The sequence below is a fragment of the Ambystoma mexicanum genome, chromosome 4p, assembly GCF_040938575.1.
Source record: "Ambystoma mexicanum isolate Mex_15411 chromosome 4p, UKY_AmexF1_1, whole genome shotgun sequence".
In the NCBI taxonomy this organism is placed as follows: Eukaryota; Metazoa; Chordata; class Amphibia; order Caudata; family Ambystomatidae; genus Ambystoma; species Ambystoma mexicanum.
Window position 1 is genome coordinate 113772189 of NC_090927.1, and position 72089 is coordinate 113844277.

Consider the following 72089-nt stretch of genomic DNA (forward strand, 5'->3'; position numbering starts at 1 on the left):
ACTACCAACAGCACAAGGGGGTGGTAGGGGGAGCAATGGGTCAACAAGGGCAGAGGCAGCCCAATGTCGAAACTTCGAGAATGGGGTACCATGTGGCTGGGGCAAGAAATGCAAATTCAGCCACAGATGCGAGAATTGTAGGGGGGAACATAGTACCACAAAATGCACCAGAGCAGCAACCAGCATGCACAGGGTGCCGGAAAAACGGAGTTAAGAGAAGAGATGAGAAAGGGGCCACGCCAGTTAAGATTGAGAAAATGGAGAGGTGGCTACAGGTTTTTCCAGACAAGAAAGTTGCAGAGACAATCAGGAGAGGTTTCCAGGAGGGTTTCGATATTCCATTCAAAGGGCAAGGGTCCCAGAATACCCCAAAAAATCTGAAATCCGCCTTAGAGAACAGAGAGTTAGTGGGCAAGAAAATCAAGAAAGAAGTAGAACTGGGGAGGATAGGAGGCCCATACAGATCGCCCCCGTTTTCGGAATACATATGCTCACCATTGGGTCTGGTCCCAAAGAAGGAGGCAGGCGAATTCAGGCTGATTCACCACTTATCATACCCTCCAGGGGCATCGGTGAACAATGGCATACCACAAGATGCAGTGTCAGTGTCTTATGCAGATTTACAGGAAGCAGTGCAGGTGGTCAGGCAAGCAGGGAAGGGGGCATGGATGGCGAAGGCCGATATAAAGTCAGCATTTTGCCTGCTACCAGTCAATAGGGAATCACAGAGGTGGCTATGCATGCATTGGGAGGGCGAGTATTTCGTTGATAAATGCCTCCCAATGGGTTGCGCCATCTCATGCGCATATTTCGAAAAAGTGAACTCATTCTTACAATGGGAACTCACAAAGGAGATAGAGGAGGCACAAGTAGTCCACTACCTGGACGATTTCTTATTTGTGGGGCCACCGGGTTCTGAGCTGTGTAGGGCTACCTGGAATAAATTCATGGCATTCACAGAAGACTGGGGCTTCCCGCTGGCGGAAGAAAAAACAATGGGCCCAACACAAATAATCCAATTTTTAGGAATAGAAATTGACTCACAAAGGGGAGTGTGCAGGATCCCGGAGGAAAAAGTGGCGGACCTACTGGGAACAATCAAAAGCCTAAAAGGGAGAAACAAGGCCACTGTAAAGGAATTGCAATCACTAGCAGGTAAACTAAACTTTGCTGGTAGGGTCATACCGCAAGGCAGGATATTAAAAGGAGGAATGAACAGAGAACAAGAGGGGCCAAGGAGGGGCACCACAGAGTCAGAATTGGTGGGGGAATCAAGAAAGATTTGGAGGTATGGGGTGAATTCCTTAAATCATTCAATGGATCCGTGATCTGGCGCTCACCCATAAAGGAAGAGAACAAGAGGGTGTTGTTTACAGATGCAGCCGGGGGATTTGGTTTTGGCGCAATATTGGGGACAGATTGGTGCGCAGAAAAGTGGCCAAAGGCATGGCAGGAGGCAGCTTGGACGAGTAATATCACATTACTGGAGCTGTTTCCTATCTGGGTAGCACTGTGTGCATGGGAGGCAGAGCTAAATAGCAAAGAGCTAAATGTTTGGTCAGACAACATGGCAGTAGTTCATGTAATAAATAACGCAAGCGCATCATGCCCGCTGGTCTTGGAATTAATGAGGGCAATAACATTGGGTTGTCTGAATAATAATGTGTTCTTAAAGGCGAGGCATATCGCCGGAGAAGCAAATGTGGTCGCTGACGCCTTGTCTCGTTTCCAGTGGGGCAAGTTCAGAGAGCTGCGGCCGGATGTAAAAAGGATAAAGACGCCCACGCCAAAAAAGGCATGGGTCCCATTAAAAGCACTGGAGGAAAAACGGTTAACTACAAGGTTGGCTCAGAAGAGGAGGAAGAACCACAGGAGCAAGGTCAAGTGATAGAAAGATTGGCCAGGAACGCTATAACATACAAAACTGGTAAGCAGTACAAGAAACATGTGAATAATGTGTTAAAAGAAACAGGATTGCAAGAAGTGGGGGAGATTACAATTTCCAAAATGTGTGACTTCCTGGAGAAAGCATTTGCACAGGGGAAAAGGAAAAGCTGGGCAGCGGTCGCATATACCTCTAAGGTGGCCGGGGTGACAGATCCAACATTTAGCCCACGGATAAAATATGCAATGAAGGGTTGGGCGAAGTTGGAGGGAAGGAAACCAGACAGCAGGAGACCCTTGAATTTTTTGGAGGTGGTTAAACTGTTACAATTATTGCATAGCACATGTAGCAACAGTTATGAGACAATGCTGTTCAGGGCGGCTTTTGCGCTAGCGTACTATGGGGCTTTTAGGATTGGGGAACTGGTAGCGCGCAACACAGTTGCAGGGGACGGTCTAGCGAGAAGTGACGTCAGCATAGGGTCCAAAGGCATGTCGATACTGCTGAGGAAGTCAAAAACAGACCAAATGGGGAAGGGAAGAATAATAGAGCTGAATTGCATCAAAGAAAGGGAGCATTGTCCCAGGTGCATCACCCAAAAATTTCTCGAGGTACGGCCGGAAGTCGGGGGACAGCTACTGATACACAGGGACGGCAGAGTGCTCAGCAGATACCAGTTCCAAGCAGTGCTAAAGAAAACTATAGCAAAAGCAGGGTGGGATGCAGCAGAGTTTGGGACCCACTCTTTTAGAATAGGGGCAGCCACGTCAGCATGGGCGGGAGGCCTGGGAGCGAAAGGCGTAAAGAAAATTGGGGGGTGGAGGTCACAATGCTTCAAAAGATATGTAACAGAAAATTTGATAAGATTCCTCTCCCATCCATCCATGCAGATACGAGCCCCTACAAGTCGGCATGGATAGTCGGCCATTCCTTTGTGACCCGGGCAGGCAGGTGGATCGAAGACTTCAAAGAGGGTCTGCATTTTAAAAAGACAATAACATCCTGGTGGGGCCTCCCAGGAATGCATTGGGAGGACATTCACGATCGGTTATCGGACCTGATCGGGTTCAGGGACCCACCGGAGTACCTGGTAATCCACCTGGGTGGTAATGACCTGGTCAAAACAAATAGGGGAGAACTGATGCACAACATGTGCGAGTCCCTAAGGGCCATAGCACACTGCTGGTGGAAAACCGACATTTTTATGTCTGAGATAATTACCCGCAGAGGCTGGTACGGGGCGCACAGGAGGCATGCCATTGAAACTAGTGGGGCTCCAGTTTATAAAGCACGGCTTGTCACAGAACAACCCAGAGATGTTCCACCGGGACGGGGTACACCTATCCAGCAAAGGGATGGGAATTTTTACGGATAACATTTTTAGGGCCCCAGCAGAGCGAGGATGCAGATAGGGGCGCTTTTTGGGGGGAACTGAGCGGCCGAGGCGACACCCACTCAGGTGTGGCAGCACGTGTCCAGGATCGGATGCCCCAGGGTAACTAAGACTAGCCAAGGAGAAGGCTGGGCATCTACACCCCCTGGACACGAAGTGCCCTAAAGCGAGTTGGTGTTATTGTTGGTTGTTATGATTATTTTTTGGTGTTATTTTCTGTAGAAAATAAACAAGCCTACGGCCATAATTTTTCCACGAACAAAAAACCCTGTCTGTATTATTATTTCTTTATCCTGGGTACTAGGGACTAGGAACAAGAGCGAAGGTGAGCCCACACTACTCAGCCTATAGACTTGAAACCACGGTCATATTGCTGGGCAGCTTTGGTTCTTGGGAAATTTCTACCACTTGTTTTGTTCTCTTTAAACCCACAGAATCTTTTAATGTTTGGTTGAACCTTTGCCCCCAATCCAACGTTTCTGGTTGAGTAAAGCCCTTTTATTTAAATCTGATATGAGTCTGAAAGCACCTGTTGGTCTCTTGCAAACATGGCAGAAATAAGTCGGGTGTTATTTTTCTTGCTCGGTCTGCAAATGGCTTGGCACTACCAGGAACATTCTCTGCCCATCAGGCTGTGCCACTGAAGATCTGAGGGCGGGCAGAACTAGTATAGCCCCATCCCCTCAGCCAAGCTCAAAAGGGGTACAGCCATGACAAGAGACTCTGGGGTGCGCCCGAGAGATGGATTTCTGAATGAGTGCAGCGGACTTTGACCTTGAGGAGAATGAGGTTAAGCAGAGGCGTTATTGGGAGGTGGTGGGCGGAGGGGCTATTGTCCCAGGTCTTTAGGTTGTAGCCCCAGATAGAAGTTCACGGGCTACAGCTAAAAGGCTATATCTAGGAGCCCCAACAGTGCCGACGTTAGCGTAGCCCGGATCTTTCCCAGGCCTAGCAACACTTCAGAGGACAAGTCCATCGAGACGAGGAGAGGGACTGTGAGGAGAGGGACTGTGAGGAGAGGGACTGCGAGGAGAGGGACTGCGAGGAGAGGGACTGCGATTGGAGCCAAAGCTTGCATTTTCGTTGGTATTATTAGTCCCCCTTCTAGCGGTACGCGAGATGACCCCCCACCCCCCACTCCAAGCCCCTTGTAATTGCTTGCCCCTTTTCTACCCTTCCTTTTCGCCATGTCCTTCGCCGCGCTCTCTGCTTTTAATGACCTGGCTGAGTGGCTTGGTACAATTACAGCCTTATTATGGCCGGGACACCTCCATTATCCCCTCAATTACCAAAGGCTGCACTGCAGCCCCCTGAAGCGCCGGGAGGTGGGGTGACCCACTACCCCGCCAATGGCTCTGCGCGGGCCACCCTCGCCCCTCCTCACAGCCATGAAGGAAGCAATTATACTAACGCACTCTTTGTAATCAGGCTGCTATCATATGGTTTAGGGTAGTGTGCAGCAGAGCTGCCAAGTGTCCTCATGCCACGCAGGGCCAGAGTTTAGTCAACAAGCATTGGCAATGCCAACAGTTTTGGCTTTTGCCAGGCACTTTCGTAAATGTACTAACTAGCCATTAATGACAGCAGCTGCAAAATTATGCAAATACATGGGAATATAATAGCCGTGTCTGGGGGGAAACGTCTGTCTATTGCCTATATACAAGCCAGAATTGCTGGCTTTGCCAATGCCTGTTTTCAAAAGGACTTCAGTGAAGGACACACATCATGCTCATAAATCGAGTGGCTGAGTGGCTGAAAGCAGACTTGGTTAAGACATTTTTATTACAACAGTAGTGAGTTTAATTAAGCCATTAACTCTCAGAAGACTGCTTTGAAATGACACTGGCACGCATTTCGAGCACAAAGCATTCTGTTAAGCTTAATAAAGTGAGCTCAAAGAGTTCCCATCTGGAGGTGTTTTGTGCGGCGAGTGGCAGGAGCTGGGTGGGAATGGACATAGAGATTAGCATGGCCATGGGCAGTCAACGGGTGGGTAAATGCCCAAACAACGGTCTCCTACAAGCTTTGTGTCCCTCCTCATATGCCCTCTCTCTCTCCTAGCTGTACTACAATGCAAGAGTTTTGGCTTGTAGGCGGTGCTTTAGTGCCACCTTGTAGCCAACAACTAAAAATATTGTTGGGTGAGGACAGCTTTGAGATTTTATCAACAAGCAATGCATAGCACTCAACTGAAGAATATAGTGTGACGGAGGATAGCACAGGGGCAACACGCAGAGCAACAGAGGTTCGAATCCCAGATCCGCGCTTAGAAATCGAACTCAGGTATGGTATAAGGAGCTTTATAAAAAAACAAATAAATAAATAAATAAAATGAGCCAGAAAGCATTTGTAAATGGATTGCAAGCAATAGTTTCCTATCGCTGCTGCATCTTCATGTCTTTCATTGCAATTCCTTATGTTGGCAGCATGTTTATCAGACAACCAAGCCCTTTCACGCACTCAATGGACAGGCCTAGGTGCTCTGAAACTACTCTTCTGATTAATCAGATTAAGCCTATTAATGTAAATTAGCACCCTGGGTGGGGGGCGCGGTTGCAGCCTCCCAGCCAATGAGGAGTCTCAGAATGGGGGCTTACCACATGGCAAAGCCCCCTGCTCAGAGCTGGAGGCCACCATATCCCGCCTTTGTGTGAGCAGTAAATGCTCCCCTCTGCCCCGGCATCCCCACCCCCATTTTCACATATTTAGCCCTCTGCTTCCCTACCCCATTTACCTTGCGCTGCCTTGTCCTTCACCTGCGCCGGGAACATTAGTGTTCTCGGCATGTCTCTAACTCAGAATGGCTGCCATGGAAAGGGAGAAGAGACTACGTGTAGTTCCCGGGACTATGTGTAGTTCCCTTCTCTCAGATCCATGGCAGCCATTTTTTCTGTAGTTTTTTCTCGGTTAACTCGCCAATTCTCAACTTGACAAAAATACACTATTAGTACCCCGGTACAACGTGCTGGGGCACTAATAGCAATATAACCCGAGCAGGGGGTATTACCGGACAGGTAATTCCCCCCTGCTTGGATTATATTTCTGTTAGTACCAGGTCACTAATACTGTATTTAAGTATTTTTCTCAAGTTGAGAATCAGCTTAATTCTTCCCAGAATTCTGAGTGGCACTCTCCAAGACCAACTCATCCCCGACCACCACTGACCAGACATTATGAGATAATTTAGTTCTATTATCTACAAGGAGAGAACCTTGGCTCATAACTAACATTGACATGAGTGAGACAAGATACTATTTAGCTTCTGATATGCACTTTATGAATGGACAATATTATGGTTCCATGCCGAACAGCACTGTGATCTAATAAACCCTGCATGAGTGTGACTTTTTCTGCAGTGCACACTTATAAGAATGACTTCTGGGTGATTCTATCTTTGCTAGTTAAAAGAAATAAGGAACAGTGATGTAAAGGTACTTGCACAAGATCACTTGGTTTTGGTCAAGTGGGCTAGCTGGGATTTTCGCCCAGGTATCCAGGTTATAGTTCTTAAACAGGCAGGGGGCTGCATCGCCTCCTGTCTTTAGTTGTACAACAACGTATAGTGCTTTATGAATAGTACTCTTTCAAAAGCTGCACTAGTACCCTTCGTTCAACAAAGCTTACTTATAAAGTATTAAACCACGTGGTAAATCAACCAGACAATATATAAGAACTTTTTTTTATAAAAACACACTAGGTAAAGTTTGAAAGAGCAAAAGAGCTCTAAAGAGAATGCATATCTGCAAAGTGATTAGGAAGCAATCCCGCAAAGCACCTAGATTGCAAATGCACCCATGCATGTTCCACGAGCATTGTCCAATGATATAGCACAAGTAATTTATTGATGATTCAATTGGTGGAAAAACACACTTGCACATATCATTTTGCAATGAATTTGTTTGATGAGAGAGGCAGCAGCCTTTATTTTCACATGCGAGGCATTGATGATTGTCATGTTATGCTACGTTGATTTATACCGCAAACCGCTGCCATACAGGGGCAGTTTCCAGGCGCTCCTGTGGCTCTGCAAGAAAAAAGCGATGTCTATGTTAGTGGGGATAGGATGAAAGGATAGGTTCAGAACCAGGAGGAGCTGGCCTCTGTGAGTGTTGTTTTGCGTGTGGGGGATGGTTCAGGAGGGCCGGTGTGGTGTAACCTTATGGAAAGGACCTGGTGGCTCAGGTGGGAGCTAGTGTTTGTGTTGGGTGCATGTGTCGTTTGATGTTAGTGGGGGGTTTGCAGTCGTGCTGTGAAAACAGAAAAATAATATGAGGCCGGGAAACCCAAGGGAAACACACCAAACACCGGTTACAAAGGAACATACAAAGTACTTTATTTTAAGGTCAAGCAATGACAAAGTCAATGACTAATCGGATAGCTATCGGCCCTCAGTACATCACAACGAACTTCAACGGGGTTCGATGTATTCAGTGAGAGACTGTACATTGGGACATTCAGGCTTTTATACATTTCTCCAGCCTGTTGTCCAACCCCTTCGCGGGTTAACCATTTCATGAATGTATAACAGGTCTAGGGTCTCTGCCAGGTCAACTCTAATTTATTCATCAGTATGGGCATAGATCAGTTCCGCTGATACAGGTAATACATTTACATGCAGGTCAACAGAAGGACAAGGTCTCAGTTCACAACCCTAACAAGTGGCCTGTAGGCAAGTCAAACATTAGCTGTATGGAGGTCATGTCGACCAGATTCTGTTCGGAATGGCATCGTCCACCATTTTGATGTACAGGGTGACTTTTACACAGCAAGAGAACCTAAAATGGCAGTTTGATTCAAGATGGCGGCCTACATCACTTTCTAAGGTCAAGACCTTGCCGTAGAGAGTTATTCGCGTACAGTTTTAAGCAACTTGGCGTAGGCCAATATACATACAATCGTTACAATAGGAGGCATAATTTAATATCCAGTTTGACAGTGCACCTTGGTTAGTTGTATCCATAAGCGATGCAGAGTCGCCGTTGGCTGTTAGGTGTTTGAATATATTGTGGTGGTGTGCATTTGTGTAGTGTTGAGGATTTATGGCCTATGTGCAAGGGTGTTCCCTCTAGTTTTGTTTCCAAAGTCTCCGAGAGTTGGTAGGGTGTGAACATTAGATTGGTTCTTGTTGTGTGTATGTGTAGTGTGGCTAACCCATAGTCATGTGTAGTGGCAATGGTTATCATGGAGGAGCAAGAAGGGTGGAAGTCGGTTTGACGATGCCTCTGCCGTCTGGAGTCTTTGGTTGCCGCTCAGTGATGTCTACCAACATTCTTGGCTGTGGTTCGTCGGCCAATCTTGTCTCCTTTTGATCGGAGGATGAATTCCCCCGTGGGCTTGGGGGCAGAGGGTCGGTTGTAGGATGCAGGCTGCATAGGGAGTTGTCAGAGAGAGCGGAGTCAAGTTGTAGCTGATGGGCCTTAGTCATATTACAGAGGTTGAGGCCACCCATTATGCCAGCAGGGACATCAGCTGTCAATGGGGCAGTATAAGCGGAGCTGTTGTACTTCCAATGGGGCAGCATTGACACTGATCAGAAGACTTGGCATTCACTTAAAGGGGCAGCACCAGAACTCAAGAGTGCTGATGTTCATTAAATGGCAGTCTCTGCACTTATCAGCACTGCCGACTTCTGTTTTCACTACTTTATAATTGGGTCAATATTTTCTATTGGACACTGCTACTGATATTGTACAGGTGTTTATAGTAATGTGTTATTTCAGCTCCTAGAAATCAGTGCTGGAAATGAAATACATTTACTGGGGGAACCCTTTCCTACTTGGGAGGGGCGGGGCTTTAGAAAGGAGGGGGCGGGTTGAGGAGCAGGGCCCCAGGCCAGATCACGCAACACCATATATCTTCATAGAATCCAAGCCCGGCTATTTGCATAAAAGCAAAGAGCATTATGGGAACATAAGAAGGCGCACAATTTCAAATTTGAAGTATGTCTTATAGCAAGAAATCCTGAGCAAGTAATGGAAGTTGGATTCTGCGTTTTCATTAGTTACAATACTTACTCTAACAAAAGAATGTCTGCAAATTGCAAGACATATATACCAATTTGGACAGCTGCAACGCCGCACGTGAGGCGTCGGCTGTTTCTGCGGTCTCCAGCGCCCAGGCTTCTGAATCACGAGCTCACCCAGAAGACTTTAGTGGGAGTTTCCTGGGCTAGCACTGGACCCGGAAACGCTCGGGTAAGACGAACTGTGCAGGGGTTCTGTCTTGTTCCGGCCCATTTCCTCCTCTGTTTGCGGTATATAAATGGTCAATTTTATATAACGTCTCAGTACCCTATGGTATGACGCTGCACAGGACATAAAACATGCAACTTCCAGCAACAGGGGAAGGGGGTTATGTAGGTGTGGGTAACAGTAGAGTACCGCGGAATCACAAGTGGAATTACAGTATGTTTGCACATTTGCAAGCTGTCTTTGTGCAAGGCCGCAGAAGAATACCCTGTAAACGAGACTAGCGGCAGAATTATGGCACATTTAGTTTGCACTCTGTTTGCACGTCCCATAGCACAAAAGCGCAAGCACACCAGAATCCTGCCATCAGTCTGATTGGGATAGTAAACCGCTGCAGTGGCTCACTCCCCTGGGCTTTAAGTGGGCTGGGGCTAGCCCGGGGTTGAGCCCCGGGAGTCTCCCAAAACCTCAATCGAGCCCAGGCTCTGCCGGGTTCCCATACCAAGACAGCCCCATCAACCACTTTCTTTTCCTGTCACGTTGCACTGTGCTATTACTCAGGTGCTGGATTTCGTTCGTTTCATTCATAGACTGCTTGACCCATAACTCCAGTAATGGGCTTTATGTGTCAAGCAGTGTATTGTATAAAACAAAAGAAATTGTGCACCTATGAAATAGCACAGTGGACTGCAACACTGGTTTGTCAGCGGCACGACTCGGGTTGACATCCCTAGCACTTAACAATAATAAAAAAAAAACTTCTTTTTATGTCCCGTCCTGGGGATTGGTCCTGCAGATGACAAGCCTGTGTCACACCATACTGTGCTATTTCGTAGGTGCTGGTTTCCATTGGTTTCATTCAATAGACCGCTACTGAAAGAAACAAAATGAATTGAGCACCAATGAAAACAGCACAGTGCTATTCGACCCAGGTTTGTCACCGGCAGGACTCGAGTGACTCCCCAGCGCGAAACAATACAAACAAGTAACCCGACAACTTTTCTTTTTTATTGTTGTGTGCTGGCAACGCTTCAGGCCACACCAATAATTTAGACCACACCCCCTCGTTGCAGCCAGCCCCCCCCCCTCGATTCCTCACCCAACTTAAAGCACTGTCGTTCCCAGGGGTGGACTGGGAACCAAAAGAGGCTATGGAAATGATTTTCAAAGTGGCCCTAAATTTCAAATTTTTTAGCAAGCCCAACCATTTTTCTATGAGAAAATGTGAAAATACCACATAAAAGAGTCCCAGGGTGCAGAGGCCTACTGGGAAATCCCCAGAGTTCGCTATAGGCTAGTCCACCTCTGACCATGGTGCAAAGGGCCATCAGGATATCTTCAGAGTTCGCTATAGGCCAGTCCAGCCCTGCCCAGGCTGCAGAGGCCCACCGGGAAATCTCCAGAGAGCCCCACAGGCCAGTCCACCCCTGCCCAGGGTGCAGAGGCCCACCAGGAAATCTCCAGAGAGCCCCATAGGCCAGTCCACCCCTGCCCAGAGTGCAGAGGCCACCGGGAAATCTCCAGAGTTTGCTATAGGCCAGTCCACCCCTGCCCAGGGTGCATAGGTCCACTGAGAAATCTCCAGAGTTTGCTATAGGCCAGTCCACCACTGGGCGCTCCCCCTACCTGTTAAGGGTGCGCGGTGAGCGACACTGGCGCGGCGAGGTGGAGTGACAGGTAATGGGGGATAATAGACTGGCGGTGCAGCGCGCCTTCGATTTATCCCTGTCTAATGTCAGATTACATGCCTGTAATGGCTTTCCGTGCGTCACCTGTACGGGCGTTTGCGCGCATGTGCGTAAGGGGGAGATGAAGGAGTGGGAGTAGGAGGGTATGAGAGAGAAATGGAGAAGAGAGGGAACATTCAAGAGGGATAATGATGGATGGGCGACAGGGGAGGGGGAGTGAAAGAGCAGGTGGGAGACAGAGAATATGAGGGAGAAAGGATTGTCGATGACAGGGAGGGTGGATATAGAGTGACCAAGGGCCAATCAGAAGCAGAGGAGGATAGAAATAGAGGACAGAGGGAGAGAACGAATGAAAATAAAGACAGTGAAGGGGCAGAAAACAGAGGAGAAAGAGTGCAACAGGAAAAGATAATGAAAGAGTAGACAGTAGCAGCACAAAGAGGGAAAATGAAAGGGAGCGAGAAAGATTAGTGAGGAAAAGAAAGCAAAGAAGCGCGTGTTTCCTGAGCCGTATTACAATTAACCCATTGCTGTAAAGCGCTCTGCTGCTTCATGGCGCTAGCTCCAGGCTGCATAAATACACAAAATAAAATATAATTATACAGAGTGAGAAAGGAAGAAAGACAGGAAACAAAGATGGACTGAAGGTGTTATAAAACAGACATGGAAAAGCGAATATATCGGAAGCAGGAAAAGAGGAGTGGGGCCAGGAAACAAAGAAAAAAAAAGCGAGAATGAAAAAAGAAGAGGAGTGGGGCCAGGAAACTGGAAAGAAAAAAGAGAACAAGAAAAGAAGAGGAGTGGGGCCAGGAAACAAAGAAAAGAAAAGCGAGAATGAAAAAAGAAGAGTAGTGGGGCTAGGAAACAAAGAAAAGAAAAGCGAGAATGAAAAACGAAGAGGAGTGGGGCCAGGAAACAAAGAAAAGAAAAGCGAGAATGAAAAAAGAAGAGGAGTGGGGCCAGGAAACAAAGAAAAGAAAAGGGAGAATGAAAAAAGAAGAGGAGTGGGGCCAGGAAACTGGAAAGAAAAAAGAGAACAAGAAAAGAAGAGGAGTGGGGCCAGGAAACAAAGAAAAGAAAAGGGAGAATGAAAAAAGAAGAGGAGTGGGGCCAGGAAACTGGAAAGAAAAGAGAGAACAAGAAAAGAAGAGGAGTGGGGCCAGGAAACAAAGAAAAGAAAAGCGAGAATGAAAAAAGAAGAGGAGTGGGGCTAGGAAACAAAGAAAAGAAAAGCGAGAATGAAAAAAGTAGAGGAGTGGTGCAAGGAAACTGGAAAGAAAAGAGAACAAGAAAAGAAGAGGAGTTGGGCTAGTAAACATGAAAGATAAGAAAGAAATGAAGAGGGGTAGAGGGTCAGGAATCAACAAAAGAAAAGATAAAAGGAAATACACGTGCTTTCCTATATCACAAGAAAGCAAGGGAGGCAATCACTGATGCTGACCTGGGGACCCATTGAGCAGTTATGCAGATCTGGGTATCCAGCAGCAAACTATTCAAGACCCCTGACCTGTATCCCTGCCTGCGGTTCTGAGTCCTGTGCCTGTATTCCTTGCCTCCAGTTCTGTGTCCAATACCTGTATGCCTGACTCTAGTTCTGTGTCCAATACCTGCATCCCCTGCCTCCAGTTCTGTGCCCTATACCTGCATCCCCTGCCTCCAGTTCTGTGCCCTATATCTGCATCCCCTGCCTCCAGTTCTGTGCCCTATACCTGCACCCCCTGCCTCCAGTTCTGTGCCCTATACCTGCACCCCCTGCCTCCAGTTCTGTGCCCTATACCTGCACCCCCTGCCTCCAGTTCTGTGCCCTATACCTGCACCCCCTGCCTCCAGTTCTGTGTCCAATACCTGCACCCCTGCCTCCAGTTCTGTGCCCTATACCTGCACCCCTGCCTCCAGTTCTGTGTCCAATACCTGCACACCTGCCTCCAGTTCTGTGCCCCATACCTGCACCCCTGCCTCCAGTTCTGTGCCCTATACCTGCACCCCCTGCCTCCAGTTCTGTGCCCTATACCTGCACCCCTGCCTCCAGTTCTGTTCCCTATACCTGCACCCCCTGCCTCCAGTTCTGTGTCCTATGCCTGCACCCCCTGCCTCCAGTTCTGTGTCCTATACCTGCACCCCCTGCCTCCAGTTCTGTGCCCTATACCTGCACCCCCTGCCTCCAGTTCTGTACCCTATATCTGCACCCCCTGCCTCCAGTTCTGTGCCCCATACCTGCACCCCTGCCTCCAGTTCTGTGCCCTATACCTGCGCCCCCTGCCTCCAGTTCTGTGTCCAATACCTGCACCTCCTGCCTCCAGTTCTGTGTCCAATACCTGCACCCCCTGCCTCCAGTTCTGTGTCCAATACCTGCACCCCCTGCCTCCAGTTCTGTGTCCAATACCTGCACCCCCTGCCTCCAGTTCTGTGTCCAATACCTGCACCCCCTGCCTCCAGTTCTGTGTCCAATACCTGCACCCCCTGCCTCCAGTTCTGTGCCCTATACCTGTATCCCCTGCCTCCGGTTCTGTGTCCAATACCTGCACCCCCTGCCTCCAGTTCTGTGTCCTATGCCTGTATCCACTGCCTCCAGTTCTGTGTCCTATGCCTGCATCCCCTGCCTCCAGTTCTGTGCCCTATACCTGCATCCCCTGCCTCCAGTTCTGTGCCCTATGCCTGCATCCCCTGCCTCCAGTTCTGTGCCCTATACCTGCACCCCCTGCCTCCAGTTATGTGTCCTATGCCTGTATCCCCTGCCTCCAGTTTTGCGTCCTATGCCTGTATGCCTGGCTACAGTTCTGTGCCCTATACCTGCACCCCCTGCCTCCAGTTCTGTGCCCTATACCTCCATCCCCTGCCTCCAGTTCTGTGCCCTATACCTGCACCCCCTGCCTCCAGTTCTGTGTCCTATGCCTGTATCCCCTGCCTCCAGTTCTGTGTCCTATGCCTGTATGCCTGGCTACAGTTCTGTGCCCCATACCTGCACTCCCTGCCTCCAGTTCTGTGCCCTATACCTGCACCCCCTGCCTCCAGTTCTTTGTCCTATGCCTGTATCCCCTGCCTCCAGTTCTGTGTCCTATGCCTGTATGCCTGACTCTAGTTCTGTGCCCTATACCTGCACCCCCTGCCTCCAGTTCTGTGTCCTATGCCTGTATCCCCTGCCTCCAGTTCTGTGTCCTATGCCTGTATGCCTGGCTACAGTTCTGTGCCCCATACCTGCACCCCCTGCCTCCAGTTCTGTGCCCTATACCTGCACCCCCTGCCTCCAGTTCTGTGTCCAATGCCAGCACCCCCTGCCTCCAGTTCTGTGTCCTATGCCTGTATGCCTGACTCTAGTTCTGTGCCCTATACCTGCATCCCCTGCCTCCAGTTCTGTGCCCTATACCTGCATCCCCTGCCTCCAGTTCTGTGCCCTATACCTGCACCCCCTGCCTCCAGTTCTGTGCCCTATACCTGCATCCCCTGCCTGCGGTTCTGTGCCCTATACCTGCACCCCCCGCCTCCAGTTCTGTGCCCTATACCTGCATCCCCTGCCTGCGGTTCTGTGCCCTATACCTGCATCCCCTGCCTCCAGTTCTGTGCCCTATACCTGCATCCCCTGCCTCCGGTTCTGTGCCCTATACCTGCATCCCCTGCCTCCGGTTCTGTGTCCTATGCCTGTATCCCCTGCCTCCGGTTCTGTGCCCTATACCTGCACCCCCTGCCTCCGGTTCTGTGTCCTATACCTCCATCCCCTGCCTCCAGTTCTGTGCCCTATACCTGCACCCCCTGCCTCCAGTTCTGTGTCCTATGCCTGTATCCCCTGCCTCCAGTTCTGTGTCCTATGCCTGTATGCCTGGCTACAGTTCTGTGCCCCATACCTGCACTCCCTGCCTCCAGTTCTGTGCCCTATACCTGCACCCCCTGCCTCCAGTTCTTTGTCCTATGCCTGTATCCCCTGCCTCCAGTTCTGTGTCCTATGCCTGTATGCCTGACTCTAGTTCTGTGCCCTATACCTGCACCCCCTGCCTCCAGTTCTGTGTCCTATGCCTGTATCCCCTGCCTCCAGTTCTGTGTCCTATGCCTGTATGCCTGGCTACAGTTCTGTGCCCCATACCTGCACCCCCTGCCTCCAGTTCTGTGCCCTATACCTGCACCCCCTGCCTCCAGTTCTGTGTCCAATGCCTGCACCCCCTGCCTCCAGTTCTGTGTCCTATGCCTGTATGCCTGACTCTAGTTCTGTGCCCTATACCTGCATCCCCTGCCTCCAGTTCTGTGCCCTATACCTGCATCCCCTGCCTCCAGTTCTGTGCCCTATACCTGCACCCCCTGCCTCCAGTTCTGTGCCCTATACCTGCATCCCCTGCCTGCGGTTCTGTGCCCTATACCTGCACCCCCTGCCTGCGGTTCTGTGCCCTATACCTGCATCCCCTGCCTGCGGTTCTGTGCCCTATACCTGCATCCCCTGCCTCCAGTTCTGTGCCCTATACCTGCATCCCCTGCCTCCGGTTCTGTGCCCTATACCTGCATCCCCTGCCTCCGGTTCTGTGTCCTATGCCTGTATCCCCTGCCTCCGGTTCTGTGCCCTATACCTGCACCCCCTGCCTCCGGTTCTGTGCCCCATACCTGCATCTCCTGCCTCCGGTTCTGTGCCCTATACCTGCATCCCCTGCCTCCGGTTCTGTGCCCTATACCTGCATCCCCTGCCTGCGGTTCTGTGCCCTATACCTGCATCCCCTGCCTCCAGTTCTGTGCCCTATACCTGCATCCCCTGCCTGCGGTTCTGTGCCCTATAGCTGCATCCCCTGCCTCCAGCTCTGTGCCCTATACCTGCATCCCCTGCCTCCAGTTCTGTGCCCTATACCTGCATCCCCTGCCTCCAGTTCTGTGTCCTATGCCTGTATCCACTGCCTGCGGTTCTGTGCCCTATGCCTGCATCCACTGCCTGCGGTTCTGTGCCCTATGCCTGCATCCCCTGCCTCCAGTTCTGTGCCCTATGCCTGTATCCACTGCCTGCGGTTCTGTGCCCTATACCTGCATCCCCTGCCTCCAGTTCTGTGTCCTATGCCTGTATCCACTGCCTGCGATTCTGTGTCTATGCCTGTAGGTATCCAGTTAATATGTCGAAAAAATAATTTCGAATAACAAAATGTCAAACAAATTATACCTACATTTTTTTTAGAATGTTTTATTTTTTTTGTTTCGCGAGTTAAAAAAAAGGGTAAAAAAAAGGGGGTTTGGGGGGAACCCCCATTTCATACATTTTTTTAAAAAAAGACATTCAATTTTTTTTTTTTAGGTATCATTTTTTCGACATTATGTCATTCGAAATAGTCACTATAAACCGGTAAAACTATTTATATAACTGGGTCTCCATTGCTATTTCATTCCTGGGAGGAGAGCGCTATATTTTACCCCTCTGGGTGATGTTTTTTTTTCTCCAAACCCTGTGTGATGTGGTTTTTGTTGGACCCTAGTGTAATACATGTATAAGCACGTGATACCTACGGGTTTGGGCACTACACAAATGCAATAAATACGTAAATAGCAAAGGTAGCTCCGCGATGTGCGTGCAGCTTGCATGCCACCGCACCTGCTGGAGTCCTTGTGTGGCCCTTAGCCCCTTAGGCGGCTTCATATCGGGCACCCCCGGGGCCCTGCTTCACAGGCCTGCCTGTTCTGTATTCCCCGCCTGCTCCCGTCACGCTAACAGGGTCCTGCACACTCACGGCGGGGTCCAGTCGACACATCAGCACTACCACGTTCCCCATTAAAGCTTTGCAACGACCTCCGTCGCATTGTCCGCCTGACAGCCTAATGGGTGCACGGCGCCCCGGGTCATTAACACAAAAGGCTCCAAAATTAAAGAGTTGTTTAAGTCATCTGTCCTAAATGCCTGGTTAATATTCGTCTTGCAAATGAGCCGGCTCGAGCGCGACCCCTGAGACCGGCTGCCTGCCTCGGCTAAAGCCCCCGTCCCCTGGGGCGCTGATCCTCGGCTCGCCAGGCTGCCCCGTGCATCCCTCTGCCAGCCCCCTTCATCCCCTCCCCCCTTCTTTCTCCGTGTCTTCCCTCCTATCATTCCCGCTTCTTTCTTCTTTCTGCCTCCAGTTCTGTGCCCTATACCTGCATCCCTTGCCTCCAGTTCTGTGTCCTATGCCTGTATCCCCTGCCTCCAGTTCTGTGCCCTATGCCTGTATCCACTGCCTGCGGTTCTGTGTCCTATACCTGCATCCCCTGCCTCCAGTTCTGTGTCCTATGTATCCCCTATGCCTGTATCCCCTGCCTCCAGTTCTGTGCCCTATGTCTGTATCCACTGCCTGTGGTTCTGTGTCCTATACCTGCATCCCCTGCCTCCAGTTCTGTCTCCTATGCCTGTATCCACTGCCTCCGGTTCTGTGCCCTATGCCTGTATCCACTGCCTGCGGTTCTGTGTCCTATGCCTGTATCCCCTGCCTCCAGTTCTGTGTCCTATGCCTGTATCCACTGCCTCCGGTTCTGTGTCCTATGCCTGTATCCCCTGTCTCCAGTTCTGTGCCCTATGCCTGTATCCACTGCCTGCGGTTCTGTGTCCTATGCCTGTATCCCCTGCCTCCAGTTCTGTGCCCTATGCCTGTATCCACTGCCTGCGGTTCTGTGTCCTATACCTGCACCCCCTGCCTCCGGTTCTGTGCCCTATACCTGCATCCCCTGCCTCCAGTTCTGGGCCCTATGCCTGCATCCACTGCCTGCAGTTCTGTGCCCTATACCTGCATCCCCTGCCTCCAGTTCTGTGCCCTATACCTGCATCCCCTGCCTCCAGTTCTGTGCCCTATACCTGCATCCCCTGCCTCCAGTTCTGTGTCCTATGCCTGCATCCCTTGCCTCCGGTTCTGTGTCCTATGCCTGTATCCCCTGCCTCCAGTTCTGTGCCCTATGCCTGTATCCACTGCCTGCGGTTCTGTGTCCTATACCTGCATCCCCTGCCTCCAGTTCTGTGTCCTATGCTTGTATCCCCTGCCTCCAGTTCTGTGCCCTATACCTGCATCCCCTGCCTCCAGTTCTGTGTCCTATGCCTGTATCCCCTGCCTCCAGTTCTGTGCCCTATACCTGCATCCCCTGCCTCCAGTTCTGTGCTCTATACCTGCATCCCCTGCCTCCAGTTCTGTGTCCTATGCCTGTATCCCCTGCCTCCGGTTCTGTGCCCTATGCCTGTATCCACTGCCTGCGGTTCTGTGTCCTATACCTGCATCCCCTGCCTCCAGTTCTGTGTCCTATGCCTGTATCCCCTGCCTCCAGTTCTGTGCCCTATGCCTGTATCCACTGCCTGCGGTTCTGTGTCCTATACCTGCATCCCCTGCCTCCAGTTCTGTGTCCTATGCCTGTATCCCCTGCCTCCAGTTCTGTGCCCTATGCCTGTATCCACTGCCTGCGGTTCTGTGTCCTATGCCTGTATCCACTGCCTGCGGTTCTGTGTCCTATGCCTGTATCCACTGCCTCCGGTTCTGTGTCCTATGCCTGTATCCACTGTCTGCGGTTCTGTGCCCTATGCCTGTATCCACTGCCTGCGTTTCTGTGCCCTATACCTGCATCCCCTGCCTCCAGTTCTGTGCCCTATACCTGCATCCACTGCCTGCGGTTCTGTGTCCTATACCTGCATCCCCTGCCTCCAGTTCTGTGTCCTATGCCTGTATCCCCTGCCTCCAGTTCTGTGCCCTATGCCTGTATCCACTGCCTGCGGTTCTGTGTCCTATACCTGCATCCCCTGCCTCCAGTTCTGTGTCCTATGCCTGTATCCCCTGCCTCCAGTTCTGTGCCCTATACCTGCATCCCCTGCCTCCAGTTCTGTGCCCTATACCTGCATCCCCTGCCTCCAGTTCTGTGTCCTATGCCTGTATCCCCTGCCTCCAGTTCTGTGCCCTATGCCTGTATCCACTGCCTGCGGTTCTGTGTCCTATACCTGCATCCCCTGCCTCCAGTTCTGTGTCCTATGCCTGTATCCCCTGCCTCCAGTTCTGTGCCCTATGCCTGTATCCACTGCCTGCGGTTCTGTGTCCTATACCTGCATCCCCTGCCTCCAGTTCTGTGTCCTATGCCTGTATCCCCTGCCTCCAGTTCTGTGCCCTATGCCTGTATCCACTGCCTGCGGCTCTGTGTCCTATGCCTGTATCCACTGCCTGCGGTTCTGTGTCCTATGCCTGTATCCACTGCCTCCAGTTCTGTGTCCTATGCCTGTATCCACTGTCTGCGGTTCTGTGCCCTATGCCTGTATCCACTGCCTGCGTTTCTGTGCCCTATACCTGCATCCCCTGCCTCCAGTTCTGTGTCCTATGCCTGTATCCACTGCCTGCGGTTCTGTGTCTATGCCTGTAGGTATCCAGTTAATATGTCGAAAAAATAATTTCGAATAACAAAAATGTCAAACAAATTATACCTACATTTTTTTTAGAATGTCTTATTTTTTTTGTTTTGCGAGTTAAAAAAAAAGGGTAAAAAAGGGGGTTTGGGGGGGAACCCCCCCATTTCATACATTTTTTTAAAAAAAGATATTCAAATTTTTTTTTTAGGTATCATTTTTTCGACATTTTGGCATTCGAAATTATGTCATTCGAAATATTCACTATAAACCGGTAAAACTATTTATATAACTGGGTCTCCATTGCTATTTCATTCCTGGGAGGAGAGCGCTATATTTTACCCCTCTGGGTGATGTTTTTTTTCTCCAAACCATGTGTGATGTGGTTTTTGTTGGACCCTAGTGTAATACCTGTACAAGCACGTGATACCTACGGGTTTGGGCCCTACACAAATGCAATAAATACGTAAATAGCAAAGGTAGCTCCGCGATGTGCGTGCAGCTTGCATGCCACCACACCTGCTGGAGTCCTTGTGTGGCCCTTAGCCCCTTACTTCTTCTGATGACATGAACCGTGTTTTTTTTAATTTCTCTGCAAACCTCTTTCCTCTGTAAATTTGTATATATTTTCAGCTTGATTAATCATGTTGCCTTTTTGGGCCATACTCAGTCCTCTTAGACTGAGCCCCCAAATATATAACTCTTTTGTGACTCGGTAGTAGACTCGGCCAGCTTAAGGCACTAAGTTTCCCAGTGACTGCCCTTAAACATGACTGGCGGCTTAATATCGGGCACCCCCGGGGCCCTGCTTCACAGGCCTGCCTGTTCTGTATTCCCCGCCTGCTCCCGTCACGCTAACAGGGTCCTGCACACTCTCGGCGGGGTCCAGTCGACACATCAGCACTACCACGTTCCCCATTAAAGCTTTGCACCGACCTCCGTCGCATTGTCCGCCTGACAGCCTAATGGGTGCACGGCGCCCCGGGTCATTAACACAAAAGGCTCCAAAATTAAAGAGTTATTTAAGTCATCTGTCCTAAATGCCTGGTTAATATTCGTCTTGCAAATGAGCCGGCTCGAGCGCGACCCCTGAGACCGGCTGCCTGCCTCGGCTAAAGCCCCCGTCCCCTGGGGCGCTGATCCTCGGCTCGCCAGGCTGCCCCGTGCATCCCTCTGCCAGCCCCCTTCATCCCCTCCCCCTTCTTTCTCCGTGTCTCCCCTCCTATCATTCCCGCTTCTTTCTTCTTTCTCTTTCATGTCATCTCTACTTTTCGGTTGCTTTTTTCTATGCCCTGCAGCTCCCCTCTTCCTTTCATTTCTTTTACTGTTTCCTGGCCCTTCACTCTTCCACTCTCTCTTTTATTTCGCCTTTTCCTGGTGCCTTCCACCTTCCTTCCTTCCTTATTTTCCTTTTCCTGTTTCCTGGACCCTCTCCTCTTACTTTCTCTCTTTTCCTTCACTGTTTCCTGCTACTCCTCTCACACGTCTCTCTTTTCTTGAATATGTTTGTGGACCCTCCCGTCTTCAGTGCTCTCTTTTCTTTTGCTGTTTCCTGGCTCATCCCCTCTTCCTTTCTGTCTTTTCTTTTGCTGTTTCCCGGACCCACCTATCTTTCTTTCTCCCTTTTCTTTTTCTAATTTCCGGCTCCTTTTCTCTTACATTCTATCTTCTCTTTTGCTGTTTCTTGCACCCTCTCGTCTTCCTTTCCCCCTTTTTTTTGCTGTTTCCTGGCTCCTCCCGTCTTCCTTTCCCTCCTTTCTTTTGTTGTTTCTTGCACCCTCCCGTCTTCCTTTCCCTCCTTTCTTTTGTTGTTTCTTGCACCCTCCCGTTCCTTTCCCTCCTTTCTTTTGCTGTTTCTTGCACCCTCCCGTCTTCCTTTCCCTCCTTTCTTTTGCTGTTTCTTGCACCCTCCAGTCTTCCGTTCCCTCCTTTGTTTTGCAGTTTCCTGACTCCTCCCGTCTTCCTTTCCCTAATTTCTTTTGATGTTTCCTGACTGCTCCCGTCTTCCGTTCCCTCCTTTCTTTTGCTGTTTCCTGGCTCCTCCTGTCTTCCTTTCCATCTTTTCTTTTGCTGTTTCCTGGCTCCTCCTGTCTTCCTTTCCCTCTTTTCTTTTTCTTTTTTCTGGCTCCTCCCGTCTTCCTTTCCCTCTTTTCTTTCGCTGTTTCCTGGCCCCTCCCAACTTCCTTCCCCTTTTCTTTTGCATTTTATGGCTCCTCCCGTCTTCCTTCCTCGTTTCTTTTGCTGTTTCCTGGCTCCTCCTGTCTTCCTTTCCCTTTTTCCTTTTGTTATCTCTTGCACCCTCCCGTCTTCCTTTCCCTCCTTTCTTTTGCTGTTTCTTGCCCCCTCCCGTCTTCCTTTCCCTCCTTTCTTTTGCTGTTTCCTGACTCCTCCCGTCTTCCTTTCCCTTTTTTCTTTTGCTGTTTCCTGGCTCCTCCTGTCTTCCTTTCCCTTTTTTCTTTAGCTGTTTCTTGCACCCTCCCGTCTTCCTTTCCCTCTTTTCTTTTGCTGTTTCCTGGCTCCTCCTGTCTTCCTTTCCCTCTTTTCTTTTGCTTTTTTCTGGCTCCTCCCGTCTTCCTTTCCCTCTTTTCTTTCGCTGTTTCCTGGCTCCTCCCAACTTCCTTCCTCTTTTCTTTTGCTTTTTCTGGCTCCTCCTGTCTTCCTTCCTCATTTCTTTTGCTGTTTCCTGGCTCCTCCTGTCTTCCTTTCCCTTTTTCCTTTTGTTATCTCTTGCACCCTCCCGTCTTCCTTTCCCTCCTTTCTTTTGCTGTTTCTTGCACCCTCCCGTCTTCCTTTCCCTCCTTTATTTTGCTGTTTCCTGACTCCTCCCTTCTTCCTTTCCCTCTTTTCTTTTGCTGTTTCTTGGCTCCTCCCGTCTTCCTTTCCCTCCTTTCTTTTGCTGTTTCCTGGACCCTCCCATCTCCATTCTTCTCTTTTCTTTTGCTCTTTCCTGGACCCTCCAGTCTCCCTTCTTCTCTTTTCCTGTTGCCTGGCCTCTTCCCTATTTCATCCTTTTGTCTTTCTCTGTGTCCTAACCCCTCTCCTTCTTTCCCTCTTTTCTTTTGCTGTTTCCTGGCTCCTCCCATCTTCCTTTCCCTCTTTTCTTTTGCTGTTTCCTAGCTCGTCCCATCTTCCTTTCCCTCTTTTCTTTTGCTATTTCCTGGCCCCTCCCGTCTTCCATTCCCACTTTTCTATTGCTGTTTCTTGCACACTACCATCTTCCATTCACTCTTTTCTTTCGCTGTTTCCTGGACCCTCCTGTCTCCCTTCTTCTCTTTTCTTTTGCTGTTTCCTGGACCCTCCAGTCTCCCTTCTTCTCTGTTCCTGTTGCCTGGCATCTTCCCTATTTCATCCTTTTGTCTTTCTCTGTGTTCTAACCTGCCTCCTCCTTCCCTCTTTTCTTTTGCTGTTTCCTGGCTCCTTCCGTCTTCCTTTACCTCTTTTCTTTTGGTATTTCCTGGCTCCTCCCGTCTTCCTTTCTCTAATTTCTTTTGCTGTTTCTTGCACCCTCCCGTCTTCCTTTCCCTCTTTTCTTTTGCTGTTTCCTGGACCCTCCCGTCTTCCTTTCCCTCTTTTCTTTTGCTATTTCCTGGCCCCTCCCGTCTTCCATTCCCACTTTTCTATTGCTGTTTCTTGCACGCTACCATCTTCCTTTCCCTCTTTTCTTTTGCTGTTTCCTGGATCCTCCTGTCTCCCTTCTTCTCTTTTTTTTGCTGTTTCCTGGACCCTCCGGTCTCCCTTCTTCTCTTTTCCTGTTGCCTGGCCTCTTCCCTATTTCACCCTTTTGTCTTTCTCTGTGTCCTAACCCCCCTCCTCCTTCCCTCTTTTCTTTTGCTGTTTCCTTGCTCCTCCCGTCTTCCTTTACCTCTTTTCTTTTGCTGTTTCCTAGCTCCTCCCGTCTTCCATTCCCACTTTTCTATTGCTGTTTCTTGCACGCTACCATCTTCCTTTCCCTCTTTTCTTTTGCTGTTTCCTGGACCCTCCTGTCTCCCTTCTCTTTTTTTTTGCTGTTTCCTGGACCCTCCGGTCTCCCTTCTTCTCTTTTCCTGTTGCCTGGTGTCTTCCCTATTTCATCCTTTTGTCTTTCTCTGTGTCCTAGCCCCCTTTTCCTTTGTTTCCTGGCCTCTTTCTCTCTCGCTTTCACTCTATCTTGCTCACTCTATTCTTTGTTGATCTTTCCTAGGGCCATGTCTTCACATGTGCCATCCTCTCTGCCTAGGACCGTCCTCTTCCCACTTCATTTCTCTGTATCTTGGGTCAAATGAACCCAGGGTTTGGATCCTGCATTGACCTATTTTGATTTAATTATATTTGTATATATATAATTTAGTCCATGTTGATTATTTAAACTATGTTGAAAAAACCTTAAAAATATATATGTGTCCCAATGGCTGGTAAGCAAACTAAAGGCGACTCCTGTAGTTACACAGGCCTCAGGTTTCTAAAAGGTTCCATAGCTACTTGCGGTTAGAAGATCACGCCGGACACTGCTCAGCGCCTGCCCCAAAACAGTGTTTCCTGGCTAGTTAGGGCACCCCCATAACGCCTTTCCCAACTCCAATAAGAAGTTAAGGGCACAGGTGGAAGGCCGTGGAGTGAGGGACAACGAGGATTGCAGGTGTAAGGCAGAGAACTGCAGGCATAGGATACAGGTATAGGACACAAAACTGCAGGCAGGGGATACAGGTACAGGACACAGAACTGCAGGCAGGGGATACAGGTACAGGACACAGAACTGCAGGCAGGGGATACAGGTACAGGACACAGAACTGGAGGCAGGGAATACAGGTATAGGGCACAGAACCGCAGGAAGGGGATACAGGTATAGGACACAGAACTGCAGGCAGGGGATACAGGTGCAGGACACAGAACAGCAGGCAGGGGATACAGGTACAGGACACAGAACTGCAGGCACGGGATACAGGTACAGGACACAGAACTGCAGGCAGGGGATACAGGTACAGGGCACAGAACTGCAGGCAGGGGATACAGGTACAGGACACAGAACTGCAGGCAGGGGATACAGGTACAGGACACAGAACTGCAGGCAGGGGATACAGGTACAGGGCACAGAACTGCAGGCAGGGGATACAGGTACAGGACACAGAACCGCAGGCAGGGGATACAGGTACAGGACACAGAACTGCAGGCAGGGGATACAGGTACAGGACACAGAACTGCAGGCAGGGGATACAGGTACAGGACACAGAACTGCAGGCAGGGGATACAGGTACAGGTCACAGAACTGGAGGCAGGGAATACAGGTATAGGACACAGAACCGCAGGAAGGGGATACAGGTACAGGACACAGAACTGCAGGCAGGGGATACAGGTACAGGACACAGAACTGCAGGCAGGCGATACAGGTACAGGACACAGAACTGCAGGCAGGGGATACAGGTACAGGACACAGAACTGCAGGCAGGGGATACAGGTACAGGACACAGAACTGCAGGCAGGGGATACAGGTACAGGACACAGAACTGGAGGCAGGGAATGCAGGTACAGGGCACAGAACCGCAGGGAGGGGATACAGGTATAGGACACAGAACTGCAGGCAGGGATCCAAGAATAGGACACAGAGTCGCAGGCAGGGGATACAGATATAGGAACCAGAATCGCAAGCAGGGGATACAGATACAGGACACAGCACTGCAGGCTGGGGATACAGGTATAGGACACAGAATCGCAGGCAGGGGATGCAGGTATAGAACACAGAATCGCAGGCAGTGGATACAGGTATAGGACACAGAATTGCAAGCAGGGGATACAGGTATAGGACACAGAACTACAGGCAGGGGACACAGGTATAGGACACAGAACTGCAGGCAGGGATAAAGGTATAGGACACAGAATTGCAGGCAGGGGATACAGGTATAAGACACAGAACTGCAGGCAAGGACACAGGCATCGGGCATAGAATCGCAGGCAGTGGATACATGCATAGGACACAGAACTGGAGGCAGGGGATGCAGGTATAGGGCACAGAACTGGAGGCAGGGGATGCAGGTATAGGGCACAGAACTGCAGGCAGTGGATACAGGCATAGGACACAGAACTGGAGGCAGGGGATGCAGGTATAGGGCACAGAACTGCAGGCAGTGGATACAGGCATAGGACACAGAACTGGAGGCAGGGGATACAGGTATAGGGCACATAACTGGAGGCAGGGGATACAGGTATAGGGCACAGAACTGGAGGCAGGGGATGCAGGTATAGGGCACAGAACTGCAGGCAGTGGATACAGGCATAGGACACAGAACTGGAGGCAGGGGATGCAGGTATAGGGCACAGAACTGCAGGCAGGGGATGCATGTATAGGACACAGAACCGCAGGCAGTGGATACATGCATGGTTTATAGTGACTATTTCGAATTACATAATTTCGAATGCCAAAATGTCGAAAAAATGATACCCAAAAAAAAAAATTTCGAATGTCTTTTTTAAAATTTTTTGTTTGAAATGGGGGGTTCCCCCCCAAACACCCTTTTTTAACCCTTTTTTTTACTCGCGAAACCAAAAAAAACATGTAAATCAAAAAATAAGACATTCTAAAAAAAAATTTTAGGTATCATTTTCTTTCGACATTTTTGTCATTCGAAATTATTTTTTCGACATATTGACTGGATACCATTTTACCCCGAATATCCTACAATATAATAAAAGGCCAGATATAAGTTTGTCCGATGCAGTCATGCGCAGTAGACTGCCCCCTTCACCTTTTCGTCACCACTAGACGGAGCTGTTGCCTTAGGAAATATATTTGGTAGGCACTTTAGCCCGGGCTTTCACAATAGTTTATGTTATATTATGTTAAGCTTTTATTCTCTGTCTTATGGCGCCTGGCTTGACTAGAAAATGGTGTGATGTGCACCCCCGCCCGGGGTAACCAGACCTTGATCTCTAGAGGAAAGGAGAAGGGAAAAGGTGAGATGGAGGGATACGCGGGAGTAAGGATTGGAAAGCAGGGGGTTGCAGGAGAGGGTGTTTGGCTGCCACTGGCAGTGAATCCGATGGAGCATTGATCAGAAAATGGAAAATAGGAAATCTGGTGCCAAGGAGCTTTTTCCAGTGAGGGCATCTTCTAAATCTCAGGAGGTGGTACTAGAATTAGAGCATGGCTGTACGATGTTCCCCAGATGTGCTCCAGTGTGCCCTTGAACCCTGGAGGCTTTGTTGTCAGCTACCGTTTCATAGGCGTCTTATGCCAATCCCCACATATTAATCTGGGACTACCAAGGCCACTGTCAGTAGTGACAGCCAAGTGTTGGCTGTGCAAAAGGTGAAAGCAGGGATCACAAAGGGCAAACACGAGAAGCCACAGATGCACGGCCTACCAGATGAGTAAGGAAGAGATGGTGAGCCTGACCCTTGCTGCGCCACAAGTGCACGGCCTACCAGACGAGCAAGGAAGAGATCGCGAGCCTGGCCCTTGCTGCGCCACACGTTCACGGCCTACCGGATGAGTAAGGAAGAGATGGTGAGCCTGACCCTTGCTGCGCCACACGTTCATGGCCTACCGGATGAGTAAGGAAAATATGGTGAGCCTGACCCTTGCTGCGCCACACGTGCACCGCCTACCGGATGAGTAAGGAAGAAATGGCGAGCCTGCCCCTTCCTGCACCACACGTTCACGGCCTACCAGATGAGTAAGGAAGAGATGGTGAGCCTGACCCTTGCTGCGCCACATGTTCATGGCCTACCGGATGAGTAAGGAAGAGATGGCGAGCCTGACCCTTCAAGTGCCACACGTGCACGGCCCACCAGATGAGCAAGGAAGAGATGGCGAGCCTGGCCCTTGCTGTGCCACACGTTCACGGCCTACCAGATGAGTAAGGAAGAGATGGTGAGCCTGACCCTTGCTGCGCCACACGTTCACAGCCTACCAGATGAGTAAGGAAGAGACGGTGAGCCTGACCCTTGCTGCGCCACACGTTCATGGCCTACCAGATGAGTAAGGAAGAGATGGTGAGCCTGACCCTTGCTGCGCCACACGTTCACGGCCTACCAGATGAGTAAGGAAGAGATGGCGAGCCTGACCCTTCCTGCACCACAGATGCACAGCCTACCAGATGAGTAAGGAAGAGATGGCGAGCCTGACCCTTGCTGCGCCACACGTTCATGGCCTACCAGATGAAAAAGGAAGAGATGGCGAGCCTGCCCCTTCCTGCGCCACAAGTGCACGGCCTACCAGATGGGCAAGGAAGAGATGGTGAGCCTGACCCTTCCTGCACCACAGATGCACGCCTACCAGATGAGTAAGGAAGAGATGGCGAGCCTGACCCTTCCTGCACCACAGATGCACGGCCTACCAGATGAGTAAGGAAGAGATGACGAGCCTGACCCTTGCTGCGCCACACGTTCACGGCCTACCAGATGAGTAAGGAAGAGATGGCGAGCCTGACCCTTCCTGCACCACAGATGCACGGCCTACCAGATGAGTAAGGAAGAGATGGCGAGCCGGACCCTTGCTGCGCCACACGTTCACGGCCTACCAGATGAGCAAGGAAGAGATGGCGAGCCTGACCCTTGCTGCGCCACACGTGCACGGCCTACCAGATGAGTAAGGAAGTGATGGCGAGCCTGACCCTTGCTGCGCCACACGTTCACGGCCTAACGGATGAGTAAGGAAGAGATTGTGAGCCTGACCCTTGCTGCGCCACACGTGCACGGCATACCAGATGAGTAAGGAAGAGATGGTGAGCCTGACCCTTGCTGTGCCACACGTGCACGGCCTACCAGATGAGTAAGTAAGAGATGGTGAGCCTGACCCTTGCTGCGCCACACGTTCACAGCCTACCGGATGAGTAAGGAAGAGATGGCGAGCCGGACCCTTGCTGCGCCACACGTTCACGGCCTACCAGATGAGCAAGGAAGAGATGGCGAGCCTGACCCTTTGCTCGCCACACGTGCACGGCCTACCAGATGAGTAAGGAAGTGATGGCGAGCCTGACCCTTGCTGCGCCACACGTTCACGGCCTAACGGATGAGTAAGGAAGAGATTGTGAGCCTGACCCTTGCTGCGCCACACGTGCACGGCCTACCAGATGAGTAAGGAAGAGATGGTGAGCCTGACCCTTGCTGCGCCACACGTGCACGGCCTACCAGATGAGTAAGTAAGAGATGGTGAGCCTGACCTTTGCTGCGCCACACGTTCACAGCCTACCGGATGAGTAAGGAAGAGATGGTGAGCCTGACCCTTGCTGCGCCACACATGCACGGCCTACCAGATGAGTAAGGAAGAGATGGTGAGCCTGGCCCTTGCTGCGCCACATGTTCAGGGCCTACCGGACGAGTAAGGAAGAGATGGCGAGCCTCCCTCTTCCTGCACCACACGTTCACGGCCTACCGGATGAGTAAGGAAGAGATGGCGAGTCTGACCCTTCCTGTGCCACAAGTGCACTGCCTACCAGATGAGCAAGGAAGAGATGGCGAGCCTGACCCTTGCTGCGCCACACGTGCATGGCCTACCAGATGAGTAAGGAAGAGATGGTGAGCCTGACCCTTGCTGCGCCACACGTTCACGGCCTACCAGATGAGTAAGGAAGACATGGTGAGCCTGACCCTTGCTGCGCCACATGTTCACGGCCTACCAGATGAGTAAGGAAGAGATGGTGAGCCTGACCCTTGCTGCGCCACACGTGCACGGCCTACCGGATGAGTAAGGAAGAGATGGCGAGCCTGCCCCTTCCTGTGCCACACGTTCACGGCCTACCAGAAGAGTAAGGAAGAGATGGTGAGCCGGACCCTTGCTGCGCCACACGTTCACGGCCTACCAGATGAGTAAGGAAGATATGGTGAGCCTGGCCTTTCAGGAGCCACAGATGCACAGCCTACCAAATGGGTAAGGAAGAGATGTTGAACCTGGCCACCAGATGATTAAGGAAGAGATCGTGAGCCTGGCCATTCAGGAGCCACATATGCAGGGCCTACCAAAAGAGTAAGGAAGAGGTGGTGAGCCTGGCCCTTCAGGAGCTGCACATGCACAGCCTACCAGATGAGTAAGGAAGAGATGGCGAGCCTGACCCTTCCTCCGCCACAGATGCACGGTCTACCAGATGAGTAAGGAAGAGATGGTGAGCCTGACCCTTCCTGCTCCACAGATGCACGGCCTACCAGATGAGTAAGGAAGAGATGGCAAGCCTGACCCTTCCTGCGCTACACTTGCACGGCCTACCAGATGAGTAAGGAGAGATGATAAGCCTGACCACCAGATGAGTAAGGAAGAGATGGCGAGCCTGGCCCTTTTGGAGTCGCACGTGCACAGCCTACCAGATGAGTAAGGAAGAGATGGCGAGCCTGACCCTTCCTGCGCCACACATGCACGGCCTACCAGATGAGTAAGGAAGAAATGGCGAGCCTGACCCTTCCTGCGCTATACGTGCACGGCCTACCAGATGAGCAAGGAAGAGATGGTGAGCCTGGCCCTTCAGGAACCACACGTTTACAGCCTACCAGATGAGTAAGGAAGAGAGGGCGAGCCTTGCCCTTCTGGAGTCACAGGTGCACGGCGTACCAGATGGGAAAGGAGGGGATGGTGTGGTGAGCCTGGCCCTTCAGGAACCACATGTGCACGGCCTACCAGCAGAGTTAGGAAGAGATGGTGAGCCTGGCCCTTCAAGAGCCACACGTTTATGGCCTACCAGATGAGCCAGGAAGAGATGGTGAGCCTGGCCCTTCTAGAGTCACAAGGGCACATCCTACCTTATGAGTAAGAAAGAGATGGTGAGCCTGGCCCTTCAGGAGCCGCACATGCACAGCCTACCAGATGAGTAAGTAAGAGACGGTGAGCCTGGCCCTTCAGGAACCACACGTTTACAGCCTACCAGATGAGTAAGGAAGAGAGGGCGAGCCTTGCCCTTCTGGAGTCACAGGTGCACGGCGTACCAGATGGGAAAGGAGGGGATGGTGTGGTGAGCCTGGCCCTTCAGGAACCACATGTGCACGGCCTACCAGCAGAGTTAGGAAGAGATGGTGAGCCTGGCCCTTCAAGAGCCACACGTTTATGGCCTACCAGATGAGCCAGGAAGAGATGGTGAGCCTGGCCCTTCTAGAGTCACAAGGGCACATCCTACCTTATGAGTAAGAAAGAGATGGTGAGCCTGGCACTTCAGGAGCCACACGTGCACGGCCTACCAGAAGAGTAAGGAAGAGATGGTGAGTCTGGCCTTTGAGGAGCCACACGTTTATGGCCTACCAGATGAGTAAGGAAGATATTGAAGTAGGAGAATGGGAAAACACCCTCCCACTAGTCTCATCCAGACCATGGCCTACGGGATCAAGGCCCAAGCATCCCCCACGAGAGGAGTTCGAACAATTCCCTTCCTTACCAGATGACAAAGTATCCTGCTTCAAAAGCATACACATATCCACTAGCACTCCTTGATCAAGCCGACGCCTGCGACATGGATCAGCTCGAATAGAACAACAGCCATAAGTATTCACATCATTAGAGATGCCATGACGACATAGCCAACAGACAAGAACACACGTGCCACGATGCGCACCTGTCACTCACACACCAACCCACACGAAGAACATACTCAGCGATATGAGGTAGTGGACTGACGTACCCACGGACATGCATCGTTATTATTTCTCACATAGGCCTTCTACAGCACCGCAGAAATGCAAGACGCCTGAAGAGCTTGTGTATATGCTTGCATCATATGCATATTTCTCACATAGGCCTTCTACAGCACCGCAGAAATGCAAGACGCCTGAAGAGCTTGTGTATATGCTTGCATCATTTTCGCTAACCATCCCTATGGGACGACACCATATATACCTAATGCTGCATATGACACTCTGTCACCCTTCGACCTCCATAGTATGGATTATGTACCGCTACCCACGAAGTAGGCACAAGTAGGTCACAAGCAAGCGTCCCCAGGCAGGAGCCTTGCAAACGAAAATCCTCCCAGAACAAAAAACGCAAGCGCTGACCATGCAGAACGAGCCCCCAACGAGAGCTCATAGCCAAAGCCAGGATGTTGCAACCCACATGCCGCGTTCCCAGTGCCAAGGTTATACCTGCCGGTGCCAAACCATCAGAGCAGAAAAACACAAATCTAATGCTCACCATTCTGCTCCAGCCACGGTCTCCCCACACGTGACCAAGCCGAACTGACACGATGCCAAGCTCACGAGACAGAAAATCGCCAGGGTCCCACGTCTGGGACACAATTTGCAACAACGAAGCGGCAAGTTGGACACCTACAGCGATGGGAAAGACCTGCTCACCAGCCCGTAAGCAGACCTGTCCATTGTCCGTCACAAACACATAGTTGCACATTGTTGCTAATGTCAGGTACACCGCGAGCTGGGAACGGTGATGGTCCCAGGCTTGGGGGCTCATGGGAGAACCAATCAGAATACAGGGGGCTCATCACTGACACCATTACTCTTAGCCAATCACTAAGGGTCCCCTTGTAACAATTTTGTTGTAGCAAATGCTAGGGACAGCCCAAGTGCACCACCTGACCCGTCCTTATCCACTAACATTTCCTCACATAGGGTAACTATACCAACCCTACCACTCGGGGAACCAACCCGAAATGGCGATAGGTTTTGTGACGATTTTCCCAGGTGACGCAAGTAGCGCATCATACTGCTGTAAAAAGGGCCTGCGAGCCCCACTAACGATGAGATTCTCACCGGATGCATACGAGCTGAAAACTATCCCTGCCGTTACTATAATAAACAGCAGTAATTACTTTGCTCCTTGTGTGTGTCTCATACTCCTTTTGGGACGCGGGAGGAGTTGGGGCCTCCCCAACCCCAGAGATCTGCGGACGGCACTGCCGGCCCCCGGGAAATCACCCCGACAAGTTGGTAGGTGGCGCTGCTGAGCTCTGTTTGAGATCTGTTTCCCCTGAGAGCATCATTCCAAGTCCTCTTGCAACGAGGCAACCCGGCAGCGCGGCCCCCTCTGCCGTTGCCCTCTTTTGAGGACTACAGGACCATCGCGGAACTGCGAGAAGACCGGACAGCGCAATCCGGATATTGGCCCTCGGGAGCCGACTTGAGAAGTATCCCGCCCGCGGTTGGCGAGTGTCCAGACGTGGTCCAGACGAGGGGAGGTAGCGAGCTGCTTTGGAGGGGTGCCCGCAGTCCAGCGTCCCAGGCTCACGAGGGCTTGGTGAGTATGACACACCCAACAAGCAATGTAATGTTGTGCGGGAGGAGGGAGGAGTTGTAATAAGGGTGGCTGGAGGTGTTTACAGTGTGTTGAAGAAGACTTGATTAATAAGTGTTAATAGACGAGTGAGCGGTAGTGGGAGAGGCACGAGGGCCGTCTTCTACCACCTCACGAAAAGAGTTGGGTGGAGCTCAAGCTACCACGCGCGGTTGTTAGAAGGCACTGATTTGTCCAGATCGTGGGCACCTGTAAAAGGGGTGTATGTGGCTTTCCTATGAATTGGCGTTATAGATCAATGAGTAGACAAGGATCCCTACTAATTGAGTTGAAGCACGTTAGGTAGATGAAGTTTCCCCACAGGAGGTAGCTAGTTTTGTTCCCAAGTGCGGAAGACGATTGGCTTGTTAAGCTCCCCGAGAGAGAGGGGGCGTATCACATGCGAGGTGACGCAGCATGCGCAGTCCGATTGTAATAAGTTAATTGATTGATGTATCCCCCACTTTTCTTGGGAAGACAGCTGTGGGATTTACGAGGGGCAAGAGGGTTAGAACATATCCCCTGCGCGCTCTTTTGATTTCATAAAGTTTTCTTATCAATAATAGTTGGCAGAAGTTGGTGACGTTGCCCGTAGGGCTTGTATAGCACACTGCGACCATCTGGTTTTGATCGAGGGGCGGCCAGGGGGCAGGAAGTGGGAAAGGGCTGGACAGAAGGGGAGAGAAGGCCAGGCACAGAGAACGCCGGCTGCACTTGATAAGGGAGGGGCGAAAAAGGGAGAGGTGGCCGCGCCCGGAGAAAACCGGTCACACTCAGCAAGGGGGTTGAAAAAGGGGAGGGAGAGGGCTGGAGAAGAAAGGAAGGTGGGGCAGTTGTAAAAGCACGCCACACAGGGCACGCAGCTGCAGGAAAAGGAGAAAGAAGGATCGGTTGCAGTATCAGAAGGAAAGATGGAAAAGGAAGGGACAGACGATATGTCTCTGGCGAAGGTAGTAAAGAAGGAGGAAGGAGGGTTGAACCCAGTAACAGAATTAAGAGAAGCCGCCAGACAACAATTAACAGCCGCTGAGGGGTACTCCAACCCCGCGTACAGTCCTCTACCATATGCCCCTACAGATAGCTACGAGAGGGGGGCGGTGGTGACAGGCACGATAGACTTAAACCCAACACAGGCAGGCACGGGGGAGGGAAGAAAAGCGGGGAACACATTGCAAACATAGGACCAGAAACATGGATAGCAGCACAGGTACTCCTAAAGCTCAGAGGGACACTAACAGGGGAAGAAGAGGATGCAGTGAGGAGGGTGAACAAGGAAGAAATGGATAACACACAGACAGGGACCAAGGTGAGTAAGACAAGAGAAGGTCAACTGTCACAGGTAGAGGAAGAAATGTTGGAGGAAAGGTTGGCTGAATTAAGAGAAGTACGAAGCGCACTGATCAGACAGTTCGAGCAAGAAACAAGAGGAATGAAGAAGGAAAGAAAGGAGAATAGGGACGAACAGGAGAAGATGAAGGAATGAACGGAAGAGAGGAAGAAGGAAGCGGAGCAGATAAAGGCAATAGCAGAGAGGGTGTCACGCGCAGAGCAACGGGAAATGACAAGGAAGGAGGAAGAGAAGGATAGGGAGATGGAGCTGTGGAAAAAGAAGATATTATCTGAAAGCGCCCAGAAGTATGAAGAAGGTAAAGTAATAGAGAGCATATTAAAAAGGGAAGGGGCAAAATGGGGAAAGAAGGAAGAAGAAGAAAGGATATTAGCGAAGGTAAGTGCAGAAGTAATGGAAGAATTACACAGGAAGAGAGAGGAAATAGGTGGTGAAATATTGGGAAAGAAGGAAGAGGAGAAAGGAGGCAGGGGAGTGGAGCACAGAGTAAGAACTTACACACGCCAGGACTCGGAGGTGGCTACAATGTCAACACAGGGGGCAACTGTTAAAGGAGGAGAGCACAAGGATGCAGACTTAATAGATTTAAGGACGGTAACAGTGGCGGGAAAAAAGACAGAGTGGGGATTGTCCTTTGTTGATGGATTTTGCAGCGAGGAGGAAGAATGTTCGGGAAAAGGTGGAAGAGATGCCAATAGGGAGAGTTTAGATAAACTGTACATTACACGCACTAACTGCGAGTCACCATGGGCATGCGGCAGAAGGGAAGAAGAAAACACAGGTGAACAACAGGTAAAAGAGGTAGCAACGAGAACGCCACAACCATTAATACTGACACCAGTACAAACACCACGCCCACAAACACCACGCCCATTGACGCCCACCCCTGCACACACCCCTTATGTCGGCAGACTTAGGGACCTCCCAGGACGCAGGCAGGAAGAACGGGCGAGCACGCCCACAGTAAGACAAGAGGGTAACAGGAGAGGGAGGAAGGATGAAGGGGACGATAGAACAAACCACTGTAATATTGATTTAATTACAGAATTACCCGACAAAGAGGAGGATGAATACACTGACATAACCCCATGGGCACTGGGGGAAATGAGGGGGTACAATTTAATGCCACTTCTGGAAAGGGGAGAGGCCAGACCACAATATGTTCCCTGGAAGCATGCTGATAAAGAGAACATAAAATGTAGACTCCCGTCACTAAGTAGAGGAGCAGGGAAGTGGATATATGAGATGGAAAAACACACTGCGAGACAAAAACTAGCGGTGGGGGATGTGAAGGGGCTCTTAATCTCAATATTGGGGGATGCCGCAGATGACATATGAAAAAGGGCGGGCTTCCCAGGTGTCACAATAACAGACACGTCACATGATGGAGCGCCATTTGCCAACTGCAGACATGCGCTGTTGCAGGCTTTAAGGGTTCAGTACCCAGACACTTCAGACATAGGAGCAATAACGTCACGCAAGATGCGTGAGAATGAAGATCCTGTTGATTACATCCAGGAGATTCAGGAGAAGTGGCGCCTGGAAACACGGGAGCCGTGGGATAAAACGCTAGCAATTTTCTACCATATATTAATACAAGGACTCCCGGAGCAAGTACAAAGGCAGCTGAAGAAAATAGTGGGGATGGAAGTTAAGGCCTGGCCGGAAATACAACTAACTATAGTACACCACTGCAGGTTGTGGCAGGAAAAGATGAAACAAAAGGAGGAAGATAGGAAGGCAGAGGAGGCTAAACTAGTACAGAAGAAGCTATCTAAATATGCCATGGAAGGAGCACTAATAACAACACCCACCCCCATGCAGGTGACAGTTGCACAAGACACAACACAACAGCAGGTAGCTCAACTACAGCAGCCAGCATAAATTATAACACAGCAGATGCCCCCGCCCCCACGATACACGGCATACGCTCGAGGAGGATATATGCAAATAGGAAATGGATACTCTAACAACTACAGGGGCAGGGGCGGAATGATGAGAGGGAGGGGCTATGGCCAAAATGCACAACAACAAGGAGGAGGGTTCCGGGGCTATTACCCAAACGGACAGCAAGGATAACAAGAAAACACGGGGGGGTTTCCTATGGCAGGTCAGAGAACCACCAATATGTTGGACTTGTGGGATGGTGGGACACATGTCACGCACTTGCAGGATGAGGCCCACCCAAGCAGCCTGCGGGGAACAAGGACAACAAGAGCCTATGGGGGACCAACAAGTTTACCAACAACAACAAGGAATACAACAATGCCTACCACATCAACAAGCGCCACTGCAACAACCACAGCCACAGACACAGGTACAAACATACACACCACCACAACAACAGATACAAACATACACACCACCACAGCCACAGATACAAACAGACACACAACCACAGCAACAGATACAAACATACACACCACCACAGCAACAGACGATAGCAACACAACAACATCAAGTGCAAACGGTACAGCAGCTCACACAAATACAGGACAATGCAGTATCAACAACTGATGCACCCGTACAGCAGACACAGCTAGGGAAGGTGACATTATTGGGTCACAACCCTTACACAGGAAGCGGTCAGTCACTATACCCACAATAGGACAGCCCACAGACGTCTTTGATGTGTCCCATCCTATCAGTAACACTTAACACTGCGGAGGAACCATGCATACAGATGGCGATAGGTGACAGAAATGTCTCCTTCCTAGTTGACACCGGGGCCACGAGGTGTTGCATAAGGGAGGGGAAGTTTAAATTGTCAGGCGAAGCTATGCACACTCAAGGATTTTCTGGGGCTCGAGGGTTGGTTCCCTTTACTGATAACATCCCCTTATCTATACAAGATCACGACATGTCTCTTCCACTTCTGTACTCGAAGTAGTCACTAGTAAACATACTTGGAAGAGATATAATGAGCAGATTAAATATGACCATCTCCTTCATGGAGAAGGGAATAATTTGATCAACACCAGGCATCAACATGCTCACAGCATGACACATATTGCAGGCTTACTGCGGCCAAATAGTGGCCCGGGCTGAGCCAGTAGATGGAGACCTCTTCCAATATGGGACAGACATGGCAATAGCATGGTTGCCTGGAATTGAGGGCACAATTTGGAGAAGGCCAGCAGCTTACCTATTTAGACCTGAAACACCAGCAAGTGAAAAGGAGGGGAAACTGATTTCAGTAAACATTGAGAGCATCATGGCAAATGCAGACTACATCGCAGTACATGCCCAGGATCGAGAGTGGAGGGCCTGGAGAGCTGTAATAGCACTGGCAGAAGGGTGCAGGCTTTCACAGGTATCTGATGAGGAGCTCTTCTCGGACGACAATGGAGAGGGAGAGACAGTGTTTGGGATGAGCATTAACATTTGGTTGAAGGTAACATACAAGCAAGTGGCACTAAAGATGGCAATGCACTAGAGGCACCCGCCCCTACACCAGTGCATTTTACGAGGAAGACATGGCAGCTGTAGCAACATCACTGTGGACCACCAGCCCATATGACGTTGGCTGCATCAAAAGCATTGGTGGAGTAAAAATAAAACTGAAAAAAGGAGCAATGCTACCGAGAGTAAAGCAATGCCCACTATCAAAAGAGGCAGATGAGGGCATATATGAAACAATAACGGCCCTAATAAATAATGGTGTATTAGTGCCATCAGAGTCACCTTGCAACACTGCTGTGTGCCCTGTATGCAAAGCAAAAGGAGGGTCTTGGTGTTTCATCCAGGATCTGAGACCCTTGAACTACACTGTAGAAGCATAATACCCCATAGCAGCTAGCCCAGCCCCCATACTATGTGGAATACCAGCAGAGGCATCACGGTTTACCGTGATTGACCTAAAAAATGCTTTCTTTTCGATACCTCTGCACCCAGACTCACAGGACCTGACTAGCTTCACATACCACAACACAAAATGGAAACACACAAGGTTGCCCCAAGGGTACTGTGAGTCACCATTTGAGAAACATCGAGATGGAGAGCACGGTGATGCAATATGTGGATGACATCATCATCTGCAGCACCACAGAAGAGAGGTGTAGGAAGGACTCGTAAAGATGCTCACAGTGTTAGCTGAAAAGGGGTACAAAGTAGACAAGGAAAAGTTACAGTACTGCCAAGAACAGGTGCTCTACATGGGTCAGCTCATTTCACAGCATGGAAGGAACATTGCACCACAAAGGGCACAAGCCATAACAAACACACCACACCCACAGACAGTGAGAGAACTACAGCAATTTCTGGGCCTTTGCAACTACTGTAGGGCGTGGGTTTTTGACTACAGCTCATACATAGGACCCCTGCTCGAGGCCCTTAGTGAAGCACAGAAGGGGGACAAAAGGTTGGGATGGACAAGAGAAATGAAAGAGGCATTTGACGAATTGAAACACGCCATCTCAACAGCACCAGTGCTGGCCAGTGCAAACTATGAACACCAATTTTTCATCTTCTCACACTGCGACTCAGCAGTAATGAAGGCAGTATTGACACAAAAACAAGCATGGGACACAAGCCTGTAGCATTGTACAGCAGACACTTAGACCCTGTAATGTTAGGTCACTTCCCTTGCAAACAGAGCCTGGCCGCCGCAGCCTTTGCGGTGGAAAAATCATCTTCAATAACAATGGAGTGCCCCACCACACTATTTGTGGAAAACGCCCTCTTTGCCATACTGAACAAGCCCAAATCGACATTGACCACACAGAGGGCATCAGGGTATGAGATTATTTTGTCAAGACCAGAATTAACGATTGTTAGATGCAGTAATGTAAACCCAGCAAGATTTATAGCTGAGGTAGTTGAAGATGGTGACTACACTCATGATTGCACACAGGCCATTGAAATGTATTCCAGCGCAAGAAAGGTGGAGGAAAATGCCCTAGAGGGGGAGAGATAATGTACATTGATGGGTCCTCAACAATTGACCAGAGTGATGGGGTAAGAAGGACAGGAGCAGAAGTGGTTCGGCTGACAGAGGATCGGATGTATGTACCAGTAAAATGTGTCCAGTTACCACAACATTACTCAGCCCAAGAAGCAGAACTAGTGGCCCTAATTCTGGCACTAAAAGAGAGCAATGACAAGAGAGTAACAATATATTTGGACAGTGCATATGTCACATTGGCGGTGCACTCAGGGTTAATAAAATGGCAATGAAGGGGGTTCAGAAGAGCAGATGGTACCCCAGTACAACATGCCCTTCTACTTGCTGAACTGATTGAAGTAATTAATGACCCTAGAGAAATAGCCCTGGTGAAGTGTCAGGCACACACTAACGTGGATGACCCTATCTCAAAAGGTAATGAAATGGCAGACGCACATGCCAAACATGCTGCGTAATTTGGCGAGATATGGACCCTACCAGAAACACACAAAGATAAGGGGAAGGCGGAAGCAAGACAGATGTTGATGAAGGAGGGGTACACACACATCCCTGAAACCCAAATTATGGAATTGCAGGCAGCAGCACCCATGGTGGAAAAGGAGCTATGGGTCAAAAGAGGATGCACAATGTCACCCACAGACGCATTGTGGCGTCAGAATAATACAGGCAAAGTTGTGATGCCCCTAGCCCTATTGAAAATGGCCATGACTCAGCTACACCATCCCACACACACAGGAAAGAAAGTGATTGCAGCACGAATAAAGGAAGCATGGTTCTGTCCCGAGTTAAATTCACATGATGCAAACTTTGTCAGCAAATGCCTAACCTGTCAACAGTTCACAGCCGGTCACACGCTGCAAGTGATAAAAGGTACTATACACCGGCCAGAAGGACCCTTTATGCACTTACACATTGACTACGTTGACATGATCAATGTATGTCAAGGACACAGATACATGATTTTAGTGGTATGCCCATTTTCAAGGTGGATAGAGGCTGGGCCCTGCTCTCATGCAGACGCCTTCAGAGAAGCAAAGTTCCTGGTGAGAGAGGTCTTCCCGAGGTGGGGAGTTTGTGAAGTGCTGCGGTCAGACAATGGCCCGCACTTTGCAAATGAGATGTTTGAACACATAATTGCACTGCTTGGCAGCAAACACAAGTTTGCATGCGCATATCACCCGCAGGCTAACGGTATTTGTGAATGCCTGGACGGCCTCCTGAAAGAAGAAATTGCTAAAATTCAGCAGACAACTAAGAGAAGCTGGTTGTACTGCCTCCCTTTGGCCCTGTTTGAGTTAAGGAATAGGCCAGTGTCAGATCACCACCTCACACCCCACGAGGTGGTGAATGGATGTCAGATGCACCTTCCACTAATTCCCCCATCAAGGGCCATGACAGATTATGATAGCTCTGTAAATGTTTTTGGTGATGAAATGTACAAATATGTGTCTTCCTTGATTACTAGTGTCGCCTTTATCTCTCAACAGCTCGAGCGCACGCGGGGCGGGTCGAAAAAGACTCAACAAGAAGAAACAAACAAGGAACAGGGACAACCAGCACACTGGACTTTTGCGGAAGGAGACCACGTCCTCCTCCTCCTCAACTTCAACCGCAGCTGGAACAGCCCCTGGTTTACCGGGCCCCACCAGGTGGAAGCAGTAGCTCCTAGAGCTGTCAAATTAAGAGATAAGAAAGTGTGGAACCATCTACACGACGTTAAGCCCTACAAAGATCAGACCCGCCCTTGCATTGAGGACAGGGCCAATGCAGCAGCAACACCAATGAAAGAAAAAGAAGAAGCAACTGCAACAAGAGACAATTGCGACACTGCCCCTGACCGCTGCCCATCTACAGACACACCCATAAACTTTGGACAATCACCCACAGCCCACCCCACGGTCACAAGATCACAGATCAAACAAAACACTGCCCCGGCCAGCCCGCCCCTGTCACTACCCAAATAAAGGACATTGCTTAACAAATTGTCACGTTGCACCACACTTGTAGACACGTGCATGTTCTCTTTCTATTTTTGTCTCGCACATGCAGGTACCACACACAACTGTTTCTATATAAAGAAAAGTGAAGAAACTCACATTGCGTTTTGCCCAGGGGTAAATGCTACCCACAGACGATAACACCCCTGAAGCACTGTCACACCAATTTGTGTACGCTATAAAGAGACCAAAATATCTAAAAAGGAGAAGGGTATGTGTGTATTACAACACATTCATTTTGGCCATAGAACAATCATTCCCACATCTTCACAAGCACTTTCCAGCTCTGAGAGATAGGTTACTGAGATTAGCGTGGGAAGAGCTTTTTGCCTGGGCATTACACGACTACCTGATAGGGAGAGCTTGATTATAGAAAAACTAACAAATTAATTAATATTTTTAGAAAATTTCAGGTGGGCAACTATAACAAAGACAATAAGCTGCAGGACTGCAGCAAAGGTAAGAGGAAAATGCCAGTGATGTTAGCTATTGTAATAAAATTAATAGGTGTGTTGGTTATCACTGGTCTATTGGCTGCCTCTGACTGGCAGAGACACTATGCTTATCATGTTATGGCTGCACCTAAAACTAACCTACCCCCCACCACTGTAGCAACAGATATGATGTCAGGTGGTACAAGCAGAACGAGAATAAACAGGGAAAGGGTTAAACGTAGCACATATGCAGTGGATAATGAGATTGACACATATCTTACAGATTCAGCACACGTCTCTAACAACATGTGGTAAGCAGACAACTAAGGACAACTGCTACGTGTGCTCGTTGATCCCATACGCCAGGAGCGCATCAAGGACATTTGTAGCTACTGAAGTGCCAGCAAAGACAATAGAATGCCTGATATATCTGGCAATGTTCCAAACAAAAGGACGATTTCAAGGAACAGTAGTATCGCTACATTGGAAGACAAGGGACTCATATCCATATGAAAATAACTTCATCAAAACGCTTATGATGTACAATAGCTACTGCCAACATACTCAAGGGTTCCGATACGCGACAGATGGTCCTGAAAAAGGTGAAACAAAGAAATTTACATTAAAATACTTACCATGTGATTGGTATGCAAGTGAAAATGCTGGTGAACTAGGATGCTGGGAAAGATCGCTGATAGTAATATATGGGAAGATATACACGAACGAAGGATGGACAGAGGGAGTTGTGGGGAGCAATATGGTAACATCTGCAAATGAAAATGTGAACACAATAAACAAAATAAACCACAAATGTTGGACAGAATGGATAAAGAGCGTACCACTGTTAACGTGGCTGGAGAAGGACGAAGACCCAATAACTATACTACCACTAACTGCACCCACACTGTGCTATTAACACAACGGCGATGTCGATGTTGGAAATCACAACAACTGTAAAGGTACAGTACTGATACCTGAGGGTGGTGCCGGCACTGCAGTTCTAATGGACCACTATTGGGCCTGCGGAGATAAGGCATACCACAGTTTACCACCATCATGGACTGGAATATGCACCATGGTACACGTCAACGTGCCATCTCTGGTTGTGCCTCAGAAACATCTCAACTTGAGCAACTTCCCTAAGATGGACGAAGGGAACAAAAGAAGGAGAAGATCTGTGACGATTGAAGAAGGCGCAGGAAGAAATGACACAGACATGTTGTCAAGAGTGAAAAGCCAAGGAGAAGCACTGACGGGAAACTACCTGTGGGGAAGGTCGGAAACAGCCCTCAGTGACATTCCTGCAGAACACAGATTGTTTAGCAGAGCAGCAATGGTCTTCTCATCAATAATACACCCAGGACTGCAGGCATATGCAAATGCAAAGTGGCTCCAAATAACCCGATGGGAGCTAATGATTACAATAAATTCCACCGTCAATGGGTTTAATGCAATAAAAGAAGAATTGAGGGCTGTACGAATGGTAGCAATACAAAATAGATATGTTCTGGATCTCCTTACTGCAATGGAAGGAGGAGTTTGTGTAAAAATTGGAAAATCATGTTGCACATTCAGCCCTGCTAATGACGCAGACAATGGAACACTTATTGAGGCAGTATCACAGCTTGCCACGAGGCACTAAACAATTGCAGAAGAAGGGAAGGGGGTGAAGAAAGATGGCAGCTGGTTTTCATTTTGTATGGTCATGGATGCCATCATGGCTGTCAGATGGACTAAAACTAATAGTAGGATGTATAATAGTGGGAATGGCTATGTTAATAGGGATTAAGTTTTGGAAAGCAAGAAAAGCACGTATAACGGATGAAATAATGGAAATGGTTGGCATGCACGCCCTACTACCAGCCGAAGACAACAAGCACACAGACATTATTATACAAGAAAGAGAAAGGTTGCGCAAGCAAATACTTGAAAATGACTGGGACCCACCATCTGTGAAGGTAGAAAACCTGAGGAACCGGTAGAGCTATATTGGAAAGTGGGTCTACTGTAAACCCGGTGGTGGCTGCGTTTATATGTCTTGGTCATTTGAAGATCATGTCAACCACTATGGACACCTGGCTGGAATAACAAAAGTATGGAGAGTGAAAGGAGATAAGGAAAAGGATAATTTTGTGGTCGACAAGTCGACCAGGGGGGGGACTGAAGTAGGAGAATGGGAAAACACCCTCCCACCAGTCTCATCCAGACCATGGCCTAGGGGATCAAGGCCCAAGCATCCCCCACGAGAGGAGTTTGAACAATTCCCTTCCTTACCAGATGACAAAGGGCCTCATTACACGGAAGGCGGTGAGCCATGGCGCTATTAGCACCATGGCTCATGCCGGTAAAATACCGGCACCGCCTTGGCGGAAAGGGGATTTACCGCCCCATTCCAAGATTGGAGTGGCGGTAAATCCCCCTTCCGCCATTGCCCTTCCCCATTCCCATTTCTGCCCCATAGGTCTCTATGGGAATGGGGAAGGCGCTAATTACGGCACTGCAATTTTGCGGTGCCGTAATTAGCTCCGAGGTCCCTTAGCGGGTTGGTTTTTAACGCCTGCAAAAAGCAGGCGTTAAAGCACCAACCCGCTAAGGGACCTCGTAGTAAGGCGGTAATGGTTAACGGTCACCGTTACCATTAACGGTGGCCGTTAACCATTACCGCCTTCCGTGTAATGAGGCCCAAAGTATCCTGCTTCAAAAGCATACACATACGAGGAGTATGCCCACTACCACGCCTTGCTCAAGCCGACAACTGCGACATGGGTCAGCTCGACTAGAACAACAGCCATAAGTATTCACATCATTAGAGATGCTATGACGACATAACCAACAGACAAGAAAACACGTGCCACCATGCACACCAGTCACTCACACACCAACCCACACGAAGAACATACTCAGTGCTATGACGTAGCGGACTGACGTACCCACGGACATGCATCATTATTATTTTTCACATAGGCCTTCTACAGCACCGCAGAAATGCAAGACGCCTGAAGAGCTTGTGTATATGCTTGCTGATGCTTTTCGCTACCCATCCCTATGGGACGACACCATATATACCTAATGCTGCATATGACACTCTGTCACCCTGCAACCTCCATAGTATGGATTATGTACCGCCACCCACGAACTAGGCCCAAGTATGCCGCAAGCAAGAGTCCCCAGGCAGGAGCCTCGCAAATGAAAATCCTCCCAGAACAAAAAACGCAAGCGCTGACCATGCAGAACGAGCCCCCAACGAGAGCTCATAGCCAAGGCCACGATGTTGCAACCCACATGCCGTGCTCCCAGCGCCAAGGTTATACCTGCCGGTGCCAAACCATCAGAGCCGAAAAACACAAATCTAATGCTCACAATTCTGCTCCAGCCACGGTCTCCCTACACGTGACCAAGCCGAACTGACACGATGCCAAGCTCACGAGACAGAAAATCGCCAGGGTCCCACGTCTGGGACACAATTTGCAACAACGAAGCAGCAAGTTAGACACTTACAGCAATGGGAAAGACCTGCTCACCAGCCCGTAAGCAGACCTGTCCATTGTCTGCCACAAACACATAGTTGCACATTGTTGCTAATGTCAGGTACACTGCGAGCTGGGAACAGTGATGGACCCAGGCTTGGGGGCTCGCGGGAGAACCAATCAGAATACAGGGTGCTCATCACTGACGCCATTACTCTTAGCCAATCACTAAGGGTCCCCTTGTAACAATTTTGTTGTAGCAAATGCTAGGGACAGCCCAAGTGTACCACCTGACCCGTCCTTATCCACTAACATTTCCTCACATAGGGTAACTATACTAATCCTACCACTCGGGGAACCAACCCGAAGTGGCGATAGGTTTTGTGACGATTTTCCCAGGTGACGCAAGTAGCGCGTCATACGGCTGTAAAAAGGGCCTGCGAGCCCCACTAACAACAAGATTCTCACTGGGTGCATACGAGCTGAGAACTATCCCTGCCATTACTATAATAAACAGCAGTAATTACTTTGCTCCTTGTGTGTGTCTCATACTCCTTTTGGGACACGGGAGGAGTTGGGGCCTCCCCAACCTCGGAAGGTCCGCGGATGGCACTGCCAGCCCCGGGGAAATCACCCCGACAATATAGTGAGCCTGGCCCTTCAGGAGCCACACGTGCACGGCCTACTAGATGAGTAAGGAATAGATGATGAGAATGACCACAAGCGGAGTAAGGAAGATATGGTGAGCCTGGCCCTTCAGGAGCCACAGATGCGCAGCCTACCACATGGGTAAGGAAGAGATGTTGAACCTGACCACCAGATGAGTAAGGAAGAGATGGCGAGCCTGACCCTTCCTGCGCCACACGTGCACGGCCTACCAGATGAGTAAGGAAGAGATGGCATGCCTGACCCTTCCTGCGCCACACATGCACGGCCTACCAGATGGGCAAGGAAGAGATGGTGGGCCTGGCCTTTCAGGAGCCGCACATGCACAGCCTACTAGATGAGTAAGGAAGAGATGGTGAGCCTAGCCCTTCTGGAGTCACACATGCACGACCTACCAGATGAGTAAGGAAGAGATGGCGAGACTGACCCTTCCTGCACCACAGATGCACGGCCTACCAAATGAGTAAGGAAGAGATGGCGAACCTGACCCTTCTTGCGCCACAGATGCACGACCTACCAGATGAGTAAGGAAGAGATGGCGAGCCTGACCCTTCCTGCGCCACATGTGCACGGACTACCAGATGAGTAAGTAAAAGATGGCGAGCCTGACCCTTCAAGCGCCACACGTGCACGGCCTACCAGATGAGTAAGGAAGAGATGGTGAGCTTGGCCCTTCAGCAGCCACACATGCACAGATTACCAGATAAGTAAGGAAGAGATGATAAACCTGACCACCAGATGGGTAAGGAAGAGATGGCCAGCCTGGCCCTTTTGGAGTTGCATATGCACAGCCTCCAGAAGAGTAAGGAAGAGGTGGGGAGCCTGTCCTTTAGGTGTTACATGTGCACGGCTTTCCAGATGATTAAGGAAGAGATGGCGAGCCTGACCCTTCCTGTGCCACACGTGCACGGCCTACCAGATGAGTAAGGAAGAGATGGTGAGCCTAGCCCTTCTGGAGTCACACATGCACGACCTACCAGATGAGTAAGGAAGAGATGGCGAGCCTGACCCTTCCTGCACCACAGATGCACGGCCCACCAGATGAGTAAGGAAGAGATGGCGAACCTGACCCTTCCTGCACCACAGATGCACGGCCTACCAGATGAGTAAGGAAGAGATGGTGAGCCTGACCCTTCCTGCACCACATGTGCACGGACTACCAGATGTGTAAGGAAGAGATGGTGAGCTTGGCCCTTCAGCAGCCACACATGCACAACCTACCAGATTAGTAAGGAAGAGATGATAAACCTGACCGCCAGATGAGTAAGGAAGAGATGGCGAGCCTGGCCCTTTTGGAGTTGCACGTGCCAGCCTACCAGATGAGTAAGTCAGAGATGGTGAGCCGTCCCTTCCTGCGATGCACGTGCACGGCCTACCAGATGAGTAAGGAAGAGATGGCAAGCCTGACCCTTCCTGTGCCACATGTGCACGGCCTACCAGATGAGTAAGGAAGAGATGGGGAGCCTGACCCTTCCTGCGCCACACGTGCACGGCCTACCAGATGAGTAAGGAAGAGATGGCGAGCCTGACCCTTCCTGCGCCACATGTGCACGGCCTACCAGATGAGCAAGGAAGAGATGGTGGGCCTGGTCCTTCAGGAGCCGCACATGCACGGCCTACCAGATGAGTAAGGAAGAGATGTCAAGCCTGACCCTTCTGGAGTCACAGGTGCACGTCCTACCAAATGAGTAAGAAAAATATGGCAAGCCTGGCCCTTCTGGAGTCACAGGTGCACGGCCTACCAGATGAGCAAGGAAGAGATGGTGAGCCTGGCCCTTCAGGAGCCACACGTTTATGGCCTACCAGATGAGTAAGGAAGAGATGGCAAGCCTGACCCTTCTGGAGTCACAGGTGCACGGCCTACCATATGATTAAGGAAGAGATGTTGAGCCTGGCCCTTCTGGAGTCACAGGTGCGCGGTATACTAGATGGGAAAGGAAGAGATGGTGATCCTGGCCCTTCAGGAGCCACATGTGCACGGCCTACCAGATGAGTAAGGAAGAGATGTTGAGCATGGCCCTTCAGGAGCCACACGTGCACGGCCCACCAGATGAGCAAGGAAGAGATGGTGAGCCAGGCCCTTCAGGAGCCACACGTTTACGGCCTAGCAGATGAGTAAGGAAGAGATGGCAAGCCTGACCCTTCTGGAGTCACAGGTGCACGGTCTACCATATGAGTAAGGAAGAGATGGCGAGCGTGGCCCTTCTGGAGTCACAGGTGCACGGCATACCAGATGGGAAAGGAAGAGATGGTGAGCCTGGCCCTTCAGGTGCCACATGTTTATGGCCTTCCAGAAGAGTTAGGAAGAGATGGTGAGCCTGGCCCTTCAGGAGCCACACGTGCACGGCCTACCAGAAGAGTAAGGAAGAGATGGTGAGCCTGGCCCTTCAGGAGCCACACGTGCACGGCCTACCAGAAGAGTTAGGAAGAGATGGTGATCCTGGCCCTTCAGGAGCCACACGTGCACGGCCTACCAGAAGAGTAAGGAAGAGATGGTGAGCCTGGCCTTTCAGGAGCCACACATTTATGGCCTACCAGATGAGTAAGGAATATATAGTGAGCCTGGCGCTTCAGGTGCCATATGTTTATGGCCTACCAGAAGAGTAAGGAAGGATATGGTGAGTCTAGCCCTTCAGGAGCCACACATGCACAACATACCACAAGAGTAAGGAAGAGACGGTGAGCCTAGCCCTTCAGGAGCCACACCTGTACGGCCTACCAGAAGAGTAACTTATGTCTGGTATGTGGTCTTCGCAGGGAATCCACTGGCCACTTTTTGTTCTTTTGTCAGGGTTATCGAGTGGCAAGGAGCAAGTTCTTAAAGACAATATGTAGTGCACATGGCATACGCAGAACAGGCGATGCTCTTCTACTCCTCAGGTGCAGCAATGACATACATGTAGTGTTTTTTGCAGCTAGCTTTATTCATCAAGCATGGCGCACAAGAGCAATAATATTGATAGCTGGAGGACATGGGATTCAATTTGCCACCATGTCAACACACTGACCACTAACCATGGAACTTCATATGCACTTTCTTGCTTTTTGCACTTTGATGCTGCTGTTAATACATTGATTAATGCACTTTTTTGCAACATTTTGCACATTTTGTCAGGATTGGATATACTATTCTGAAGGCAGTGTTTGTTCTTTCTGGTCCTGTCCTACCTCGGGCATCTGTTTTACGCACTGAGGTTCCATCGTCTAAAGTTATCGTAGAACTAACTGCCCCGGCCCCTTGAATTTCCTTTTTCTGCATAGTTCCATTGCCTGGCAAATTGTTTTACTTAGGTGGGCAATCACTAGGATCAAGCGGTATCCCACTTAGACATATACATTGGCGCTCATGAGAACAGCCCAGATGTTTTTTAGAATGCTGACTTGTCTTTTTATTACTCACGTATAACACACCGGCACATCAATATGTATAATATGACAGATTGTCTTTCATCCTGTGATGTACATTGTGAAGTATAGTTTTAAGTGATTTTAGAATGATGCTATGCATTCTTATTGGCTCTCTGCATAACACGATGGGACAATAAGATGTTTAATATGATATATCAATTACTGTATTATGCCCGTATCACTCCTTAACTCTTACTTCTTTAAAAATATAACTGAGATATTGGGTCTCATTAGGACCCTGGCGGTAGCCGTGCCCTTATTAAGGGCGGTAATGATTTTTTTCTGGGTCCCACAAAAGGGCAATAACCGGGTCATGCTGACCTTGGCGGACCCAGTTATTGCCCTTTTCTGGGCTCCGGAATAAATCATTGCCCATTCCCATTCGAGCCCCATAGGGCTCAATGGGAATGGGGAGGAAGCTAACATCAGGCGGCAATGACGGGCCTGTTGTTAGCATCCTGGACTGCTAGCGGGACCCGCTAAGGACGCCTGGTCTGACCCGCAGCAGTCCTCGTAATAGGGCAGCCCGTAATGAACGGTGGCGGTCCCGTACCGGCACCGTTCATTACGTGGCCGCCTGTCTCCTAATGAGGCCCATTATGTGCTTCATTGGGTTTCATTGAATACATCCTTGTTAATGTTTTCCTCTGATCTTATTGGTGGCAAGTGGAGCATGTGGCCGTAAAACCACAGAAAATAGAGCAAAGGAGCTTCCTCTCTATAGAAAAGGGATGGACAAATGCAGACTTAATCCTTACTCAACTGTTTTGTTGTCGGTATTGGGGTTGAAAGACCGTGACGAAAATTTTCGAGGGAGAAAAGACCGAAGATTATTTTTCTGAAAAATAACCTTCGGTCTTTTCTCCCCTGAACATTTCCGACTTGGCACCCAACCCACCCACACCCCCACCCATACCCCCTACTTACCTTTCAGTGGCCGCCGACTCGTCGTGTCCCTGCACCGCCTGTTCCCTTTCACTTCTGTGATCGAGAACCGGCGCCGCAGGGTCCTTTCCATTTATTTTTTTTGGGCTTTTTGGAATTGGCTTACGGGGGACACCTCCGCTCACAATATAGTGAGCAAGAGTGCGGGGGACACCCTTGCAGGCCCCGCAGCCCTTGTAACCGAATGGGGGATTTGTTTGAACTTTTCAGAATCAGCCAAATCACCCATTCGGTCTAATTAGCTCTGTCTTTTTGAAACCTTCCTATTGTCGTGCTGTTGGCTGGTGACTGTCCTGTTGTTGTCCTCTCCATTCTGGGTGTCTCACTGCCACACTAATTACACTAATGTCTATACGGCACTGATCACAATCATCTGTCAGTGTGTAAAGTTATGTGAGTTGGTGGCCTGGCATACACCTGCATATTGGTAAACCACATGCTGGCTGCATACCAGAAGAAAAGTGTAAAGTGCCCCGCTAAACGAGGGCCTGCATGTGCCCGCTGAGTGAGTCACCTGGAGGTACACAGCAAAGCAAAGTTTCATACTGACAATGGCACATAGGCATGCACGTGCATGCCTCTTCGCTAAACTAGTGAGCTGCAACTGGCACTGTGGCCAGCATTTCAGTCATAGTCCCCACAATCTTCTCCCAGTAGGTCCTGATGTGCGGGCAAGTCCATGTTATTTGATAAAAGTCTGCAGTTTCTGAACCACATCTTTTACATGAGGGTGACCTCTCTGGGAAGTACTTGCTCAATTTGAGAGGGGAATAGTAGACTTGGTGTAGGAACTTGTAATGGGTCAGTCTATACCGACGATTCAAGGACAGGTTACGGGTTTGCATGCAAACGGTTTTCCATTGTTCCTCACTCTGTGTTGTTCCCAATGGGTCCTCCCAGGTCCTTTTATAGGACCGTTCCCTCAACACCTTCCCACCCCTAATCAGTTGGTAGATAGTCGAGACTAGTTTCTTGATGGATAATGGGTTAATCACGTATAGCTGTGCAGGGTGGGGTGTAGGGGCTTGCGGGAGGTCGGGTCATTTAGTTTTCAATGGGCCTCATTACGACCCAGGCGGTAAGTTACCGCCTGGGCCGTGACTTTACCACCATGGCGTAAACTATGTTTACGCCATGGTGGTTGGCGGACTTACCGCCCCATTCCGAGGTCGGCGGGGCGGTAAGTCCCCAATCCCCATTCCCATTTTTGCCCCATAGGGCATAATGGGAGTGGGGAAGGCGTTAATTACGCCACCGTAAATTACGGTGGCGTAATTAACTCCATGGTCCCTTAGCGCCATGGATTTTAACACCTGCTAAAAGCAGGTGTTAAAAGCGCCATGGCGCTAAGGGACCTCGTAGTTGGCGGTAAGGGGTCGGCGCAGCTAACGCTGGCGTTAACCCCTTACCGCCAGGGTCGTAATGAGGCCCAATATCTTCCTGAACCTATAATACAGAAGCAAAGTCACAGCATTATGCTCCCCCTTCATTTTCAGTTGGTCCCATTCAATAAATTGACCTTCTAGTACCATGTTGCCCAGGGTCTGGATCCCCAGGGACAGAAAGTGTGGTTGAAAAGATCTCTTCTGTGTGAGTGGGATACCAACTATTCTATACGCTGGTAGATTGGGGAGGTAGCAGGTCTCTGTTCCCAGGAGTATCCCCATTCGTTCCCTGCCTTGCATGTCACAGCTATGGGTTGGATCTCTCGTCGGGGTACCGCTCCCCTATTTCCCCAGTTCAACCCCATTAGTTTGTTCGGGTTAGTGATTGCCCTAGCCAGAAGGGAATGCAGGAGGGTAACCTTGGAGGTTTTCCACTTTGCTATGTATTGAACCAGTGCTGCCAGGTAGTATAGGTACATGTCGGGGTATTCTAAACCGCCCTGTTTGTAGGACATAGTGAGGGGATCGTAAGCTATCCTGGCTTGTCTACCAGCCCATACCAGCCGAGTCATCAGGCTTCGAACGCGGGTCCAATAGTGCGAAAGGAGCCATACTGGTACATTATTGAAGATATATAATAGTTTGGGCAGGATAACCATTTTGGCTAGGGCAATACGGGCAGCTTGGGAGATGGGCAGTAGGATCCAAGCTTCCACTTTGTGTTCTAGCGTATCAAGCACCTTCACGTAATTGTCCTTATATAGGTTGTTCACCCTTGTGGAAACTATAATGACCAGATAACGTATCACTCTGGGGCACCAGCGGAATCCGTCACCCACATCCGCCTGTTGCACCCCCGGTGTCAGGGGGAGCACTTTGGATTTGGACCAATTCATTTGGAATCCCGAGAGTTCCCTCAAATCTCACTATTTCCTGAGTTACAGGGGGAAGATTCTGTCTAGCATGTTGAACATAGAGCAGAATATCATCTGCGTATAATGACACAATGGAAAGATGTGTCAGATTCCGCGATGTGTATGCAGTTCAGGGATATGGCAGGCCAGGGGCTCCATTGTGAGGGCAAATAGGATTGGTAAAAAGGGGGTACCCCTGGCGCGTGCCCCGCGAGTGGTAGATATATTCTGAAACCACTCCATTCGTGCACACCGCAGCCCTGTGGGCTCTCTATAGCAACCTGACCCACCGGAGATATGAGGCCAAATCCACAGCGTTGGAAGACCTCGAAGAGGAAGAGGGTACTCAATGGAGTCGAAGGCCTTCTCTGGGTCAAGGGCCGTGACAGCCATCTGTATCTCCGGCTTCACGTCTTGCATTAGGATGAATAGGCTTCTTCTAAGCTGTGCGCATGTGCGCTTGCCCAGCTTCCTTCTGGTTGCCGCTCAGAAGATTTTTAGTGGCTCACACAGACAATTCTCACCTATGCAAAAATATTTAATAAGGCACAAGCCACATCAATTACCTGACATTTGCTTTCTCTTAAAATAACCAACTAGTCATGATATTCTGGTGTAGCTCATTTACATTACCCTACTATGCAAGCGTGACCTTAAAAAACCTAAAACAAAATGCAGCCGCAAGAGGTCAAAACTAATATGAAAAAGTGGCTCCATGAACAGAAAAAACAATCTAAGATATGCTTGCAAAACATTAACCTACTACTGTTCCCTCACCACCTATGAATCCTATGCTTTAGTCTGCGAGCCACTTACTCTAACCTCTATTCCAAAACATATTTAGATATTACCAGACAACCTTAACTCTTCCTCTCTTGGCTCTGCGAAAGGTTACTAGACATGTACCTGCATCCACTTATTTTATGTTTGTTGTAATTTGAATAGTGTTGAAGTACCAGAAATTCAGTTATCATCGTGCCTTATAAAAAGTTCCTTTTTGGAAGGCCTTCCAGCAACTACCCTGGTACCCCTGAGATGTGTCCTACATGCTGCAGCACGACTCATTAAAGGACTCAGGAAATTCAACCTTGACCCTCCTCTAACTGCACTGGCTCCCGCTGCAAGCCTGTATCATCTTCAAATCCTGCTGCATCATCTACAAGGCCGTCACCCTGAAGTCCCCAGGCTACCTCACTGAGAAACTCAGCATCTCCAGAGGCCTGCAATCCACCAGAAGTAAGGACATGTGAAGGCTTGAACTCTGATTGTGCAAGAAAGAAAAAAACAAGAAGAACATCCTTCTCAGACTATGCGCCAAGACTCTGGAACCCCCTACCATCAACACCAGACTTACCCCATTGCTGCTACAGTTCAAGAGAGAGCTAAAGACCTTCCTCTACAAGAAATGGCTCCTCCGTAACACACAGTTCCACACACTCTCCACTCCCCATCGTACCAGAGACTCTGATCTGCCCCCCACTGTCTCCTCCCTGGTTGCTTCAAGATCTCTTGCTGGAAATTGGCCGCCGTTTCCAACCCTGTTAGCTCCCACTCCATTGTCTCTGTTTCCCTCACTGTGTTCTTCCCCCTACAATTGTAAAGCACTCTGTTGATTCCCGAAGGCAGGTCCGCTCTCAATAAATACACGAATAACATTAATAATAAAAGCATCATCCACACTATGTAACCTTATTATCATCTCAAATAGCCAGTCAAATAGTACAGCGAGTAGAGCGCTCGCTTTGGTATCCGTGCAGAGCGTGCTAACGCAGGCTTGAATCCCGACAGGGACAAACTCAGCCTTTCATCCTTCCTTTTCGATAAATGAGCACCACACGCCGTGGGTAATAATAAGCAGTGCTCAGATACATGAGGGTTTGTAGCACTATATGAATGCTAAATTATTATTATTATTAAATATCGCATACTGAGTGTAGGTAAACAGGCTGCTTGAAAGTGTAACCTCACCCCAATGCGTCCTATTCTTAGTACATATGTCATGCAAGCACTTTGAAGTGGTCCCTTGCATGTTAATGCATTATAAAACTCAAATATTAATTTGCTCTCTAAGAATTTTGAGCAGACCTATGTCATGCTCAGAGTCTCCTAAGTGGAGAGCAACATTGCAAAATCACTTACTCGCCCAGCAAGAGATAATGGCTATGGGCTATGCCAGGTATTACTCATCTATAGTATTAGGTCAATGGATATTCAGACAGTAGGAGGCTTTTCACACAATCTGCATCCTTTCTAAGTGTTCAGAGTTGCATTGAGCATTGACCGTAACAAATTATATTGTAATTCGATGTAATACAATAACGATTTCACTTATTAGTTGGATAATCTTACCGAACAATATAAGGGTGGAATAAGTTGCAAACAATCTTGTATGCTCTGAAAATTAATTGTGAACCTGCATATTCATGACATTTTCTTAAAATGCATATCATATCATGCTGAGGCACTAAATATGTTATGCTTGCAAAGTATTATGGGTATACACATATCCCAGTGAGTGTTTCACTGCTACAATCCCTCACGTTTTACAGTGCCCTGTCAACTAGTGTTGGAGGTGAGCACAGGAGGTGGGGAAGGGTACTGATGAAAGGGCACAGGAGAACACTCCTTGCGGGTGATGAACAAATCAGTAACTTTCAAAAACCAAGTCAGTTGTTTTGGCATTACAGTACAGTGTAGAAGATGTGTTTGTTTGCTGAAGGTAAGGAAACTCTAGTAACAGTCTAGAGAACTGCACTTTCTGTTTCTTTCTATGCTCAGCTGCTGAGGGCATTTCAATTTAAACATGTGTTCTGTGTTTACTGACTGTAGCATCCCACTGCATCTTGTTTAACTGATAACAATGTATTACAGAGTGATCCTGAGTTACAGAAGAAGGCTCTCAAGCTGTTGTACCTCTGGCCATTGATGCTATTAACCTAAAAGGCATAAATATGTGATTTACTTCAACATGGCTCTATAAGAAACCTCATTAAGCCTCTTGTTGAATTTTTTCTAGACTGTGTTGAGGAAGGGTGGGCAAAACTATAGGCTGTATTATGTGTCCTGTCATTTTACTTCATGTGTCAGGGTTATAAGCAAGGCTCTGATAAGAATTTGCTTCCTACTTAGAGTGAAATGATTTTTCAGGGAATAAAAAAAGTAATTAGCTTTGCCAACAGGAATACTTTATGCTTATTAAAAGATGTTCTTCGCCCTTAAAATTTATCTTGAGATTGGTAAGAAATATTATTAGAGTTCCTTCCTAAACCACGGCTCTGCTGATCACTGATTCGAAGAAATATCAGTGGACTTTTGTGGGCAGAAGCCAGGGGTTGCTTCCTAATTGTTCATTGTTTCCCATTTTTATTGGGCACATATGTTTTTAGGGATTAAAAATGGATGGTGTATATGTCTCTAAGCTGTAAGGCTGGTTTTGAGTAACTCACCAGACACCATAATGTGGATAGTAAGTAGAAGTTAGCGAACTTTGATCATCATATTCTGTGGTGCGGTTATTCTGACGCAATTATCCTTACAAAAATGATGAGAGGCATGTTCTCATGGCCCTTGAATTACTTCATTAAAGTGGCACATGAAATCCTATTGGCATGTTTCTCCTATTGGCATGTTTCTCCTATTGGCATGTTTTCTGACACATTCCTTTTAGTTATCTTTATTCCATCTGCAAATATTGTATCCGGTCTGATTTTTGATAGCTACATCAGTTATGAAAAGCAATATTAGTTTTTTTGTAATACACCTGTTTGTTTTTCCAGTGACATAAAGCACACATTTTTCTCTGCACACAAGTACTTATGCTAGCTACTGTGGCATATCTTGAAGTCTTGAACTGGTTGATGAGTTCTCTTTATGTTCACATATAAAATATATATTTTTAAACTATGTGTTTGGAAAAAGTGTTGCAAAATGCACCTTTTATGCAGATTAGTGAGGAATTGCAGTGGTTTGGAAGTGTCAATTCCTTTCCAAACTCTCTTCAGAGATGGTAGCTCACTAACTACGCATGCTCACAAAGTGGCTTACCTCGTGAGTCAATTGCGCACATGGAGAAGAAAGTGCGCACGAAAGGCAACCAGTTCCGCACTTAGAGAAAAATAATAAGAGGGACCATTGCTCTCAGGTTGTTCTGGGTTGATTGGCCTCGGATAAAACCAGCCTGGTCTGGAAGAATCAGTGCGGGCATGTGGAGGAGTATATGGTCTGCCAGTATCTTGGCCAGTATTTTATTATCAGTGTTGATTAATGACAGCGGCCTCTATGATGACAGCTGTCAGGGATTCTTTTCAGGTTTTAGAAGCACTGTCACTAACGCTGATCTAGTGGATTCCGGGAGGGTGCCTGCTGACAGTGCATTTTCGTACATGCTCAGAAGACTGGGAATTAGTTGGTCTACATACGTTTTGTAGAATTCCGCGGTCAATCCATTGAGCCCAGGAGCTTTACCATTAGGGAGGGACAATATTGCCATACAGATCTCCTCTTCGGATATCGGAACATTTAATGCTCCCCTTTGTTCTCGATCTAGCCAGCCTAAAGCTATCTCATCCAAATATTGCACCAGTGCATCATGTCCTGCACTGGGCCGGGATGTGTACAGCAGTCCGTAGTAGTACCGGCATATGCTATTAATCCCTTCGAGGTCTTCAATGAGATTCCCGTCCCGATCTTCAACCTCCATTATGGATGTGGTATGGCATTCTTGCCTAAGGGCCCATGTCAGTGTTTTGCTAGGACAGTCTCCATACCCGCTGCCACTATTGGGTCACCTAGGAACCTTTCCTCTCTGGTTGTGAGTTGAAGAAGTTCTTTTCTATGTGACCTCATGGTGCGGTGCAACTCAGGTGTTTCCATGGTTCCCTGCTCATTCTCTAGTTCCCAGATGGATTCTTCTAGTGACCACATGGACCCTCTCAGTGCCTTCAGCACCCCACCTTCCTTAGAGATGCAGCACCCCCTTACATAGACTTTAAACGCTTCCCACATCGGACCGGGGTTGGGTACCGAACCCACATTGGCCTGGAAGTATGTATATCCTGACTGATCTCTGCGTGGAATGCTACATCTTACAGGGCAGTGGCTCTAAACCGCCATCGGAGTTGTCCCAGGGGTCTCGTGAGGTTAGTAATATGGACCAGCACGGGAGAGTGGTCAGACATAGTCCAGGGAAGTATAATGGCTTCCGTGACCTTCCTATTAATAGGGGTGGTGGCCATAATATAATCTATCCTGGATGAGCTGCTGTGAACACCTGAGAAGAAGGTATACTCTCGTTTTAGTGGGTGCGCTCCTCGCCATACGCAATGTAGCTTATGGTAGCTGGCAATGGAAGCCCATGCTTTAACGGCTTGGGGAAGAGACTGTTGCGTGGTTATGGACCTATCAAGCTCCAATGTGATAGCCATGTTTAAGTCGCTTGCCCATATGTTTTCATACCAGGGAAATTTGTGAATATGCTTGGCACACTGATGAAAAAACTCTGGGGAGTTCGTGTTGGGTGCATAAATGTTTATAAGTATGAATTTTGGGCCACCTCCCCCGCCAGTATGATGTACCGCCCCTCCTCGTCCCTAATCAGCTTGTGTCATTTGTATTGTATGGTCCCGTGAATATAAATAGCCACTCCGCAAGAGTGTGTGGTGTAGGAGGAGTCATACCTATGGATGCCCCATCCCGACAGTTTGGGGAGGGGATCCCCCCTGGCTAAATGAGTCTCCTGCAGGCATAGTACGTTCACCCTGTGGTTTCGACTATAGTTTGCTATTAAGCAGGATTTTTTCTGATTGGTGAGTCCCCGTATATTCCAGGTCAGTATTGATAGTGCCCTCTCCGAATTATCTCCTGTGGTTGGCGTACCCATATTGTGTACTGTGTATCAGTGTTCATGTCGGTATAAGGGTTACTTATTCAGAATCTGTAGATGGGGATTCGTAGTGTGGCGTTATTTTGGGCAATGTGTAATTGAGGTGTATACCGTATGTGAGCCTCTATATCCCGTTTGTTAACTGTTGTAACCGTTGACGTTGGTGTAGTCAACCAGTGTTGTTCCCCGCACCCTCCCTCACCCTCCCACACCAGAAACAAAAACCTACCGGCTCCCATTCCCTCCCTGTTCCCCAAACTGCCCACATCAACTTTACTTAACAAGACCGCTGTGGCTGTGGATGGTGGAGCGTTAAGGGCGGCCACATCACAGCCACGGCCATTATGTAGCGCCCCTTGCCTCCGTCCAGCGTCCCTGGAACCTATGAAATATCTGGGATGTGTAGTGATATGTCAGGGCCGATGGGGCGATTGTCTCAGTGCGTCCCCAGGGTCAAGGAGGTTCATTGCGAATCGTTCTGCTGACTCTAGACTGGTGAAGAAGGATGTTGTACCATTGTGCTGCACTCTAAGTTTGGCTGGATATAGCAATGTGTATCTTATTTATTTTTGCGCAACATATTCTTGATAGTTGAAAAGTCTTGTGCTGCTCTTGTACCGTCTGGCTGAAGTCTGAAAATAGCCAGATTGCAGATCATCCCCATCGCAGGTCCCCCTTCTATCTTGCCGCTCGAAGCAGAATATCTATGCCCCTATAGCTGAATATTTTAGCTATGATCGGGCGTTCTGGGGTGCCTGGAGGCGGCTTGGCAGCTAGCGACTGGTACGCTCGTTCCGCCATAAACATGGGCGTGAGGGGGGGTTGCCCTGGATTTCCACCAACAGAGTTTCCACAAATTTCTCCATGTTATCGATCGGTGTTGTTTCGGGAACGCCTAGAATCCGAACGTTGTTCCGCCTCGATCGCCCTTCTAAGTCTTCATTCTTGGCCATTACTTTCTTCACATTGCAGGGTTTCCACCTTATCCTCTCCGTCTCCTATTTTGCTGTTCTGCTTCTGACATGCGTCTGCATAGCTTGTCAATTTGTATGGCTGATATGTCCACTTTACACGTCAGGGCATCGATCCTAGCCCCTAAGTTATCAGTGCTGCTCTTCAGGGCCAATAGTGCCTGGTTTAGAGCAGCTGCATCTATTTGGGATGGTGCTTGGCTCTGTTCCTGGGATGTTGTTGGCTGCGTCTGGTCGATACGTGTGAATTGATCCATTTGGGCCTGCTTTTTAGGATTGACCATGGTAGAGCTCTCCCCGTGGAGTTGCTGCTGGTGGTTCTGGTCACGTCGTTTGGCAGCTGTGCAAGGTGTCTCAGCCTGCAATTGTTGCTGCGCTTTTATATCTGCTTTAAGGTTGCTGGTATTGGCCCAGGGCATTGGCATTTTATTGCCTTAGCATTGTTTACAGTCTAGTAAGGTACACTCCAGTCCCAGCCCTTCTTCCTAGTGGGGAACGCAAAGAACGCTCGCAGACTGGGTATTGCCAATGGTTGTGGGGTGCTTCCGCTAGTTTTCTGGTGGTATCATGGGTATAGGAGTATCCCAATTATAATGCTTTGGTGTCCTGTGGTGCAGATTCTGCCCCCATCTCGGGGCGCGGTCTGTGACCCAGCAGTTGGGTGCGAAGGGAGAGTCCCCGGTCTGATCTCGTTCGGTGTGCTTACGTGCTCCGGAAGCACTCGACCTCCAATCTCGTTCCGCTTGCCTCTGACCCCCCAAGTATTCCTGCTTCTGTCATCAGATGGCTACCAACTGGTTATCCCGGTGGGAGATGAGCCACGGGTCTTAGGGGGGGCAGCGGCGTCGGGACCCTCAGATAGTCCGTGCTACCGGTGTACTTTAACTCCTCTGGTCCTAGAGGGGGTGCCTCTTTCGTTGTCTGCTCTGTGATCACCTTCCCAAGCGGGGGTGGCCAGAAGCCTGAGCAACCGTGACTGTTGAGAATGGGTCCGGCACTTTGTAGAGTTCCCCCCGCTGCTTCCTTCACCCACTACCACATCGCTGTCCCAATTAGTGATGTCTCCGGACCGGTCGGGTCTCCTTAGGGCTCTAGAGTGATAGCACGGTACGGCTCCTCCAATCTGCGCTGCGTGTTGCATGCTGTTTGAGGGGGTTGTCTGTGGTCCGCGGCATCCACTCCCCCAGCTTTCTGAATATTTATTGAAGTGTTTCCGACCTCATGAGAGGCGGAATGTCGCTCTCCCACAGGCCAGTTGTTCATTCCGGTAAGCAGGGGCGTTGCTAGGGGGTGGCTAAGGGGGCTATAGCCCCTGATCTTTTGGTTGTAGCCCCGGATAGAATCTCAGGAGCTACAGCCAAAAGACTAGCTAGCCCCCAGTCCCAACAGTTCTGACATCAGCTTAGCCCCAGGTCTTTTCCAGACCTAGCAACTCCCCTGCCGGTAAGGCAATTATGTTGGGCCTGAGGGCGCGCCCCCTGTCTCGGAGGTGGAGAGCGGACCGGGCCCCGTTCCTCCCCTTGGTGGTGCAGGCGTGGTGAGCCCTCGCACGTTCCCCTCGGGGCTCAGCCTTGGGCCGGTGGAGTGCGAGCAGCGATGGGGAGACCACGAGGCAATAGTAATGTTCATGGAGTATGCGCCCAGTGGCGAGCTATCAGGAATGTCCCCGGGGACTCCGCTGCAGTTAGGGCTCAGGGCATTGAGATAAATGGGCTCCCCGGCCATCCCGTAGATCCCCTCCTGTTCAATGAGTGTAGTCCAGTGGTCGAAGTGTACGAAACGAAGTAGTGGAGCTATGTACCCTGCACCTCCTCCCACACACAATCTAGACACCCAAACCTACACACCTGCTATTTTAGGGAATGTTCATGCACTGCACTGAAGTGCAAGCTTCAACTTCTTCATACACTTTTCTTTTAAAACGAAACCATTCCAGAACGGTTTTAAAAAAAAAATAAAAGTATAGGAACAGTGAAACTTAAAAATAAAAAGTATAGGAGCACCGCTCTCGACCGCTCCCACCCACTTCGACCTCTGGTGTAGTCACTCTGCACTTGCTAAGTCCTCCGCCGCCGTGGGGTATGCCCGGGATTCACCCGCAGTCCGGCATTGTTCCAGCCGAGTCTATGCACTGGGTTCGCCGCTGCCCATGCCCCCGGGCACCGCTGGCAGGCAGTGGGCGATGATGGTGCCCATACTTCGGTCACTGAGCTCGCCCCTCGCGCTTGTTCGTGGGCAGGACGTCGAGACCACACCTTAGGCCACCGAATGAAGTTGCTGTCTACCAGTGAGCTTCTCCGCCTTTGCGTCACAAGCCACAAGGCCGCCCCACACCCCACTGGTCTGCGGGAACCAAGCCAGGCAACTGCAGAAAAGTGCTCCGTTCTGCCCCCAGGGTCGGCACACCAGGCAAATACTTGATTCGAAAGGCCCCTGATATTTCATGCACATATACTCAGGTTCCAGGGGGTGAACAAGGCCGTAAGGCAAAGGATTATTGAAAGGATAAAGACGCCATCACCGGAGCTTCTCAAGCGGTGGTCATTTTGTTAGCCGCACAACCCCGCCCCCCCCAGAACGAGCATCATCTGACCCCACTACCCTTGAGCATCCTCTGACAGAACTGCCCTGCAGCATCCTAACACAGAATTACCCTAGTACATCAACTGGCAGAACTACCCTGGAGCATCCTCTGACCGAACTACCCAGGAGCATCTTCTGACAGAATTGCCCTGGAGCATCCTCTGGAGACCATAGCACTCCATTGGGGATTTTTAGCGGAACCACCACTGGTGGAATTACTAATTCCACCAGGTTTTGGAGGGAAAGTGGAGGATTTACCCCCGGCTCGATGCTGGAGGTACATCCTCCACTTTTCCTCCAAACATCAGCGGAATTACCACTCAGTAATTCCACCAGTCGTAACTCCCCCAAAACTTCTAATTTGGAGGTGCAGAAACAATTGAGGTGACTGAATGACCTCCACTTTTTTCCTGCACCACCAAACTCGTAATGAGGCCCATAGTCCTCACAAATGTCAAAGTTAGGGTTACTGTGCTTATACTTACCATTATCCTTCCACTCAACTCTCTCCACTTGCCACTTTATAATCCATCATGTTTGAAAATATACCATTATTCACACAAAGAAAGCAGCATGGCTTGATTGGCATGCAAATGACACCAGGCTAATCTCTGGAATATGCCTGGCAATTGTTAGTCAGAGATATTAAAAGAAAAACAAAGCTGCCGACCGAACATAGAGCCTGCCAATCTGCCAGATAGATTTGTTCCCTGGGTATTTACAAAGTCAGATATGTTTACTTTGTCAAGGCTTGTTCTTACTTTGATTGTCTTCTGTTTTGTGAACTGATCTCAGTTCCAAAACAAGAAATGACACCGGAGGAGCAGGAAGTACATTGTGCAGAGCCATCATAGCAACAAAGGTGCAAAGTAAAATGTTAAATTTACTTTTACTTTTCATCAACGCATTTACGCATCTCGCAATCCTACTCCACCAGTATCAGGGGTAATAGTTATATCCACAGTACTGACAGAACCGGTACTGGTAGTCGTTCCTAGTACTGCCAATAGCAGTAGTATCAGTACTCACAGTGATACTTTCAATAGTAGTAGTGGTACTTTGTAGAATCTGGTTCTATGTCAATGAATGCTCTGACATCTTGACAGGTACAGGTAACCTCTTTACTTAGGTCCAAGTACATTTCACCAAGTTCATTAAGTCAGGTACATATAACATAGGGACTTCATTCTCAGCAGTCACCGGCATCCTCTCTCCAGGTAGTGACATCTTCCAACTGACACATATAGAACCCACTCATACAACAACATTCTCTCAGCCTGCATTCTACATAATTCACTCCAACATTCCATGCATTCCAGGCAGGGTCCAGGGAAGACTACATTACAACATACTTCCATAACTACCGGAAGTACCATCCACCTAAAGTAACAGAAGGAGAAGAATGAAGACTGTTAATACTAGCGGTACTGCAAGCAATACTACCAGTAGTTATATTACTCTTACTTCTGCATGGAAAGCTTCTACTGATGGTTCTACAGCTCCTCCCATTTGTGACATCACTGGTAATACCGTTTCACAATATTGAAAATAACATTTCAAGGCAAACCTCGATGCGCGCAGTGTTTCACGCACGTTGGGTCACAGAATTGTACTTGCAACTACTAAATTACACATTAATACACAAAACGCTCTACAGCTAGAAAAAACAGCATTTATCTGGCTGAAGAGCAGCTAAAGAAGAGGTGGAGTTAGAGATAGGAAGTAGCTAAGAGGGCTACAGACAGGAAATGGGTTGGACTACAAAAATGGATTAGAAGAAAGGGAAATGTAGTTTTCAAAGAAAAAAAAGAGAAAATTGAATGTTTTGTTTGTGTTTGTCTTCGAAGTGTTAAAACTGCTGAAGAGTAGATTAAAGAAGTTGAAGCATAATGCTTGCCTCCGATCTTTACTTAGAATCAATGAATCACGCCCCTTAAACGTGATTACATGTCATAGAATAAGCTAAGTATGACTCAGGGGAGTATTAGATTTCATTGAGCAGTCACTGAGTAACTCATCAAAAAACTTGAGGCAAACAGTCTTGTCTCTTCTGATGTCACAATCACCTATGAATGTATGACAAGGAGCGAGTCAATCTCGAAATGATTCACAGCAGCATGTCGACACAGGAGGTTCGGCCTTAGAATACCAGTGTTCTCAAATCATTGAATGGCCTTCATCAGGACAGAGAGTATGATTAATTATACACATGCCTATGACAACTTTTCAATTGACTGTAATCGCCAATGCCCACCATTCTACTTGAGCAGGTGCTAACGGTGCACAACGTGTAAGGGTATAATCATGTTTACCCTCTGCTAGGCCTGCTAGTCCTTCACAACTATGCCACCATTAAAACACGAAGCCTGGCGATGTAGTTGCCGACGGTGTCGTTTTGAGAGTAGAAGCAATTATTGATTGAAGTGGTCAGAGCTTCACGTCAGTAGCCCGCTAGCCCAACTGCAACATGTGCATATTTTGTCAGCATCCTTATAGCCCAAGTAGAAATGTGCATATGAATAAAGTGTTTTAACAATTTTAGCCAAACCCGGATGTTCCTATATTTGTTAAGTGTGAACCCAGGAAAAAGTCCTTTTGACGTAGCATTTTTGGGACATTGTGCAAAGGTGCGCGTGCAGGATACGGTCACCTTCATAACACGCAGACATTCAATTAACCTTGCTCGATGAGCGCTCTGATCTTCAGTTAGGGAATGATCCACACTATATAAAACCATAAAATTAATAAATAATTCCTGACTACTATTGTCTGAGCAGTAACAGATTTAGAAAAGGAGCAAGAGAATTAAAGAAGGGAAGTAGATGCCTCCCCTTGAATGAACTATTCCCCAATGTATAGGGCTTTATTGAGGGTTTGAGATCTGAAATGAGGATTTGGCAATAAACTGTGCCGGCCGCCCCGGCCTCACTAGAGGACGCTGCAGTTAATTCTTTTGCTCTTTACCTAGGAGGGTCATTATCACCCGTGGATTTAAGATGCTTCCTTGAAGGTAAAAGAAACTTAAGACAAAGAGGCAAGTGCAGTGATTTTCTGCAAGTTACTATCGAGGCTGGGTACAGCGGCAAGCGTTGCGAAGGAATGCAGGTTTTGCCCGTTGCGATGAATTTGTTGGCAAATGGGTGTATTGCCCCTAGTCGATTGCTCAGATTTGTGCGCCTTGGATTTTTGGGCACCCGAACCTAAGATATGAAAACATTTTAAATATTATTTTTGTATTGCTATATTATATAAGTCAGCGCAACAAAGCTAAAATGTATTTGGGGGTTGGTTATGCTTAGTAAAAAGACCAACAAGCGAATAAGTAAACCATGTAATGTACTGAAATGTCTTGCTTTCGAAAAAGAGCAAATTAGCTTTTTACTGAGATTGTGTAGGGCGATGGTGGAACTAATAGTTTGAGGCTGTGAAGAATTGACTTCTCACTTGGCTGTACAGTGGTACCAAAGGGTTCTGGGTGGGGGTGTAGCAGTCCCTTTGCCTGCAGAGCTCTGGCGATAGTTGGGATACAACGCCTCCAAATGTATCCCATGAGAATTTGGTATGCCCTCCTAGAGGTATGAAACTATATAGAGGTCATGGAACTTCAAGGTCACTTGCAATATATATATATTTATCGCATAGTTGGGAGTAGTTTGTTATTTAAAACAGATGGAGCCCGCACCCTCACCCCGAAATCCTTCCTGCCATTTTCTTTTCCTTATCTTCCTGTTCTTATTTTTTCTCTCCTTGTCTCTATGACCTTTTTTCTCCAGCAGTTTACCCTTTTGCCATATTGTTTTTCCTTTTATCACAGCCACTACTTGGCTCTTCATTTCGTATCTTTGCAGTTTTATCTATCTGTGTATTGTTTCTCTTTTTCCTCTCATGTCTTTGTCTCTCCTCCTTTTCTGCATTTTGAGTCTCTTTCATGTGCCTTCCCCCCTCGTTTTATCTTCTTGTGATTTTATTGGTGGCGCGCCTCACATCCTAGACAAAGAGTCCCCTGCTTACTTGTCCTAGTCAGCCACTCTGTCGCCTTCCATTCTGTTGACCATGCATCACCCTTCAACATCCCAGCCCCCAGCAAGATTCTAAAGGAACAATCCTGTAATGTTTGCCTCCTATCTTTCCAACAGAGATCCATCTAGGCCCCAGCAGATCTCCCCGCTGCCCGGGAACCTCGAGAGTTCTGCACAGAGACGTTGCTAAGAGGGACGGAGGGGTGCTGAGGGAGCTATGGCACCAAGTCTTTTGGTTATAGCCTTGGATAGAAGCTCAGGGGCTACAACCATAAGGCTAGCTAGCCCCGAGTCCAGACAGTCTGAACATCAGTGTAGCCCCAGATCTTTTCCAGACCTAGTAACACCCCTTGTTATGCAAGACCTTATCCTGTCTCCTTTCATCTTAAAACTGGACATGGAACTTCTGGGGAAACTCCTTGTCAATATCAAGATACAAAATATGTAGATGACATACACAGGTTTACTCCAAAAGCTACTACATGAAACTTATTTTCAAATCGAACACTGCCTGTACCTCATACAGCTCCTCTTCTTGTCCTTCACTCCTAACAAAGTCTGAATTAATTCTCATAGTAAAACCCACTAAGCATTCAAGTCAAGAACTGGCAGACGGATCCGAAGCTTAACGAATTCACAAATCGACCCACAGCCAGTACAAAATCTCCCGTCTTTACTATCAACTGTGACATCTCATTCAAGGCACAGGTCGCCAAGAAGACCAACACAGCATGGTTCTACCTCGCGCGCCTCTGCACAATCAAGTCCTTCATTCCATTCCCAAGTTTACGTACAGTCGTCCAAGTCATGGGCATCTACCACCTGGACAATGGCAATACCATACTCGCAGGCGTGTCAAGTGCTGCATTTCCCCGCCCCCCCTAAAAAAAAAGACGTCCAGCACGTGCCAGCATGCCTCATCACAGCACTGAGAAAACTCAACCACATGGCCTCTATCCTCAAAGAGCTGCGCTGGCCTCCCCTTCAATCCCGCATCTACCTTCTGATTGGGACCATCCGTGTGCCACAATTTCCACTTTTCATTTAATCTCTTACATCTCCTTTTTTACTTTATTCCTTCTTTTTTTATGAATTCCCTTAACCCCTTAAGTGCCAGGCTATTATGCAAGTCTATGCAAAAAGGATGAGCATACTCGTCCTTGGCACTCTGCAGCCGAGCATCGAGCACCAATGATGGCAGATGACTCTGTGCCGACATTGTGACATCTGTGACAAGGCCTGTCACTTGGTATTTACAAGGGGGGGGCGGTACCCCAACACCCTCTCAATGTGCCTGAATGAGGGCAGGGCCCTTCCCAGTCCTTCTTTATCTGGAACGCTGGTGGTGGCCCATGGAAGACTGCGCTGTGGCCTAGGAGGCAGATAGCGGGACAGGAACCAGAGCAAGACACTGCAACGTGGAGCACGATCAATGGGAGAGCCGGCACAAGCTGAGGGAGGCTGACGTGGTAGAGGACGCCAGCACTGCACAGCGATGTGCCATGAATGTGACACTGCTGGCTGCTACAGGATGCGGCTTGAGAGCCAACGCAAGGGGATGTGGGTTCCAGAACAAAACTGGTGGCTGCAGAAGGAGGAACGAGCTTCTTCAGCTGACCATGTAAGGTGGAACCCACTCAAAGGAGGACAACTACTGACCCACCAGAGATTACTCAAAGGCCTCCAAGGAGGCCCCATAAATCCCCCACTAGCCCACCACGAAAATATATAATTAAATGAAAGCCTCACAGAGGGCCATAACAATCCCACTAGCCCCCCAGGGATACATGGGGCAAGATTTAGCCAACAAGAGGGACTGGACCTCATCATGGTCCATATTAAAAATGCAGTAATGGGCGGGGCTAACAATCCCCTGTCACACCCCTTGGAGACAGGTAAGTCAATGGACAGGGTGAGTAACCAATGCCGGGAGCGGGTGGGTATTTAAGAAAGTGTTTTTTTAGTGATTGAATGCGGATTAGTTGGACAGGAGGTGAAGAAGGACGTCCGAGAGACAGGAGGAGGCGAGAGTGACAGGAATACATAGGCTGTTAGAGAGAGAGGGACTGTGGAGTGTTTGTGCGTGAGAGTGGAAAGTGTGAGGAGTAGAAATAGAGTAGATGAAGTGGTAGTGGAGGCAGTGGACCAAGGACTAATATAAATGGACTCACAGACCGACGCACAGACCTGACATTACTGTGCTACTGTTAAAAGATGGCAGCCCAAATGCAGGCTACCCACACTCTGTACACCGCTTCGCTGCTCTTGAGCTAGGTCTGCGCTTTAAACAATTAAATAAAATAGTTGCGGGAGGAGTATAGTGCAGTGGAGTGGGAGTGGAGAGATGGTGGTAGCGGGAGGGAGGGAAGCAGGGGTGCACAAGTGATTTTACTAGGGGGCCGAATTTATCTTGCAAACTGCCTGCAGTGGGCCAAACTGATCATGTGTGGCATGCAGGGGGAGAGGGGTGATTGTGTGACTCCACCCTATACATTTTTTTGCAAACACCTGGGAAACAAAGCAAGTAATGGTAACTGTAAATCACTTCAATCTATGGCAACAATGAGAGCCAAAAAACACTTAATGAAATGAAAACCTCCATCTTTGCCTCTAAGGGTGGCTGAAGGCCACCTCATGATGTTGCAACCTCAATCTATGATGGCTAAAGGCTTCTGCAAGTCACCTCATGAAGCTGACACCTCGTTCTATGCCAGTAATGCCCACTGGAAGTCAGCTCATGAATTTGCCACCTCATTCTATGCAGGTAATGGCTTCTGGAAGTCACCTGATGCTGCAAACTCAATCTATGATGGCTAAATGACACTGGTAGTCAGCTCATGAAGCTGCCACCTCATTCTATACCAGTAATGGCTGTTGGAAGTCACCTGATGCTGAAACCTCAATCTATGATGGCTAAAGGCTTCTGCAAGTCACCTCATGAAGCTGACACCTCGTTCTATGCCAGTAATGGCCACTGGAAGTCACCTCATGAAGCTGACACCTCGTTCTATGCCAGTAATGGCCACTGGAAGACCCCTCATGAAGCTGGCACCTCAATCTATACCAGTAATGGCTGTTGGAAGTCACCTGATGCTGCAACCTCAATCTATGATGGCTAAAGGCTTCTGCATGTCACCTCATGAAGCTGACACCTCGTTCTATGCCAGTAATGGCCACTGGAAGTCACCTCAAGAAGCTGCCACCTCATTCTATGCAGGTAATGGCTTCTGGAAGTCACCTGATGCTGCAAACTCAATATATGATGGCTAAATGACACTGGTAGTCACCTCATGAAGCTGCCACCTCATTCTATGCCAGTTATGGCCACTGGAAGTCACCTCATGAAGCTGGCACCTCATTCTATGCCAGTAATGGGCACTGGAAGTCACCTCATGAAGCGGCCACCTCATTCTATGCCAGTTATGGCCCCTGGAAGTCACCTCATGAAGCTGCCACCTCATTCTATGCCAGTAATGGCTGCTGGAAGTAACCTAATGAAGCTGCAACCTAAATCTATGATGGCTAAAGGACACCGGTAGTCACCTCATGAAGCTGCCACCTCATTCCATGCCAGTAATGGCTGCTGGAAGTCACCTCATGAAGCTACCACCTCATTCTATGCCAGTAATGGCTCCTGGAAGTCACCTCATGATGCTGCAACCTCGATTTATGATGGCTAACGGGCGCTGGAAGTCACCTCTGAAGCTGCCACCTCATTCTATGCCTCTAAGAGCAGCTGAAACTCACCTCATGATGCTGCAACCTCAATCTATGATGGCTAAAGACTGCTGCAAGTCACCTCATGAAGCTGCCACCTCATTCTATGCCTGTGATGGCCACTGGGAGTCACCTCATGAACCTGCCACCTCATTCTATGCCAGTATTGGCTGCTGGAAGTCACCTGATGCTGCAACCTCAATTTATGATGACTAAAGGATTCTGGAAGTCACCCCATGAAGCTGCCACCTCATTCTATGCCTCTAAGGGCAGCTGGAAGTCACCTCATGATGCTGCAACCTCAATCTACGATGGCTAAAGGCTGCTGCAAGTCACCTCATGAAGCTGCCACCTCATTCTATGCCAGTAATGGCCACTGGAAGTTACCTCATGAAGCTGCCACCGCATTCTATGCCAGTACTAGCTGCTGGAAGTCACCTGATGCTGCAACCTCAACCTATGATGACTAAAGGCTGCTGCAAGTCACCTCGTGATGCTGCCATCTCATTCTATGCCAGTAATGGCCACTGAAAGTCACCTCATGAAGCTGCCACCTCATTCTATGCCAGCAATGGCTGCTGGAAGTCACCAAGGCTACAACCTCAATCTATGATGGCTAAAGGCTGCTGCAAGTCACCTCATGAAGCTGCCACCTCATTCTATGCCAGTAATGGCCACTGGAAGACAGCTCATGAATCTGGCACCTCAATCTATGCCAGTAATGGGTGCTGGAAGTTACCTGATGCTGCAATATCAATCTATGATGACTTAAGACTACTGAAAGTCATCTCATGATGCTACCTTCTCATTCTATGCCAGTAATGGCCACTGGAACCACTGGAAGGCACCTCATGAAGCTGCCACCTCATTCTATGCCAGTAATGGCTGCTGGAAGTCACCTAATGCTGCAACCTCAATATATGATGGCTAAAGGCTGCTGCAAGTCACCTCATGAAGCTGCCACCTCATTCTATGCCGTAATGGCCACTGGAAGTCAGCTCATGAAGCCGGCACCTCATTCTATGCCAGTAATGGGTGCTGGAAGTCACCTCATGAAGCTGCCACCTCATTCGATGCCAATAAAGGCCACTGGAAGTCACCTCATGAATCTTCCACCTCATGCTATGGCAGTAATGACCACTGGAAGTCACCTCATGAAGCTGCCACCTCATTCTATGCCAGTAATGGCTGCTGGAAGTCACCTCATGATGCTGCAACTTCGATTAAAGATGGCTAAAGGACGCTGGAAGTGACCTCATGAAGCTGCCACCTCATTCTATGCCTCTAAGGGCAGATGGAAGTTACCTCATAATGCTGCAACCTCAATCTATGATGGCCAAAGGCTGCTGCAAGTCACCTCATGATGCTGCCACCTCATTCTATACCAGTAATGGCTGTTGGAAGTCACCTGATGCTGAAACCTCAATCTATGATGGCTAAAGGCTTCTGCAAGTCACCTCATGAAGCTGACACCTCGTTCTATGCCAGTAATGGCCACTGGAAGTCACCTCATGAAGCTGACACCTCGTTCTATGCCAGTAATGGCCACTGGAAGACCCCTCATGAAGCTGGCACCTCAATCTATACCAGTAATGGCTGTTGGAAGTCACCTGATGCTGCAACCTCAATCTATGATGGCTAAAGGCTTCTGCATGTCACCTCATGAAGCTGACACCTCGTTCTATGCCAGTAATGGCCACTGGAAGTCACCTCAAGAAGCTGCCACCTCATTCTATGCAGGTAATGGCTTCTGGAAGTCACCTGATGCTGCAAACTCAATATATGATGGCTAAATGACACTGGTAGTCACCTCATGAAGCTGCCACCTCATTCTATGCCAGTTATGGCCACTGGAAGTCACCTCATGAAGCTGGCACCTCATTCTATGCCAGTAATGGGCACTGGAAGTCACCTCATGAAGCGGCCACCTCATTCTATGCCAGTTATGGCCACTGGAAGTCACCTCATGAAGCTGCCACCTCATTCTATGCCAGTAATGGCTGCTGGAAGTAACCTAATGAAGCTGCAACCTAAATCTATGATGGCTAAAGGACACCGGTAGTCACCTCATGAAGCTGCCACCTCATTCCATGCCAGTAATGGCTGCTGGAAGTCACCTCATGAAGCTACCACCTCATTCTATGCCAGTAATGGCTCCTGGAAGTCACCTCATGATGCTGCAACCTCGATTTATGATGGCTAACGGGCGCTGGAAGTCACCTCTGAAGCTGCCACCTCATTCTATGCCTCTAAGAGCAGCTGAAACTCACCTCATGATGCTGCAACCTCAATCTATGATGGCTAAAGACTGCTGCAAGTCACCTCATGAAGCTGCCACCTCATTCTATGCCTGTGATGGCCACTGGGAGTCACCTCATGAACCTGCCACCTCATTCTATGCCAGTATTGGCTGCTGGAAGTCACCTGATGCTGCAACCTCAATTTATGATGACTAAAGGATTCTGGAAGTCACCCCATGAAGCTGCCACCTCATTCTATGCCTCTAAGGGCAGCTGGAAGTCACCTCATGATGCTGCAACCTCAATCTACGATGGCTAAAGGCTGCTGCAAGTCACCTCATGAAGCTGCCACCTCATTCTATGCCAGTAATGGCCACTGGAAGTTACCTCATGAAGCTGCCACCGCATTCTATGCCAGTACTAGCTGCTGGAAGTCACCTGATGCTGCAACCTCAACCTATGATGACTAAAGGCTGCTGCAAGTCACCTCGTGATGCTGCCATCTCATTCTATGCCAGTAATGGCCACTGAAAGTCACCTCATGAAGCTGCCACCTCATTCTATGCCAGCAATGGCTGCTGGAAGTCACC

At 49.1% G+C, this 72089-nt stretch overlaps 1 protein-coding gene across 1 annotated transcript; it reads right to left on the minus strand.

Moving 5' to 3' along the window:
* Positions 1-21416: 21416 nt before the first annotated feature.
* Positions 21417-22115, minus strand: LOC138452788 (octapeptide-repeat protein T2-like). The gene has a single exon (XM_069605130.1). It carries the CDS (start codon positions 22113-22115, stop codon positions 21417-21419), a length of 699 nt encoding a protein of 232 aa, XP_069461231.1.
* Between the last annotated feature and the right edge of the window lie 49974 nt (positions 22116-72089).

Coding starts and splice junctions, on each gene's coding strand:
- LOC138452788 (XM_069605130.1), bottom strand. CDS start 22,115: ATGAGGAAGGAAGACAGGAGGAGCCAGAAAAAGCAAAAGAAAAGAGGA.